Raw genomic sequence first — 72,089 nt, 5'->3', positions numbered from 1 at the left:
GAGGTTCGCTATTCATAATACGATATGAGGGTCGCTATTCATAATACGAAATGAGGGTCGCTATTCATAATAGGAGTAGAGGGTCGCTATTCATAATACAAAATGAGGTTCGCAATACATAATAGGAATAGAGGGTCGCTATTCATAATAGGAGTAGAGGGTCGCTATTCATAATACGAAATGAGGGTCGCTATTCATTATAGGAGTAGAGGTTCGCTGTTCATAATACGGGATAAGGGTTGCTATTCATAAAAAATAAAAAATGAAATAAGCAATAAACAGAATTTTAATCAGAAAGCGAAATAATGGATAGGGGAGACCCCGCGGCTGTAGCGTAGGCGGGAGGGGGCCATATGTCCCCGAATATTTGTAGAAAACATTCATTGAAAACATATTGAAACATTTGTGAACAAAAGAAAAGAAAAAGGCGTGCCCCCCCCCCCCCCCATCAATCCGACTATTCGGCCTACCCTACCTGCAGTATGTTTGTGGTACAAGTACATTTACCGACAATTCTCGTCCAATTAGTTCATAGATGGCGTAAACTGTTTGTGTTTCACGGGTGGGAGGGGGGGGGGGGTGCGGTTGGGGTGTAGCAGTGTTGCCATCAAGGGTTTGATCCATCATGTCACTTACCTTCAGCAAAGGATGTAAGCGACAAAAAGGGGGTTGTAGGCAGGGGCGTCGATAGACCTTTAGAGGGGGGGGGGGTGAAGAGGCTACCGAGTACCGACAAAAATAGCCACCAATTATATATTAACATAATATTAATGCAGATTGGACCCTATAAATCCGGAGCCAGGAGCTAAATTGTTTTCAAATCCCCCCCCCTTCCGTGCGAAGCGCGGAAGCTTTGACGTTCCATTAAAATATTAGAGAAAGAAGACGATTCGTTGTACCGTTCACTACTCTTAATCCTTGTCTGAATTCATTTTTTCCCCGCCCAAGCGAAGCGCGGAAGCTTTGACGTTTTATTGTATCAATGTAGTGAAAGAAGACGATTTGTTGTACCGTTCTCGACTCCTAATTCTTGTCTGAATTCAGTTTCCTCCCTCCCGCGCGAAGCGCGGAAGCTTTGCCGTTTAATTATTTATTAGACAAAGAAGACGATTCGGACGATTCGGACGACTCTTAAAGGTGAAATTCAAAGAAAATCACAAATATGTCAACTATTGTATCACTCGAAACTGGTAAGCTAACAGATGGCCATCGTACAAGTTTTAGGTCAACTTCATATCGGGTGATTTATAAAAATACAAATACAACCACTTCCATAGCAGCTGGGATATACGAGAGATTCGCCGGAAAAATAACAATGTTTTAATGACGTCACTATATGGACCAATACTGCCCAAGCAGACGACATCCCTTAAAGAATGAACATAATTGCAAAGCTATTATTTGTCAAATTATAATGAGTTTTATAGCGTACATAAATGTAATGGCATGTCAAACCATTCAAAAGGGGATATGACCCGATTCTGATAACTAAAATCTTTTGCTTGTAAATACACAGAATAGGGGTATTTCAACAATCAAAGAAACCAGCCTTTCAAATTGAAAAACCCCTGGAATGATATTAAGGACGGCATTTGTTCCCTCTTGAAACGCCGACCGCGGTGTGTGCAGCTGAATATACAATGGCGTCTTATTTTGTTTACAAGCGACAGATTCCTTTATTTTTGTATCGCTGCATTTGTCATCAAAATAAAACCATGAGCGGGGTTTAGGGTGCGTTTAATCGACACTTTTTCACTCTAGAATCACGGTTTCTAAAGACGTTTAGTTTAAAACGCAATGCGTTCAAGCGATTTTTTCGTCGGTCGTAAAAATAAACGTGTTTGAAAACACAAACATGAAACGCTGAAAAAGATGCGTTTTGTATCATGATTCAAAAGAATCACGGTCGCTAAAATTCGATTGAACGGACGGAGTTCTCAATCATGATTGTATGACGAAGCCTCTTCCGGTTTGGGAAAAACCGCGCGCCCGCTTTGCATGCAATTTGCGTTCACTATACCATCGTGGCCTGTTCCGTTATGTTATTCCTTGTTTTTCCTTCTATCATTTTCTCTTTCTGTCTTTCCTTATGTTATTCTTTGTTTCTTCCTTTTATTCTTATGTTATTCTTTGTTTTTTTTTCCTTCTATCACCTTTTCTTATGTTATTCTTTGTTTTTATCATTCTATCATTTGCTCTTTCTGTCTTTCCTTATGTTATTCTTTGTTTCTTCCTTCTATACTTATGTTATTCTTTGTTTTTTCCTTCTATCACCTTTTCTTATGTAATTCTTTGTTTTAAGCATTCTATCAATTTCTCTTTCTGTCTTTCCTTATGTTATTCTTTGTTTCTTCCTTCTATCATCTTCTCTTATGCTATTCTTTGTTTTTATAATTCTATCACTTTCTCTTATGTTATTCTTTGTTTTAATCATTCTGTTACTTTCTCTTTCTATCTTTCCTTATGTTATTCTTTGATTCTTCCTTCTTTCACCTTCTCTTATGTTATTCTTTGTTTTAATCATTCTATCACTTTCTCTTTCTGTTCTTCCTTATGTCATTCTTTGTTCCTTCCCTTTTTCACATTCTCTTTCTGTCTTTCCTTATGTTATTCTTTGTTTCTTCCTTCTATTTTTATGTTATTCTTTGTTTTTTCCTTCTATTACCTTCTCTTTTGTTATTCTTTGTTTCTTCCTTCTATTCTTATGTTATGCTTTGTTTTTTCCTTCTATCACCTTTTATGTAATTCTTTGTTTTAAGCATTCTATCACTCTCTCTTTCTGTCTTTCTGTCTTTCCTTATGTTATTCTTTGTTTCTTCCTTCTATCACCTTCTCATTCTTTGTCTTATTATTGCGATCTATGCTCAAAACAGCAGTCAACAGTCGGCCGTAAACAATTCCAGAAAGCGCGCGCCGAAGTTCCTGGGCCATACTGCGCAGTGTGATGCGCAGTGGTTTGGCTCGCAATGAGCTAGAATCAGCGTTGATGAAAAATCGCTTGAACGCAAACCGCAGTGACCTTGCTTTTTGTAACGGCGTTTTGAATTGTGATTCATGTTTGTGATTCTAGCTTCGAAAATTCGATTGAACGCACCCTTAGAGCGAGGCAATATATTATACAATGACATGTTCTTGAAATCACACACTGCAAATTAGTTGTGTAGCGAATTTACACATTGGGTGGTTCACTCCTGGCATAGGGGTTATGTTAAAGATACATTTCTGGTCAAGCGATTGTATTGTGAAAGAAACGTTCTGGAATCGATCAGAAAAGGTTGATCATCTAGCATATAAGTATTGGTTTGTACAGCAAGGTTCAGGAATCATCAAAATGATTTAAAAAAAATTAGCCCAGTCTTGGTAAAGTTACAAGCACTTTACACCGAAAGATGTATATGGGACTACACGAACATGTGGCATAAAAGTCCGTCCCGATTTTATGAAGTTAAATGCCATATTAAGAATATCAAGGCATTTGAAGACCCCTTGAAGAGCCATGCTTTTTCAGGGAATGTTTTTTTATTGATGTTCTTCCACACTTGCATATACAATGATAACGCTCACAAATTATTTGTCACCTCTTCCCAGAACTCAAACTTCTCTTTAAATTGCACAACTTTACACTGCAAATTCGTTGTGTTACGTTGTGTAATTTTTTTACATGGAATTATCGTTGTTTTATCATAACTTAACCACATTAATAATTAATAAATGACACATATTTGTAAAGCTTAGATCCTCCTCTTTCATTTGATACAACGCATAATTATGATGCATATTTAACGCATGAGTGATTAAAACAATTTGAAGAGAGAAAACCAATAGTCATTTGGCGGGCTGTATCCGAATTTCAGAGAGTAATTTCTAAAAAGTTCATGTTCTACCCTTTTATATGACACCTCAATCAGGAAAAATGAGCCAGGAATAACAAATGTTTGTTTGTTTAAAGTTAATTTGATTAAACGAATTGGTTTTCACTGGCTGCCTGCCGTAGCAACATACAGAGTTAAATCCGTTTCGTTGACGATCAGCCATGCCATAGGCGCCGTAAGTGGTGGGGTGGGGGGCGCATTTTTGCCCCCCCCCCCAAAAAAAAGAACATAACAATAATACAAACCTGAATTAAATGATGTATAAAATTCTATTCAAAGAAAAGGAAATTTAACAGGAATTAAATTTCCTAAACATTGCGCATGCTACTTATATTTATCAATGGAGGTTTTTATAATAGCGCGCGCATATCGTGGACATATTGTGAGAGAATGTGAAAGCGTGTCTGTTTTTTGTTATAGGGGTGAGAAGCTCATGAGCGCCTGAACGCTGACGTACTGATGGGGGGGGGGGGGGGTTAATTTTTATTCGATACCAGTGATTTACAAATGTTGCTGAAATGACATGATTTTCCGGTATTTTTTCTCAATTTTAGTCATACCTTTTTATGCGTTTGTTGGAAAATAGAAATTCCCAAATTTTCAAATGTATAAGCCTGTATGTCAGGATCTGCAGAAAGTCCGGGCTCGGGGGCTCGAGCCCCCCTCAGTTTTAAAAAAAGTTTGTTGAAGAGAAAAGAAAGAAAGAGAGAGAAAAAATAAGTGACCTGCCAATGTCACAAAATAATGAGGTATCAAAATATGTTCATCTGACCGTAATTAAATACCTAAAACTCCCGAGCTTCCGGGGGCTCGGCTCCTGGACCCCACCATGTTCCCTTTAGGCGGTTCCCTGTATGCTCATCTGACCGTAATTAAATGCCTAAAACCCCAGAGCTTACGGGGGCTCCGCCCCTGACCCCTACAAGAGACCCCATTAAGGGCCCGCTAGGGCGGTCCCATGGATGCTCATCTGATCGTAATTAAATACCTAAAAACCCCGAGCTTCCGAGGGCTCTGCCCCCTGGACCCCACCAAGGGCCACCAAGGGCCATAAGGCGGGGCCCTGGATGGTCATCTGACCGTTATTAAATGCCTTAAACCCCAGAGCTTACCGGGGCTCCGCCCCGGACCCCATTAAGGGCCCGCTAAGGCGGTCCCCTGGATGCTCATCTGACCGTAATTAAATGCCCAAATAACCTGAGCTTCCGGGGGCTCTGCTCCCTGAAATCTCCGACAATTGGTGGTGGTGGTGATGCAGATTTTTCTTCTGCCCCCCCTTCCAAACGTTTTTGCTCGTTACGTCACTGCCCCTGGAAGGTGAGCCCTCCTGAAATGTTTGCCCCCCCCCCCCCCATCCCAAATTGCTTCCGGCGCACCTGAGCCATGCACAAAGAAGAAGAAAGAATTGATGCATGTCTGATCGTCAACGAAACGGAGTTAAGTCTTTTGTCAACTCTGCTTGTTGCTACTGACAAAACTGACATCCTGTTGCACATAATGATACAATTTAAGCGAAATATTGCCATCAAATTTCTTTGCGCAACACGGCCTAGCATGTCGGTATGGCACGACATGTACCAAATTGCACCATTGTAAGTCCAACAACGCAAAAGCTCCCTACCTACCTTTGGAGGGGGACACCCCCTCCCACACCCTTTCCCCGCTCCCTTGCAATGTCACACTCTTACCTCTGGCTCAAAATTGGCAATCCTAAGAATCCCCCGAAAAGGTTGTACGATTTATGCGAACAGTGAAATCAACCGAGTGAAATCAACTGTAAAATAAACTACCACGAGTCCTTAAAGAATAAATTGCTATTCCATGTTGCTATTCATGTTTCATGTTTCACATTTCACATTCACATTCATTACATATATCATTAGCATTAAACAATGAGAATTATTACTAAGTTCATATACTGCGAACATGTACTTTCATTTATCATTCATAAATGAACAAATAATCTATAAAGAGTGACATTAATTACTTTAGAGAGATTTTCCCCGACAGCAGCGCAATTTTACCGACATATGTTCTGATAAGTGTGTGTGCGTGTGTGTGTGTGTGTTATGGGGGGGGGGCGGGGTATCGCACCTCTAAACCCCCTCTTCAGCGACGCCCTCGGCTGAGATACGAACCCTTAACCCTTGGATTGAGAGTCAAGTGAATAAACCACGAATCTGTTAAACGAGCCAAGTTTTTTCTCAATCACGGCCACATTTCTGCATCTGCTGCTCACAATGTCCTATTGTGTCGACAGCCATGTCTCACAATGCATCACTAACTGATGTTTTGATTAAATAACTTTTTCTTTTATTTAATTCACAGGGTAGCCCATTCCACATGTTAAGTAAAAATCGGAGGGGAAAAAAACAAAACCGTGCAATCAAATAAACTGCATGACTCGCGCGTTATGATGTTTGTGAACCGGAAATCCCTTTATCAACGCCTTCGTCGAAAGATGGCGCAATCGAAAAAACAACATCAACGTTGGTAGCGATGTCGGTAAAATGACTTGCCTTTAATATCCAACATTTTGTGTACATTATAGTTGTTTTCTATACTGGTTTTACTACCACTTTCAAATCAGCAGACTGCCCCATTTCACCGTCTCAATCAATTTAACTCAGATATTTCCATCCTTAGTGTTAACCAAACACGAGACTCTACGTTTTTATATTTTATTTGATATTTATTAATATATCACACGATCGCAACTTTTTTCCAACAATCGACTCAATTGTAATTCAATCCCCTATTATATGTCCCATGGAAATCTGGAAATCATGTCCGAGGTATTACGTCATTGTTATGTCAGCACATTGCAATACGTGACGCACAAAGCTATTGCATCTGACACCGTTAAAAAAGAAAAGCAGTAGCTATCGTGTTTTATTGATTAAATTCTGCTGGATTTTAATCCAGTTGCATAGATTTGACGCTAACGCTTTCGACGCCTTTTTTGCTGCTTTATTTTCTCCTTTTTTGATTTATTAAGGCCTGTGTATTCCTTTAAGGGCGATGTGTGTAATTGCTTAAAGGAAAAACCAAACCTAATAGAAAATTGCTCTGAAAGAAAGCAGAAACATATAAGCAGATTGGTGAAAGCAGAGGCAACGCTCCCCGGGGGGGGGGGGGGGGGGGGAGGCCACTGACACTGCCCCCACTTTTTCAAATACCCCTAAAGTGCCCCCTTTTACATAGGGATAGGGCCCCTTTTTCTTTGACAAGTGCCCCTTCCCCTTTTCACCTTTGACAAAAGCCCCTTTTTGACATGTACCCTTTTCCCTTTCTAATAAGTGCCCCTTTTCCTCATGATAAGCGCCCCAATTTAAAAAATAGCCCCTTCCACTTCTCATAAATGCCCCTTTCCAAATATGAAAAGTGTCCCTATTCTTTTTCATAAGTGCCCCTTTTCATCTCTGGTAAATGACCCTTTTCAGGTACGCGAAGTTACTCCTTTTCACTTCAGACAAGTGCCCCCTTCACTTCCGATAATTTCCCCTATTAAAATCTGAGAGATAATCGTTTGACAAGTGCCCCTTCCCATCTTGATAAGTGCTCTTTTCATCTCTGATGATTGTCCCTTTCCGCCGTTACTAACTGCCCCTTTTATTTTGACACGCACCCCTTTTACTTTCTTATAAATGCTCTTTTTTACTTCTTATAAGCACCACTTCCCCTTCTCAAAATTAGCCTTTTTCATCTCTGATAAGTGCCCCGTTTATTTTTACATGTGCCTCCTTTTCTTTTTAAATAAGTTCTTCTTCCACCTTCTCATAAAAGCTGCCTTTTGTTCATCCTAATTGGTAGATCTCTTTTTTAAGGCATAAGAAATGCCCCGTTTTCACCTCTGATAATTACCCTTTGTACTTTGAAACGTGCTCCCTTTTTTCTTCTTCTAATAAGTGTGTTATCCGTTTCGATATGTGTCCCCTTTTTCCTTTCATCATTAAACGTGCCACTAATTTCAAGCGACTAAGAGCAATACCCCCAAATGTATAGATGATATAATAATGTTACTTATCAAAGGTCATTTCAGTCTTCCGTTATGAGATAACCCCATCAGGATTGGGGTTTTCCCTCTTTATAAGATGTATTTTTTTGCACTACGACCTCATAAATCTCTATCAAATTTCCTCGATCGCTCGCAATTGAATTTTCAGACCATCACACCTAACTGCAAAGTATGATACTTAAGCAATATCTTGTATGATGTATAAAAAGAAAAGAATATTGAAATCATCCACGATAAGTTAATCACAATGTAGGGGTATATACCAATGTTTAAAAAAATTGTATATTTTCCCTTCGTAGGTGCCCTTTTTTCTCCAGAAAGTGCCCTTCTTTGTTGGTGCCCCACCCACTTTGGTAATCGCCTCGCCGCCCCTGGGTGAAAAATAAAATAAATCACGCACTTCTCCAGAAAGTGCCCTTTTTGTTGGTGCCCCCCTCCCCAAATGTGGAAGTCGCCTCGCCGCCCCTGGGTGAAAGTTAAAATAAATCAAGAAAAATTTAAAGAAAGTTGTAAATTTTTGGCAAAATGTAATAACTTTACCTTAACATTTACAAATTGGCCAAATGGGTAATCTTAACTGTCGCTCTCATATTTTGTCAAACACTCAAAAAGACTCAAACGTAAATTTCTCCAGAAATATGTGATCCAGGCGTGTCTTTTTCTCCCCCGGAAATCTACCCCCAATAAAATATCCTCCGAGTACAATTACCCCCCAGAGAATTATCCCCGAGGACAACTACCCCCTCCCCCAAGGACAATTACCCCCGAGGATAATTACACCCCCCCCCCCCCCCGTGGACAATTACACCCCGAGGAATTGCAACACTGTGACGCATAATACGAGCTACTCACCAAATAACTTTTTAGAGAAATCTTCATGAACTTTCATTCTCTAAGTTATTTTTGACGGAAAAGATTTGTTTCGTACAAGGGTTGTATATAAACATATTTGCAATAATTATATTTTTGGGTGAATGTATGATTGACAATTTTCCGGGGGGGGGGGGTAATTGTCCTTGTGGGGTAATTATCCTCGGGGGTTATTTTCCGGGGGGGGGGGGATAAATAGTCGGGGGGGGGGGGTAATTGCCCTTGACGGGTAGTTTTCCGGGGGTGATTTTCCAGGAGGTAAACGTCCTTTTACGGATTATATACCGATATAGCTATTATATATTTCAAAAATTCATATTTAGCTAAGCTTTACTGTTATTGAAAAGTTTTATTTCAACTTTCGCCATTTCGCTTCTCTTTAATATTTCCCTGCTTTCATAAACTCAAATGAAATCATTTCAAAGGTTGGATTGCCCTTTAAATTAAAAATTACTAACCCGTCTGACTGATTCGAGGGCAATGGTTGATTGATGACGATGGCATTTTAGCCGATGATTTGAGATTAAACAACTGTCGCTCGTTCAGCCCTACGCCTGTTCACACGTCATCCGTCATCTTTAGTTGCATTGTCACTTTCAGGATTAAAGGGCGCTCTTCAGTTGCATTGTCACTTTCAGGATTAAAGGGCGCTTGTCAGACTTGCTCATAGCTACCTGAGAGGTATAGTTACGTCACCGGAAGTTGCTTCTGATTGGTCAGGCATTTCATGAAGCTCACAGATATTACCCTCCTATAGAGATTGTACGTGGGAGGGAACTATTTGGAGCTCCGTGGTTTAACATACTCTCGCATACTCGTAGATTTATAATATATCAATACTCTATATGGATCAGCTACACGATGAATAGAAGGGGGGGGGGGGGGTGGTCCGGAGACGCGGGAAATTTTCTTACCATGAGATTTGCTTTATCAAGAAGTATGATCATGGACCTACTACAGCAGGGTATGACTATTTGCTTGGATGGGTGGGGTGGCTGCGCGAGATGAATAGATTCGTCCTTTCGATTTATGGTTTTATTTTAGTTACATTGCCATATATGTATTTATCTTTTTGTTTATTTTGTTTATTTGTTTATTTATTAATTCATTTATGTATTTTCTTATCTATTTTTTAATGTATTTATTTGTTTATTTATTCATTGATTATTAATTATTTTATCAATTTCTTGTTTTTGTGTGTTTTACAATATTTGTGATGGGCACGTGATGTAGGCCTATGCGCAGCGAGGGTCCTCTTCTTTTCCTTTCCGAAAGAGCGCCCTCTTTTGTTTACACCTCATCCTTGTGTCGTCATGAATTATTGTCAACCTGAGATAAAAACCCGTGGCTACCGAAGACCACGGGCAAATTTATTGGGGAAGGGGCGCGACCCCCCCCCCCCCCCCCCACTCGTGTAAGCCAATGTGGCATACTCTAAGTGGATAATAAAATATGCACCCTTTCAAAACAAAGGGCCTCTTGATGATATGAAAACCGATCGACAAGATCGTAAAAACTTTCGAAAATCAATCTTGGGTACTCAAATAGCCTGACCTTTGAATACTGAAATATGCAAATATTATAACATATTATAAATGATTCGGTCATGATATCTCCACAATAATATGGTATTCAAAGTGCCCTTGCATTAATTTTTCGAAATATTTTGCTATCGTCATTTGGGATAAATCTTTGGGTCTAATTCTAAATATTTCTGTATGTATATTATTTAATCTTGAAGACTCCAGGTGAATCTTTACAACTTGCAACAAAGTAGCTTTCAGCTGTTATTCCCTTATGACTGAACTTTTCAAAAGATGATAACCCACGAACGAACGAACGATCATCAAAAGAAAAGTAACCCCTTAGAATAAACCTGGTCCGCCTCCGAATGAAGACGGTGCGATTTTAAACGTAAGACAAACTGAAAAAACAAAAGTGATTATTCATTTTGTTATCGTCTCCTCGAAGGGCAATGGATTAAGAGGCGACGCCCCGGTATAAAGCAAGCAGTGTTAGCGTGTTCTTTTTTAGTTGATATTTTGATCGCGTATTAGGAAACGATTTGTGACTAAGGGAAAAAACAAACACATGTAGTCGCGGCGCTGATATGCAACTGCGTTTTTCATGCACGCCATTACTGTTCATTTTAAAATGTACAATTTTTAACGCATCATCTATTCAATGAATTAATGCAAAGAATGACGAGATTTTTTTAAAACATGAAACCTTTCGAAATAATTATAAGTAGGACTATTGAGATCGACTTATATCACACTATTTTCTTGGAGGCCATATAGATGTCCAGTTCGTTAATTGGTGCATGATCACATAAATTAATCGATTAGCCCGTTGCATTTCCGTAAGTACTTTTCTCCGAAAGTTTTCTCGAAATCACAATTTCTGAGCGAAATACGACGGGCGTCATAGCTCGTCATTCTTGGGGTTTGTTTCATCTTGGGACCTTGCCACCGCCCCCTCCCTCGCAATAAGCAAAAACAAAACATGAAGAACCATTCAAACGCTAGTTCTTGATGAGCCATGCTCGCATCATGAGTTGGCGTATTACGTAATTTGAAGTTACTATCAAAGGAGCCTAGACGATATAGCTAATTTGCCATCACAATTATTATGTTGTTGTTGTAATTATTACACAATGATTGCCTATTGTCTTAACGTGGTGAAAGACAAATGGAATGATTTATTATGACGTCATTTTATACAGACGTCAATCACCAGGCCCCTCTTTTTTTTCTTTTTTTTAACATTCATAGCCTCTTTCCATTCTGATTTTTCTCCAATATTTGTATCTTATTTATTTTTAGATGACAAATTTGATTCCCCTATTTTTGTTCAAACAATCTACTTTCCCGTCCTCCGTCCGTTTCCTTCTTTCTTGAATATCCCCTCCCATTTCATTTATAAGATATCAGGTCTTTCTCACCCCCCCCCCCTTTAAAAATCCAATTATTAACAAAATGCCCACGGCACCGCCACTCCGAGAACGGACGGACCCCATGCGTGTTACCAAAATGTCCGGTAAAGGGGTACTTTTCGTGCGACAAAGTCCGGCCCAAGAATTGTAAAAAAAAAGGGGTGTTTTGTCTTTTTTTCTCTCATCTCTTTGGACTCCTGAGAAATTATTCCGAATTTAGGGGGGTACATTGAGCATTTTTCATGATTTAGGGGGTCTCCAATGCAGAAAAAGCCCGCGAAAAGCCCACGAAAGGGGGGGTCGGAAATGTCGGCAGTCCTCAGATAGGGGGTGCTTTCAAAAAGAGGGAACAAGCATATGCGTACCCTAAAAAAACACTGAGTGGGGGGGGGCCGGGAAAATGCCCCCTCCCCCAATTCCAATTTTTCACCCCTCTTTATGCCATGCTCCTTCCTCTCTCGCACTCTATCTGGGCTTACTCCTCTTTTCTTTTCTCCATTCCGCTTTCTTTCTCTCTCATTTGAATGTGTTCTCTCCGACGCTCATTTTCTCTATTTTATTTCCCCAATATTTTCTATTCTTTCTACCCTCTTCTCTCTCTCTCTCTCTCTCTCTCTCTCTCTCTTTATCTCATTTTCTCTTCATTTTCCTGTCCCGCTCTGTCTGGCTCATTTTTCTTTCCTCTCCCAATCTCTCCCCGTTCTCTTATCCTCTTTTCAATGTTCCCGCCTCCTGCTCTACACTCGTTTTTAACCATCCACACTTTCCCTTCAAATGTTGATATTACATTTGCTACGTAAAACCCTAAATCCAAATCAGTCAAAACCATTCATAACAAATGGAAACAATCTGACATAAACAATTTACGTCGACATTTCACAATTTTATTTTTTTCACCGTCCACGTCTGAAAACACATTGACGTCAACAGAACCGTGAGAAGTAAACACAATAACAAAAACAATTGATCAAGGCATATTAACCAATCTAACTCAATCCTCTAAAAAATAAAAATATAAATAATATGTTACCGAGACTTAACATAACACTTGTGTGCATAGTGTGGTATCCATGTAGTTTACTTTGGTTTCAATACATTAAGAAAAACACAAAATCTTCTCTTTTAAACAATGATGTATACCTCGTTATCTTTTATAGACAGAACATGTGAGTTCTTCAGCTTCCACCGTATGTAATATTGGAGGATGAATGTTTCAGGGTATTTGAAATGAAGTTCATATTTTTAAAGCATTTTCAGGTATTACAGAAACAACATATTGAGATAACATTACTTCTGTTTTGCCTTAAAATAAAAGGACATAAAAGGACTTTTCACAGTCAGAAAAAAAATAATTCAAACAGGTGAAAAACAGTGCCAGCACTATAAAACACCACTATAGAACTCAAAGCAAAATATTCATCATCTTTGACCATCTACGGTCTGTGTGTAGAAACAGAAATATAAACAATACTTACAAAAATTGTGAAAAATACAATCATTTTCTTCTAGTGTGTCAAAAAGCTTATTTTACAACAAAGGCGACTGAATTTCTAGTTTTTCCCCTTTCATTCTCTTATGTTTTTATACAAGGCGCACCATTGGTACAATTGTTCCTATTTACAATACATTTAATGGCACTCTTCATGTCAGATCCCATTACATACAGTTGTTATCATCACTCAGTACCCATAAACAAATATGGATTTTAAAAATTCTGTTAACACAATAGAGCACTAATTGCTCAGTCTTTAAAATCCACCATGTTACAATTATCATACAATTTCATGAATTCTCACTCATTTTTGTTTCTCTTTCCATCTCAGTCACTCGCGCATTTACAAAAAGCACAAATTGCACTCTCTAGAAAACACATGTGTACACAAAAAGGCTTTTCTTGCTACACTATCATTCTCTTTATCTCTCTCTCTCTCTCTCTCTCTCCCTCCCCCTCTCTCTCTCACATTACGAAATACATGTACATTTACAGCCAATACGAAGCATGGGCCACCTTCTATACACAAAACTGATGTAAGTACAAATATAAAAAAGTGCTTTCAAAACCTTGTTCTTTCTCTGGCTACAATCTACAAATATCGTAAACTTCTGCAGTACGTTTTTCTAGAAGGCATATTTTTTCTTCCTGTGAATCGACACCAAGGCACATGGATGTGAAGACGAAAAAAATAAATCAACCAAATGGAAAATATACTTTTCATTCTAGCACAATTAGGCAAGTTTTAAAGGTGCGCAGATCAAAAGTTTCCTTGTTTAAAAATGATAAAACACATCATCTTTCTAGTAGTTAGGTACATTTCTGCTGAACTTATGTCTTCAAATACACATCCCACTTTGTACTAAATCAGATAAAACTCCATGGTACTTTAAAATGGCAAGTTTGGACAAAATTACATTCTTCGCCCCTCGCATAAGCAGCAGAAGAAGATTTGAGAAAACTGGATGCGTTTTACCCAAGCTCAATTGGGAATGCATATAGCCTACTCTAAGCCCTCAATGATACCATAAAGATGCACACATGCATGCTTTTGTATGGTAATGGATGATCCCATATTTGCCAAGGATAGCGTTGAGTGATCCACAAAAGCTTAAGTACTCACTAAAGCAGTTTGACATCACTCTTCCCCAACACTAATAAATTGTATCGATATTAAGAAGAAAGTCGAGTGTAAGACGCCAACACCAAAATCTGGTGCTAGCAAATTGTATCGGTATTATGAAAAACGCTGAGTGTAAGACGCTAAGACCAATATCCGGTGCTTTACAGACACCAGGTCCTAAAGAGTTATGAAGCTAGATGCTAGTACACCATAATACAAGAAAAAAGCTTGTGCATGCACACAAACATGTAGACTAAATCAGATGTTCTACCCACATGAGCAGTTGAACCAATATGCACAAAAATAAATTATTAAAACAAAAGCCTGGATTCACCATCCTAACATTAGGTTTGGTATATCTCAACATTCTGCATGATACCTAGAAACAAAATATAATACAAAAAAAGTCGTACACAACTTTTGCACAAAGCCCATAAGGGATCAGCCCTCGTGAAAGATAACACAAACAAATATATCACAAAGGTAAAACATACTAATACACTGTAGCACCTTTTTGTTCATCATTCAGAGGAGATGATTAAAAAAAAAATAGCTTGCATCAAATTGGTATATCATGTTCATAAACCCACAAGGAATGTGATTGCAATTGAACATGAAAACCACTGGTCATTTTTAACAAAAGAAAAAAAGAGAATAAAACTACGATGCAGACGACTTTGGAATGTACTTCTAACGAATGTAAATCAAAAGGTTTGAATTAAATCATATATTGCAAGTTGCTGGCTTTCAAGGAACGAACCTTGTCTCACACCACCTAATTCAGCCTGGTCATAATATTCATTCGTTCAGGCAGCAAGCGATAAAAAAAGTTTGGTCACATGAATGTTCTTGCAAGTGGAATAAAAACTGAAGTAGGTATAAACATGACTCGTCTTCAAAAAGCACTTTCAGACATTTTCGCATGACAAAAATAAGTTGCTGGCTCTCTTTTTCATCTACTATTTTAAAACTACAGGAAATGCATAGGACTTTAATAACTATAATAGTACATTTTCAATTTTCACTTTAAAAAGGAGAGAACTGGTTGGATTCCAAAATGTCATTCCAGATGACATATCAAAGTTTTTTTTTCTTCACAAAAATATGAAAAAGCATGCAACATGTAAGCATTAAATTTATACACGATTAAGTACAGTTTTGTAGGCTTTAACCTCATAAAAGGATTAAGAATTGTCAAAATTTCATTTCATTTAAAATCCTTCTCAATAGCTTAAAAATTAAGGCATAAAAGACATACTTGGACGAATTTAATGGCAGATTCGAATGCTACTTTATCTAACATTCTGCAAACTCTCAACCTATACAGATAAAAAAAGTGCATGCTTCTGAATTATTGAAATTGCACTGCTGCTAATTAAATTTCTGAAGAGATGCATGTACAAATTTAGAGGACTCTGGCGGAATTTCACGAATTTCACGAGTTCGATTACAACAAATGTGTAATAACAAATGTGTAATGTCTCTACACGAGGAAAAGCGACACTCCTCACCACATGAATATATCCTCTACCAATGAATAACTTTCTTTCAAAAATAGAATGCGATAAACTTTACGCAACAGTCATGTCCTCTGTCTAATACGCAACTTCAACATTTCACACAAGTCCGGTATTCTTGCGCGGTGCACATCGCAGGATTCTCAGTCATCGTCGCGTGCAGGGTTGACGCCGACCATCTCGTGCAGCTCCTCGGGCGTGTATCCCAGAAGGCTCTGCAGGTCACAGACGAAGCGGTAGACGTAGCGCTTGCCCGCCGTCTTATGGATGATGTTCTTGTCATAGTAGTAGCGCAGTCCTCGGCTAAGCTTCTCGTAGTTCATCTTGGGTTTGTTTTTGCGCTTGCCCCACCTTCTGGCGACCTCGTCCGGGTCGGACAGCTTGAATTCCCAGCCGTCTCCGGTCCAGCTGATGATGTGCTGGCATGTCTTATCGGTCAGAAGCTCCAGGAGAAACTGCCATAGTTGGATAGGACCACTTCCTGCAAGTGAACAAATATAAAAGGATACGTTAACACACACACAAGATTGACTATTATGACTTTCATTATATCAGTTCAGCTACATTTTCACAATGGGACTGTGTTATCAAACCCCACATTCTAGGAGCTGGATGGGCGGCCCTGTGTCAAATCTGGGAAAACCCCAGAATTTAGAAATCAATGGTTCCAGTTCTTCAGGTCTTTAAAACTCGTCATCATATGTTGAATGGTTCCAGACTTCCAGTCAACATTATGATGACGAGTTTCAAAGTCCTGAATAATTTTTGTCCTCATATAATGCCTTTAATTTGAACTCTAAAGTTACAAGTACAAGCGTCATACACATCTACAAAATACATCAAGAGAGGATTTGCTAGTTCTTTTCAAATTAAACCATCAAATCATCGGTGGCATATAATGCAAAATCAGCTTTAAAGCTTTGGAATTAACTTCTCAAACAACCCACTTTAGGCCTCTTTACATCTGACCGCAACACACATGACCCGAGAGTACGTCATGCAGTTGTGATACACAGATGTCGCTCAAAATCCTACAACAAAAAGGCTATGCAGGGACTACATGCATGCAAAATTATGGGGCCCATGCATTGTTGACCCTGCCCAGTTTTGTTGTCTCTGCCGTTTCGTCATCTCAGTCAGCATTTTTGGTGTAACACATGCTAGTAGTCATATGGCTAAAGGTTTACTACACAAGGCCAGTTCTGGTGTGAAAATGACTGACTCATTTCTCGCTACTAAATCAATGTGATGGACCGTGATGTGCAGTAGTTTCCATGATTAACACTTCTTAGCAAGTCTGTTACCACTGCCAGTATTTGGAGAGAGAGAGAGAGAGAGAGGGATAAAGGGAGAAAGATAGAGAAAGACACACAGATAGACAGAGAGAGAGAGAGAGTTCCTTTCTTTTACTGCTCAATGGAACGGGAAACACTTGCACAAATATTATTGCTAGATTTGTGGAGGAGGTGGGCCTCAGCTACCCCTCTGCCCCGCCCCCACCCACTCCCAATGTTATGCAATGCTAACTACAGAAGAGGAACCTACTATTAAAACGGCTTAACGCCATCACCTCTTATTGGGGCTGTGCACCACCAATCAATATACATTGATGCTCACAGTAAAGCTGTGGCAACACACCTTTCTTGCATCAGTCGGTGCATGCATGAGTCAAGGCCGGGGCAATGATCTAATCCCCATTGTCTTTCAGATGGGGATTTCCAACCCATTATATTGCTAAATGGCATTTATATCAAACACATTTGTTAGGGAAAATACAAATGAAGAAGAAAAAAAAGGTGCACTGAATGCCTTTTAACTTGACACATTCAAAGTACTTAAACAAAATAAGTTAAACCAAGTAAAATATAGATAAACCCCTCAAAAAATTAATAATCATGCCGTAGAGTCGATATTCGATAATACTTGAAACTTTTAAGGGGTTTTGATATACCTGTAACTTTTTACTTCAAAGAGCATCTATGACAACAGAGACTATCCAAAACTATCAGTGTGCAGTTTAAAACATATGATCAAGCATTTAGACTACCTGTATATATTATATATCTCAGCTTTGCTAAGTTAAGTACATCTACATTACCCGTTTGAAATACAAACCAATTGATCTATCAATCACCGAGTTCTTTTATTCCATATCAAAGAGATAATGGGGTAATAATATGTGGGACTGCCATTTGGGGCGCCTTTTGATAGTGATTACTTTTTTCTTTATACTGTCTGTATATTTGATGCATACATATGTAGATCTGGTATCATGTCCGTCTACTTTGAAATTTGAATAGAGTTCACACGCCTATCACATGGAGTGCTAGTCTAGACCGTGGACCAGACATTGGGAGCGATAGATGCACTTGATGACCATATAACCACAAGGAACACTAGCGATAGCATAAGGTAGCCCCACCTAGCCACGCATGATCTTCCTGTGGGTATGACACGTACATGTATTCTCATGCTAAAAGGTCCCATGTCACAAAGCACCGTTACAGCAAATCGTGTCTGTGCTTCACGGTGTGTCATTAAAGCCTGTCTGCTCTAGTTTGGCCAGGAGGGATTAGACCTCTATGCGTCGTCACCGATAGGTGGTTATCTTATCAAATCAGCTCTCAGTTAACATAAGAAAAAGGAGATCATGGGGGATCAACGGGTACCGCTTAGGCATTGTTTACTGTATAGAGGGCGCAAGTAGCTACAGGTAGAAATGCAGTCCTGCTTTAAAGGAGGTGATATTGTCCGTGTACATTTAGATCCAAAAGGGCATTAGCTCTGTGTAAAATATATTTGTTTGTGTCCTCCTGGCTCCAAACCGATGATATTAATGTATTAGTTACAGATTTATAAGTTGCAAAGTAATATGTAAGTATGAAAGAGTAAGATTGGAAAGAAAGGAGGAAGGGATCGAGGGAGGTAGGGAGGGAGGGGAGAGAGAATGGGGAAAATAAATTGAAGAAATACAGAAGAGAAGGGGGGGCTGTGCAGATAAAGAGAGAAAGAAAGAGAGAGAGAGAGATAGAGAGAGAGAGAGGGAGAGAAATGAGACAGACATACATGCAGAAAAACAACAGTAGAATAAAAAGGGAGACAACCACTAAACAAGATCAGAGCAATGGAACTAATAGAACCACCCATGCAAGAACAGAATGAAAGAAATAGTATGAAAGAAATAGTAACAAAAACGACCCTCCCCTAAACAAACTTCTCTCACACCACTGAGTAAAGACAATGCTACGCTCGTATCTCTCCGAGGGCTCACAGCTCGCAGCATAGATGCATACACGAAGAAGAGACAAACTGAGTAATTACCCCTTGTGTTCTGCTCAAACTTTAGCCCAATAAATTGGCTACGTTTTGTGCGTACCCTTTGAGGCATGCCTGAGCTAGAGACAGAGCTAGAGACAAATATCTCCATGAAAAACACCCTGACCTCGCCTTGACTGAAACCACAACGGCCACAATTTCAAAGAGAGGGGTAAACAAACTCTCACAAGCTCTCACGGGGGAATTTTAGCGCCCTATGTTGGAGGCTTTCTCTGTACAGAACCAGAAGGGCCTTAACTCTATGTTAAAGCATTTGAATTAACGCCCTTCTGGCTCCAAACAAGATATATTCAATGTGCTATACTTGCGAGTTATAGAAATGAATTATAAACATGAGTGGAAAAATGAATATCATCATGAAAGCATAAACAATGGTGTTACATTGGACAGAATTGCAATACACATTAGCTCACATGCAGAAATTAATCATGAAATGAATGGCACTGAATGCATGTAAATGTTGCTCTGACACTGTGCACAGTTGAGCATAACTGTTAGGTTACACTTATATCTAATATTTCAGCTTATTAATAAAGCATTCTTTTTTTAGACTCCAAGTATACAGTAGGAAATAGCATGACCCCTAAAATGCTAATCTCTTATCATTGAAAGTAAGTCCTTTCGCTGACACTTTGCGAAGCTAAACTGGACAGAAGTGATAGGTTGATTGATAGACATCTTGAAAGCCACTTCTGAAGTTTCTGAAGTGAAGTGACAGTATAAGTGGTAGTTTCAAAAGCTTCCCTTTTCACTTGGTCTAATATAGAACTGGCAGATTCAGGAAGGGGAGGGGAGGGGGACGAGCCCCTGCCCCGCTTTTGAAGCATTATTTGCATACCCATGTATGTACAACAAAACCCCAAAATTTAACACAAAAATCTGCCTAAATAGTTGATGTACCTTTTCCTGTTTGCTTGTCTGAGAATTCTGATTTGTGCCCCCTAATTTAGAAGAAAAAGTCCTTGATGCATATGCCTCTGATTAAAAAAAACTTTATGCAAAGTTAAAAGTAGATTTAGTAGAAATAGTATTGATGACAAAATGGTGGATTGTAAATCGGTATTTTAAAAAAAGCACTACTGTGAACTACATATCTTGAAAAGAGTGAATTTTAATGAAAGAATTAATTCATTGAATGTCCATATCTATATAGGTTTTGTAGTATATTTTCCTTTTTAAGCACCATTTGAACATTTTAATTTAATCAAGTCAATAGTATTGTTGGTTACTTTCTAGAAACGTTTCCAAACAAGTTACGATGAAATAATAAATCTGGGGCAATCATAACCTTTTAGTCACCAGTCCCTAAAGTTGTTCCTGTGAAAAAAATGAAATTGTACGGACGTACAAGTATATGTAAGATCTAACTCTGTCTATTGTTAGTGAGCAACTACAAGTAATTTTAATGTACTGTATAGGTGATATGAATCATATCCTTTTTCAAATGAAAACAAGAGTGTTTTGTGGTTTTCTTTATAGTACGACCAACCATTTAGACTTGATCATAATTTTCTGGTCTTGCTGATGAGTTTGAGTACAATATACATTCAAAATGCATATTCAATTATACAATAATTTATTATCAAGCACTATAGAAATCCAATTTAATCTATCATTCAATAGTATTATTTACAGTGTACATATGAAGTCCTGGTAATTCGATAGGCATGCAGATGATATTGTAATGATATTGATCCTACAAATTTGATGTGTTTGAAAAGAAGTTTTCTACTTAAATGTTTTTTTTTTTTTTTGGGGGGGGGGGGGGGGGGGTTGTTCGATCATATGGCCGAAACCTATTTCCTGCTTTTATAATGTACCTGTATTTTTGTCATTTATGTAGTTGATATACATAGGATGAGAAATGTATTCAATTTTTGTATTACTTTCATTAAAACACAAAACATTAACTGTTATAAAAAAATGTGTTCTACCAATTTGCCAATGCAAGTGGAAAATTAAAGTCTGCATAACAAATTAACCTTTGGCCCAAAACCACTGGATGGGGAAAACCAAGGTCCATACTGCACTATTTCTGATCGAACCAGGCTTATCAAAACTTCAACAAGACTGTGGTTGATATTTCTATGAAAGTAGGTTCGAATGGAAGGCATTGCTTCCTATCAACAATTGTTCATATTCACTCACGTATTTAATGAGTGTTGAATAGAAAGACTCATCACCACCTAAAAACATATGAATGGGTCTAAAGGGGATATCCTACACAAGTGTTCAATGCATTATCTCTACCTTGCAATGTTCATGAAAGGAAGTGTTGGGTATCACACAACGGAAATTTACATGGAATTAACTTTGAAATATCATTAGCAGGTCTCGCCTCTGAAAACCAAGAGAACCTTCCTGCTCATTAATGGATCTTTATTCTGAAATGTGATCCGGTATGGACTTGTAAGTCTCATTTCTTCAACTGATACGTAGCATATGCTCCCATTTGCTCATGCCATTGATACTTAAGACATTTTAAAAGTTATGCTCTTTACTTATGGTGCCCGTGTGTTTAGGGAGATGTACAGTGATCAACTAAATTATCCATACCCCTTGCAAATTGGAAATGTTCTGTTTTTCAAAACTCAGGAATGAAAGGTGAACTGGTTTAAATAGGGCCTTTGTATCATACTTTAAATGTAAGCGTATATATGTCACATTCCTATGTTTTTCACATACTAATATATAACTTGGTAAAGGTATGAATAAATTTAGTTGTCAACTGTATGAGGGTGCTATATCAGGCAAGATACACTGCCAGACAAACTTCTTGTCTTCTCTCCAGATAAATTAACCCTCCCAACCTAAAAAAGAGACCACTGAAAGACACATGAATGCTATGGGCTGGGATCACGGCTGTGCTTTAAACGATGGTGGCTCTAAAGTGTTAATTAGTCTCAAATGCAATTAATAGGGAACGAGTGTGAATAAAGTAGTGACGCCCATGGCTAATCAATTCCTCGCGTTTATCAACAACAAAAATGCACATCATGCGCACACAAAACCACAGAAGTTTTTCCAGGAATAGATGGTGGCACCCTGTTCATGACGTTGACCCACATTTTTGTTCCTCTCTCTCTCTCCCTTTTAAAGTGGAAAGTCCATCCTGATATCAAATTGGTTTTAACAGAAGCAGACAAATAAGAGAAACAGTTCAGTGAAAGTTTGAGCAAATATTCTGATTCTCATATAAATAAAAAATAATTATGAATTTATGAAAACACATATCTTTCCTATGTTTAATCAGATTTTGCTTTCGGTAAACATTCATTGACCTGTTCCTCTCATTTCTGCTTTATTACAACAAACTCGATATCAATGTTATCTTCCCCTTTAACGGTGAAAGCAACAACTGTTTATGGCAATGTCACGTTTGCAGGTAGAAAACTCTGTTTCGCTTTGACATCCTGCCAGGACCAATTAGGAGTCTGGTGTGCCAAAGGTTTGTTGTGTTAAGCCAGGGACAAATATTCAGTGATCTCTGATTCCTTTGGCAACATTTTTTCATGTCACATTGTACCTCTCCTATCCTAACACAACTGGACAAGTCACCACACCCTATATATCTGGGCCCCGCTTCATAGAACTTGTTAACAATAACAAGTGCTGGAATACTATGCAAATTTGCTCTCAGCCAATCAAATGCCACAATTTCAGGAGCTTATAACAGATGTTGTAACTTGTTAAACAATAACAAGTGCTGGTATACTATGCAAATTTGCTCTCAGCCAATCATATGCCACAATTTCAGTAGCTTATAACAGTTATTGTAACTTGTTATTGTAACAAGTTTTATGAAATCGGGCCATAGAAAGTGAATCCTGCAAGCCACACAGTCAGTTTGTAGCCAAAAAGGTGTCCACTAGTATTGTTTCATCCAGATTTAAAGCCCTTCTGTCCCCAACGAGACGACATTTCTATCTCCTGCATGAAGGAAGTTTCTAGATATAACCGACGTATCAAAATAGCTTTTATCCGTTTGGAGCTAGAAGGGAGGTAACTCATATACAGGTGTACATGTACTTTTAACATCAACCATTCTTGGACATTCATGGGTTAGTGTAAAGCAATGTTGGCTCTCATGTTGGAGTGCTTTCGTGACTCGAGAATAAAGAAGCGCTACAACTGGAGACAAGTAGTTTGGGACTTGGTACCCTCCCCCCCCCCCCCCCCCCGAAAAAAACCTCAATGTGTAGTGCTTCCATTCCACCCTTCCCTGAAAATGGTACAATCCTAAGTCTCTTACCGGAATACCCAGCTAGTACAGCTGCAGGGATAACAGGGTTCGAGACCACTTCGCCTGCGAGGGGTGAATCGGACCGCGACGCCCCTCCGATACTCCCTAAATCGGAGCTTGTGCAGCTGTCGGACAGGGAGCGCGGGACCTGTTGGTAGGGGGCGGGGCCGGACGGGGCATGCCCTTCATAAGATTCATAGGATGTGAACTGGTTGCCTACATGAGAAAAGAAAAGAAATAAAAACGAGGAGCAGGCATGATTAATGTAGGTGTGGTTAAGAGTGGGAGGGGGGGGTGGAGGTTGGGGTGGGGGAGGTAAAATGCACACAACACAAATGCAAGAAATAATAAAGCAGTAATACTAAATGAAGAAAATACCAATGATCTAATTTTGAGTTAAAATTAACTCTAAAACCTTACAACTCAATTTGAAGCAAAGTAAAAAGGAAGCAAAGGAGAAGCCATAGGTTATTTTTCTAGAGAACATGTTTAATAGGCAAACTACTGACAATCCTAGAACAGATCCAATCTAATATTGTTGTTTTGTTGTCCAGCAATCTAGCAACTGCTATAAAATTGTTTTGAAACCATATGAAAGTAGAGACACTACACTGGAGGGGGACGAGTCATTGGGTCTAAATAGGTACTAATCACGAAAAGGTTAAGAGGGGGCGATGACGGACACGCCGATGGAGGCACCGATCGGTGGGACTACATGTATATCTCCTGACTGTGTCAATGCTTCCTACTGCGCCTTACGCAGAGGATCCAGAGGCATCGGGTCTATCTACGGCAGCTTGACGGGGGATGAGCTATTTTTGGTACCTTGCCAACGACTCAACCTCACTTTATTTCACTCTTTTCCTCCATTAAAGATACGAGTCGAGTTCCGGTCATGTGACTGAATCGTGAATGAAACTGTCTGGAAGGTATTGGGAAAGGCTGCTTAAGTAGCACACACACAAACAATTAAATCTATTTTCAAGTATTTGAATCATCAAATGGATAACAAATTGACTAATCTGGCTGAAAATCAGGCAAAGTGAAAAAAACTCTGGACATGGATATGGATATTTGGGACTACAAGTACAAACACAAGTGGCATGACAGTTTGGTTCAAAGTTTTGAAAATTTTCTAGTAACACTGGGAATATGAGAGTTTCCATCAAGAGCAACGCCAACTCTTTTTATTGCTGAGAACTACAATATTCTTACACATGGGCATAAAAAGTCTGAAAATGCTTGCAAAGTATTTGTCAGCAATTACCAAAATTTGACCCCCTCTTTAAAGACGGTAATCGCGTTGGAGCGTCAGACAGACGTAGTGTTTATGTTCACGTCGAAGGTCACACAGACTTAAATTTAGAACACAGGAAATGCGGCTACTTTCCGCTTTTTGTACTCTGCACCAGGCACTGGTAGTTGCTGTACTGTGCATCGTGCTAGCCCCATGTATGTGCCAACTAGAAGACCTACTCAAAACAAAAGGTCCATGCGACACCCCAAATTACACATACATGTGCTCTCAACATGACTAAATGTATTTTTGTTTCAATGTAAGCACATTTGGTTTGGTCAAATTCCTGTACGTTTCCTCTTTTGTATTTTCCTTACGAATTGGGAAGACAAATATTAAAAAGTGCTATCTTTTTACAAGTCTACACTTTTACTTCTAATTTTGTATACATAACCATGTACCTGGTAATGCAGAGTCTTTCCATTCACTCCATTTGTTCCTATCAAATGCATGAATTTTAACAATGAAAGATAATTTCAAAGGTTTGCTGATTTGAGAGCTACAAGTGTAACCCAAATCATTCAGCTTTTTTCAAAAATTTAGTTTTATCGTTATAAAATTGAAGAAAGCGTTTAAGGAATTTTTATGAATGACGCTGAAGCAGGAGATGACTCACAAATCTTGTCTCAGCCATCTTCCAAGTATTTTGAGAGCCAAAAGATGGATGGACATTTTGGGAGAGGAAAAAACAGGAAGAGATGGGCAGAGATCCCATGGGTCTTTACCCGATTCAGGGCTGGTGATGGAAATGGCAGTCAACTAGAAATAACTAAGGACCTATAACCGATCCTTGGGGGATTCCCAATGTGCACTTTGACATTATTACACAAGGACCAACAGATCAGTGGAGGATACCCACTAAGGACGTGTGTTTGTGTGTGTTTTGAGGGGGGGGGGGGGTACATTATTGAAGATCATCAACACCAAACAAAAACAAGGACATTGTACTGATCCTAGGGGAATTTTCAATGTGAATGAGGATGTTGGGCAGAGGGGGAGAAAGGCAAACCTTCATGAACTAGAAACGAGGACTTGACAATTCTCTTTTCATTTAGAGTGGAGGTGGGGGAAGGATAGACAAGTGGGACACTTTAAAATTGTTGTTAAAAACAAGCTTTGTCCACAGATGACCATATTATGGTATAAGCTTGGGGTTGTTTGCATAATATTCTGTAACATCTATCTTACATGATTGCTTCGTTACTTGTTTTGAGAGTCTTCGTTTTCATCTTTAATATCCTACCTGACATCAGTCATCAAAACTACTGGCTCTGCAGTGGCAAGGTAATGAAGCCAGTGATTGATTTTCATTATCTTTCAATTATTTTGATTAATTCTATTAACTTGGAAGTTAGGTTCATTAAAAAGCAAACACAGTTTGGTTACGATTTATCTGGAAGTTGTTCCACTAACTTTTTTGCCGGAAGTGACAGGCAGTGCCATGTTATTAAGCGGAGGAAATGCACTCTCCATGCAATGAATGGGTTATGTCATGCTATACACTAACAGGATCTCATTGATCTTATGTGGAAGTAGCTTCCGGACGATATCCCTCTCAACATACAACCGTCCTATTGCACTTACACACGCTAGGGCACGTACCACTGGCACTTTGTAATCATACCGTATAGTTGGCTAGTCATACCCTTGAGCTAATAGTAATGGAAGTTGCATATAGCAGCAGGCAGTCAGGCAGTCTGGCAATGCAAGCTGGAGAATTCAATTTCAGAAAAAAACGAAACCAGGAAAAGGCAAACCGATCGGCAGGAAGCCTGCCACAGCAAACGCCTTGCACGTCACTTCCTGGTCGGCTTCCATATAAGGGCACAACTTGTTGCTGAATGAATGAAACTGACATTGCTAACTCATCACTTAACCCTTGTTTTTCCCCCTTCCTAGCCTTTCTGTCGAGTTCATGAACGACTAAGCTCTCAAGATTGCTTTGAAAACCATTACGACGCGCACAGATTTAGCTTTCGCTCCGACCTTCTCTCGCCTTGTTTTTGCTGCATTTGTGGAACTTTCTTCCGTGGGTTCCAGGGAAAGGAACTCGTTAATTAAGGAATGGAAGTCTGTTGATGGCGCACTATTTATAGCAGTGTCAGGGCTTAGCATGGCTAGCGCAATTTAGTGGAATGGATTTGGGTTCTAATTTCGGGGGGATTTTCGGGGTGCATTCTGGACCATGTGGGTAAAGCCGTGTCCAATAAACAAGAGATGACACACACCCACGATGTCAGTGAGCACCAAAGCCATTTTAGGGTCTTAGCTACACGTTCTATCTACCAACAAACAGATGACTAACTACAATTACAGGTATCCAACAAGTATATACCCTTTAGTTAACTTTAACTCAAACACACTACTTGTAGATATCTCAAAACTAGTCTTCTCTTAATGATAGACTTTTCATGCTCTCCATTATAGCATAACAGATAAAACTGAGGGAATCGATGCTCTCTGCAACTAAATTCTAAGTTGTAGTTCAACCCAACTCAAACATGCTTGCTTCATGACCTTTTGCATAGAATCCTTCAGTTGTAATTGTGTATTATTAGTTCGATCTGTGGCTTTTCCACAAAACAGAAATTTTTTTGTAGGCCTTTACCTTTTGCCGTGTTAATATAATGAATACAAGAGGGCATGGGTGAGTATAAATGAACCTCTCATCAAGGAAACCTGCAACTGGTACAGCATCGAGGCTTTATACTCTTTGTGTCAATGACAATTTTCAAGAAATCATAATGATGTCAAGATTATTGATAAATATCGTCACTTTTAAATGACAAATTCATATACATGCATATGAGTGTCTTTACTAAAAGCTCTTTATGTCAGTCAACATGAACATGCCTCTTTTCTTTGTCCACAAATACTTTAGAAATGACATCTCAACAACCAGGACTGGGAATTCAAGGTATCTCTTTAATTCAGGTAGCTGCCCAAAGTTGGTTGGGTACCCTAAAATGATACAACAAAAAGCATCCACTAGATTTACTATTTTTGTTAGATCTAACCGTTCTATAAACATGCTTAAATTTGACCATTTATAGCACCCAAGTACCTTAAAATATACGTCCATTCCTTGGTTAATATTGGAGTTTCTCATTAATATATTTTTTCATCCATATTAGGCCATGTTCACTGCTATTACCATGCCTCTCTAAGTAAAAAACAGGGGTATTCTTGTGTGCCTTTCTACCGGGCATATATTAAACGCATTCAAGGTGCAAGACTTACCTTTATATGTACTGTGTCCGTTGTTGAAGTATGGCATTGGAGGGTCGTAAATGTGAGGGTTGTTGTAGATCTCTGGCGTCGGTGTCTCCAGGAAATGCTGGTTGGAGTTTGGTGAGGATTCGAGGCTGTAGTAGTCCGAGCTGCTACCGGTATCCTCCTGCTTGATATTCAGGATGTCTTCAGCATTGAATTCGTTGAGGGTCTGCAGGGACTCTGAAACCTGGTACATGCCGTCGCTGAAGCCGCTGCACTGGGGCGCCGAGACGGGTACGGCTTGTGGTTGATCTACAGAGAAACCTGAGCGAGGGAGTCAAGTGATGATCCAATGATTCAAATGATTTTATTTCTCATTCAAAACATAATACAATGAATATATTACAAAAATATGCAATGAAACAACAAATATAATAGAAAAAGCAAGAGAAAAGAGGAACTGTTAGTTCCTCAGATACAGTGTTTTCAAATGTTTCAACAGACATGGATCTTTGATGCTGCTGCTGGAAAAGCATTGGATTTCAAAGGCAATCTTTTCTTCTCAAAGATGAAATATTCTACCAATGAGCTTGTGAGACGAACAGGGACAGCCTGGTTTTGGACTGCAGGAAGAAGTGAGAGATGAAATATAAGCATATGGCATCTCCAAATATATCCACAAAACAAACAATATACAAGTCTTGTTCTTGGAAAATCGTTGATTTTCATAAGCAATCTTTTCTGTTGAAGAATTACATGCAATCCCGGCAGCGATAAAACCAGTTCCACTGATCAACATCAGTCACAAAGACAAGAAGATAATCTGCAGAAAAGCTAGAGTGCAGAAGAAAGTAAGCAAAGTGTCTCTAAATATAACCAAAGACACTAAAGGGATTCTTGTTGTTCATGGAAAAACTGCGCTGAAGGAAACATCTTTGCATAAGAACTACACAAACATCCGGATTAATCTAACATGAACTCGATACACACATCCTAAATGTTATGTGTCCATTAGAAGAAGTAAAAAAAATCTGGTAGAGATGTATGCAGAGATCCAGATACAATTTGCAGAATGTCACAAAGATGTTTTTATTTGGAATGAAAATGCAATTTGCTTGTCTAGGAATATGCCCACGCCATACGCCCTAATTACCTTGAAACCTTACCAAAGAAACCCAATCAACACACTACGCACGAATCAAGAGCTACTAATCATTCAAGAAGGATGTACAGATATAGGTAAACTTCCAGAGACCCTTTTTTATCAAAATAAAGACGAAGCCAATGCACGGAGGATGGACTTCCTTTCACTCAAAACAAAAAATAACATACCATAGTATCTGTGAGCAGGATGCATCACTGCCATTTGTTGAGCGAACGGAAGAGACATAAGGAGCGATTACTAACGAAGTCCGGTTGTATGCTGGAAGTAATCGTGCCACGGGCGTAGAGAAGAGTTTGGAAACTGACAGAAGATAGCTCCAAAAGGTGTGGTATCCCAAGGTTTGTCACGGGCAAGGAGTGTACTAAAAGATGGGTCCCAGATTGCTGAAGATAATTCCACAAGGTATGGTCGATGCCCCGAACTTCACTGATCACCATGAATACAGAACCTGGTATCTCATAATATCACAAATGAGGGAACTGTTATCTTCCCAGAAAACCAAAGGTGGATGTCGTCCAGTGAACTGCCACGGAAGTTCTATCCAACCGTCATTGAAATGGGATGAACTACCAAACACCCAACGCACCAGGCCTATATGTTACAAGCAACACACTAGAACATGGCAATGGAAAGATATAGGCTTAGATTCTGGGTAACCCAACGCCACATCACGATCGCACCACCACTGAGATAAGTTAGAAAAAAAGTCACACACACGTACACAACACCTATTGTTTTACCCATCTACATAATCCATTTTTTTTATATAGTTCCTCGTCTTTCGTGGTAAAACTAAGGAAAAGGGCTGAGCGGGGATCCACAGACGGCTAAAGGAATCTTTGGGTGAAATTAATCCCACTATCAACCAAACCCACTCTTTCCTGTTCAACATCCCAAACTCCACCAGGCCTTTTTTTTCTTTCTTTCCTTCTTCTCTCCTAAAAATGTTTACTAGAACAATTCTGACGTTCAGGAACTCCACTTCCTCTTGAAAGTCAATGGTATTGACTTCTTCTTTGGAAGGTGTTTACCAAAAGGGAAATACAACTCCTTTTCGTGTAACAAAAATTCAATCGCCCATTGGCCCGTTTGGCTTTCCGAATCAATATTTTTGTTTTTCTGCCTTCCTGCCGTGTTCTTAAAGTGGGTTATGAACTAGGTAAGAGGGTGAAACCTGTGTCCGACAAGCAATTAGAGTCTGTTGAACCTTTACTTCACCTGTTAAAGGCACGGGCTAAGGGTATTACTGTTGAAACTCAGTGGAAATGCGGATTTAGACTCCCAATGGCTTAGGTATTGTTTAACAATGTTAAATCTGAGATTCATTGCCCTACATGTTAACAATGTCTGTGATATGGTGTAATATTAAAGCCCTAAAAAAATGATCACAAAGTGCCTTAAAAAAGGTAAAAATCTTTGAGTGACCGGTTTTACCATACTCATTTTGCCAAATAGACTGTAGTGTTATGCAAACCTGTTAGGAAAACGACGCAAAATTTGATTTTGATTTTCAGTCATAAATATCTTGATAATCAAAGTAGACTAGATGCAGCAACTTATTAAAACATAAGAGCAAATCCCTGAATAAGTTGTATGTATACAGTGCATTGTGCACATAAATCCCATCATTAAATAAAATGAAACAATGAATATTCTGCATATTGGTGGGCAACACCAATGAAGTCTTATCTCTTTCATCAAGGAAAATCTTTCAAATAGGGATTTTATTTCCTGGTAAACACCTCCTGTGAGTGCTGTAGGTATCAGTAATCCTTATTCAAACAAGGAAGTGTCTAGTGCCCCCTGTGCTGTCTCCCCCCTCCCCCTCACACACCCTCATTCCACACTTACTTGTGCCCTTGCATGACTATGTTTCTAACAAAATGTATAGTCATGTTCAACTACAATTGAAAGTCACAATGTATGTGTAGTTGCATACAACAATTTGAAGTTGACACACGTACAATACAGTGGCTCTTTTTAATAGTACATAAATATAGTGATAACAACTAAATTATGCGTTTACCAAGTTTTGTAATTTGTTAAGTATGTGAACATTTTGTTGTTTCCTGAGAATATGACATATCAAAGCTTACATCTATAAGTATTTATTTGCAAATTATACTTTTGAGTTGTTTGAATCTTTTAATTAGATTCTGTTCAGGGATCATGATTAGCAACTTTTCAAAATTTTAGGGTAGAAGTATTTACAAAATGGGATAAGTAAAACCGAGACTTCAAATTGAATAAATTTACCAATGAAATCATTCTAGAATACACATTAACAAATAATTTGATGAATATCAGCTGAAAGTATACACAAAGTTTTTAAATACAACTCACAATCTGCAAAAAACCTTGGAAAAAATCTTGCGAGACTGCATAATGCGCTCACCCACTCAGTAAGAAGTTAATGCTGTTTGGGTAACACAAGAATGACTTGATACGGGTCCATCTTCGACATGACAGGAAGAGCCAATTAAGACGTTTTGACTCGCAAAGAAACGCTATCGCCTATCTTTCAGAAGCAAAGTATGCCATTTCATACTGGTGTTATTGAAGAGGAGACACGAGAAGAACGTGTAATCTACCCATCGTCTGTATAGAGTATCGTCTGTTGAGTGCCAGAACGGCGTTCCTCCATACTTCTATACAGAGTTAACACCCTTCTGGCTTGGCTCTCAACAGACATACAGTCAACATCGTGCGATAAACCAGAGCTCTTAAGACAAGGACAATTTTTGTACTTGTTTGTGATGACATTAACTACATTTTTTTTTAGAGGAACCCTACATTATAAAAGATAGATTCTAGGAAGAACATTTGGGCAAATGTGCAGCTTGCCCAAAACAAATCAATGGGCGAATTTATGAGTCACAGAGCATCAAAATCGCTTGAGCAAAGATATTACAAAAAACAAGAGACAGAAACAATTGAATGAATTTGATTGGAAGCTAACACTAATACTATGTATGATAACACTGACAAGATTGTTCTAAAAATTGCTCTTCAAACATATGATCCATGCAAACAAGTATTAGAAAAATATATATATATATATATATTTACAACTTACAAGCATTTACTGTACAAGAAAATATGTAATTATAAGTGGCAGGGCCCCCAAGTATAACAGTATTTTAACTAATGATGGGGCTACCCTGTTGAAATAAAACTAAATAAATAAATAAAAACATACCTTGTGCTAAGAAGTCATCTAATCTGGGCATACACGATGTTGTGTTGAGATAGCCAGAGCTGACGTTCTCCAGTTTGATGGACTGTAACGAAGAAGAAGATGAGGCTGTCGTTGTGGTTGTCGTGGTAACGGAGACGGGCGGAGATGCAGTAGACGATGAGGAGGATGTGGAGGTGGAGGATGAGGAGGACTGGGCTGGAACGTTGGCTGGATCACATTCTGTAGAAACATTGGAAAGAAGGTAATGATTAGGATTTTTTTGTTTGTATTTGTATGTTTTATTAAATCAAAACTAATTGATTGAATCACTCACTCTGCCTTTAAATCTTGGTTTTCACCAATCTTTAATTTTCCGAGTTATGCCGAGTTATTTCTAAACTACTAAAGTTGCCAGCTATGAATTTTTTTTTCTCCAATTGCATACACGTTTGGATCAATATCCTGAGAAATGGTTTTCAAACTAGTACAAGTTTATGCAGGATAATCTAGGATAGCCATATAATAACAAGAACCAAATAAATACAAATAGAATAAGAAAAATTGAACAAAATCAAGACAGTCTTGGGGGCGGAAATTGCAACATTTGAAAAGATTGGTCTCCGATGCAGAAAAGCAACATTGTTCGAGCATTTATTGGTAGAGAAAAGCCTTAGCAAGAAGTAAAGGAAATCTTAGAATAATTGATTTGAGAAAAAAAATGGGTGTAATATTAGAGTATCCAAGTACAAGTCTACATTACATGCTATAGATATATGACATAGGGAGGAAGCTACTGTGTGGTAGAAGGTGATAAGAGCACTGTAAACTAGTATAACATTAAGAAGGGAAATCTATATACATATATATATATATATATATATATATAGACAAAATGATAGATCTTGGAAGGAAGAAAGAGATTCTAGGGTAAGATTTGATACAGAAAGAGAACAAAAACAATAAGAGGTGTGATAGAGAGAGGGGAGAAGTAAAGAGGGAGAGAGAGAGAGAGAGAGAGAGAGAAAGAGGGGGGGGGGTGGGGAGTGTATTTTGGTTAAGGATAAAAAGAAAAGCTCAGAGAGAGAGAGAGAGAAAAGCCAACAACAACAAGAGACAGACATATGCATAAACAGATGGAAAGCAGAGAGATATAGAAAATGAGACAATACAGGAAGCTAGCCAGAACAAGGGAAGAATGACAGAGGGAAAAAAAGAGAGGCAAGGAGATATTGGAAGAGACAACAGAAAAAAAGATTAATAACAAAAAAGCTAGTGATGAACAGAGACTGACACACATCTATATGGCTAGACAGTCAGATGCAAACAAGAGACTACGCGAGACCCAAACACAACCCACAAACCATCCCTTTCGAAACAACAAACCTCCCCGGACGACGGAGACCCTCACCTTTACGGAGCATGTCGATGTGCTCCCAGAGGATGTCGCCCATGAAAGGGGGCGCCCTACTCAGGAAGTCTGTCTTCGGGAGGGTGCAGAGGTCGCGGCCGCTGATTCGGAAGTTGTTGATGGACACTCCCTCTAGACTGAACTCCTTGATGGACCAGTGCACCCAGGCTACAACCTGACATTCGGACCATCGAGACGGATCTATCAAAATAATAAAAAATAATTAAATCTTTGGTAAAGGTGAATAATAATAATCACATTTGTAGAGCACTTTAAGAGAAGTTTGAGTTCTTGGAAGAGGAGAAATATAGTTTGTGAGCATTATCATTGTAATATGCGAGTGTGGAAGAATATCAGATAAAAAATGTTCCCTGAAAAGCATGGCCCTTCAAATGCCTTGATATTCTAAATATGGCATGTAACATAACAACATTAATATTGGGACAGATTTTTACGCAACATGTTCGTGTAGTCCCATATACACCTTTCTGTGTACAGTGCTTGTAACTTTACCAAGACTTGGCCAATTTTTTTATCATTTTGATGATTCCATAACCTGGCAGTACACACCAATACTTATAATTATGCTAGATGATCAACTTTTTCTGATCGATTCCACAACGTTTCTTTCACAATGCAATCGCATGACCAGAACTTAACTTCATCTTTAAAGGGATTGGGTAACTTCGTATCAGATTCTGAAACAAAATCCTGGATTTATCTCATGCTACAATAATTATAAACCTTTAGGTCAGTCAGGAACCCCATGTCTTTTACAAGCTGATCGCCTGTCTGATTATCAAGATATTTATGATTGAAAATCGAAATCAGATTTTGCGTTTTCATAACACTAGTCTATTGGGGAAAACGAGTATGGTAAAGCCGGTCACTCAAAGATTTGTTCTTTTTTTGAGGCACTTCTCACTATGAACATGACTGACAAAGAAAGCGGACAAAATATACAGTTCCTCAAGTAGACAAACGAACATCCCTTCACTGCTATTATGTAAAAAGGTGAATATGCATGTGACACCTGTTCTATACATTTTGACATAATAGCAGTGAAGGGATGTTCCTTTGTCTGCCTGAGGAACTGTATATTTTGTCCGCTTTCTTTGTCAGCCATGTTCATAGTGTCTTGATCGTTTCGAAGTGCAATTTTTTAGGGCTTCAATATTAAACCATATCACAGACACTGATAACACGTAGGGCCATGCATCTCAGATTTAACATGGTTAAACAATGCCTTAATAGGTTTCTAAGTGCTTTACATTCAAATTATTTTTGAGATTTCTTCTTGTTTACATTATTGTGTTTCTTTTAATGGAGGTATCTCGTATTAGCATTGTCTGACGAGAGAGATGGGTCTTTAAGTGTTTTATAACAGGAAACATCATACTACTTTTTTACCAAAGTCTGATGCCATTGTTTTAGTAGTTATACATGTAATCTTGCTCCCTTTTAGAATTTCTGGGGCAAATATTCCATCATATCCTGTACCTATATCTATTTTATCATATTTTTCTTTCTTTACAAATTGATTCCCTTGATTGTAGGCAATCATCGTACATTTTAGAATTCCAAATCTTAATTGCTCCTCTTTACAGTTTCTGCGGCAAATAGCCCAAAGCCTGTCCGTCATCTTTCTCTGTGGACGTTTTCTTCTTTTACCGAAACCCTGACGGTGAAAAATCTCTGTACCTTTTGGGATTCCAAGCCTTTCTTGTTCCTTCTTGAAGCTGCTAAAGCTTTCTCTGAGGCATGCATTCATCAGAGCGTTAGTGCCTGGCGTTGGTGGTGGGACGGCTGGATGGAGATCTGCAAAAAAGAACAACAAATGCAATATTGTTAGACCTTTAATCATAATCAATGTTATATGTTAAACATTCACCTACATTTGCCATTGTCCACACAGGTGAAGTAAATGGATACCTGGTAGGAAGAAATTCCTTGAATGATAGCGGCCGTACGAGTTACGAGGGTAGCTAGACTCGAGCAAAGGTAAAGCGCTATATACATGTAAATGTTACGATCGTTATATTATTAGTAGCATAATTATTATCATTCTAGAGAAACATGGAGAACTACATTTTGAAGATGGGAATGAAAGAAGATTAGCAGAATGCTCAATTTATAAAAGACACAAATGCAGATACTAATGTACATGCAAGAGAAAAGGTGACTTAAATCTTCAATACACTTTCCCAAGAAAATGGTAATAAGAATGCTCGGATTTGTTTGATAAAACTTTTGACGAGATAGGAAACTGTCAACGAAATTGTAGCAGCGCTAGCCAGTGAGTTGAAACAAGGAAATAAATATATTCCTACCAAACCACTTGAATTTGAATTTAAACGATAAAGAAGGATACAGAATATGTCATTCTAAAACTTTCGGTTGCGCATACAGACTGAATCTGATTACATTCATTGTTCTGTAGTTTCAAGGACATTCCACGTAAAAGGGACAAAAATCTAAGAAAGTCACGCACGAATTAACAAAAGTCAACATCGTCTAGAAAGCACATATACATGTTGGTCTCGAAACAATAATCTTATATTGTTTCTAAGGCTAGTCTTTAAATCCCCATTTTACAGTATAGGGATACTCATTTCCTTGCACAAAGTGTTTTTTCTTTCTGTTTTCTGACTTTGTTTTGAGAAAAAACACACAGGGAAATAATGTCAATTCAGTTAGACCTACAGTTTAAGATTAAACAAAATAAAATATGTATTCTTGAATTATATACCCGGAAATAAATATTCATTTGATTATTTTAACTAAATGATTTTTAGAAAGTTTCAAAACTTATAATCATCATCCTTTATTACTATCATGTTTCTTTTGTGGGAGGGGGGGGGGGGGTGCGCTGGCCATAATCTTGAGGGCACAAATATGTTGAAACAGTAACTTTTTAATCGAGTAAGTATGCTGTCCTTTAATATAGGAAGTATTTACTTATACTGTGCTTGCATCCTTGCCCAATATCAAATCGAATTGGCAAATATCTTGGGGCTTCAAGTCCATATAATTGAGTTGTTCAAATACTAGTGTACATTATTTGTTAACTAATTCACAAGTATGCTCAAGTTTTTTTTAGCAAATATAAGCATTCATAATGGAGTGGCAATCTACTAAGAGCAGAGGGAACACCTCAGTCGTGTTGCTAAACAGACAACAAACCAACTCTGTTGGTGAAATCAGAAAAAAATGGGACTTCCCTTTGATATGAACAAAAGATACAACACCCTCCCCCCCCCCCCCCCATCACAAAAGTATGATGAAAAAGATTGGACAATGTTTTTATGTAATATACAATTTACTGTATGCTTGCAATGTAGCCTGCTTCTTATGTAGATGTAAACCAAGTATCTTATTATCTCTTATAAAGCAATGTTAAGTTTTATCATGTTACACAGATGTTAAATAGATTAGTTTCATCATTCACAAATATAAACTTGCCATCATTCACTCCTTATGTTTTAATTTGTATGCAACCAGACCCGAGTGCATGAGAAGTTCATGATGCTAGAAAGGCAGAGGTCTTTAGTGTTGACTCTCTGATGATGACCTTATCTTATTTGGATATACTGGTATCTGTTTCAATATTGCATCGGCAGCTAGATGTATTAACACTGTAAGCAGATATCCACCTCAGGAGTGTGGCTTTCTGAAACACTGGCAGAAAATTTCACTGGTTTTATGCAGTGTAAATGCCCGCTCGAAACATTGGTGAATGATTCCAGTTTTGGTCGCAGAGTAGCGAGAGGTAACGTGTGCACACTACTCACCCCCCTTCCCCCCTTAACAAGAATGAGCGAACATCAATGGTTTCTTACAGGTTTTTCCATAAGTTGTCGATGGCATTAAAAAAACTGATGGTTTTTCAAAAATATGTTTGGGCTGTGTAAATGGGCTTAATTAATGTTCAGTTTTATCATATTACATATGAAACTATGCATGAAAAGTCCAAGATGCATGTAGAGTTTAATAGAGCCCCTTTTTTTTACTCTCTTAAAAAAAAAGAGTGAATTTTCACTCTATTTTCACTTTCTTGGGAGTGACGTCCGTGATCACTCGTTTAGGAGTGAAAATCGATTGATTTTAGAGTGCTCTCTAAGAAGAAAAGAGTGAATGTTCACTCTGTTTTCACTACATTTTCACTCTCAAGAGGAGTGATGTCCGTGATCACTCAATTTTTTTTATAGAGTACTATGAATGTGACCTCATCTTATGTTGATAGTTTTGTTTCCATATTGCATCACCATGTCCATCTTTAATCAGGCAAGAATAATCATAACTGAATAATATCCATCTGATAAGCCTTCTGTACACAAGATATTTTGATAGTGGTTTATAAATACTGATGCAACATGTATTTTTATCGCATATGCTTCAATAACAACTGCATATTGCAACACCATGTCTAACTTCCAACAAGAAAATAACGTCAGCGTTTGATTAATCATAACTATTAATCTGTTTAGCCTTGTTTCGCAAGATGTGTGGATAGTGTTTACTATAGACTTGCATAAACATGTGTACTCAGTAAGCAGCCACATGCTGCAGGCTCGAGCGCAAGAAGGACGTATTAATTAATGCATGGGTAAAAAATAAAGCCACCTCTTTGTTGAGTCATTTCAGACTAGAAGCCAAGCTTTTGTAGATACTTGCTATGCATAGATGGGTTGTATACAAAGGGAAAGACAAGTCAGGTGAAAGACAGAATGATACTGAATGAGAGAGGGAGGGAGAAAGAGAGGGAGAGAGAGAGAGAGAGAGAGGAGAGAGAGAGAGAGAGAGAGAGAGAGAGAGAGAGAGAGAGAGAGAGAGAGAGAGAGGGAGAGAGGGAGAGAGAAAGAGAGAGGGAGAGAGAGAGGGAGAGAGAGGGAGAAAGAGAGGGAGAGAGAGAGAAAAGAGAGAGAGAGAGAAAAGAGAGAGAGAAAAGAGAGGGAGAGAGAGAAAAAAAAAAGACAGAAGGGGAAAGAAGGGGGAAGAAGGGGGAAAGGGGGAGGGGGGGGGGGAGAAAGAAATAAGAAACTAATATACAATAAATAGCAAATATTGTTGGAATCATGATCATAAACAGAAATGAGATAGAAATGTGATATCAAATGAAAAACAATGATAGGAAAGAGAAGAGAAATGGAGATAACATTGGGAGAAAAAAAGTACATTCATGAGTTTGCCCAACTTTTTTAACAGCTGTTGGATGTATCTCCTTGGACAAGGAATCGTGTTAACCAATCTGATTTAGATCGTGTTGGTCATGTCTTGGGCCTAAGTGTTTCTAGAGAGGGAAACTTGAACAGCTGCAGTTCACAACCACAACTAAAAAGTACAATAACTTCATATGAAAAGGGAGAACACATACTGTATGCAGAGTCAAATCATAGGTCTTACAAATGATGTCTTGAAGTTTGACATGCAGTGTTGTACGATACATAAGCCATACTTAATCTACACCTCCCTCTCAGACAACTTCTGAATATCTTCGTTTTACAAAAACCACATCTTGGCAACTTAATCATAAAATATTTAGGGGATAATGATTAATTTGTTTTCATGCTGAACTTTCCAGGTTGTGTACATTGAACTCTTACATGTAGATGACATCAGCAAAAAACAATGTTGTTCAACATGTTAATTTTATTTGATCATTTGGAAAATGTGGAAGGATGCTTGTGAAGCAAATACTTTCATAACAATATTTTGTAAAATGCATAATTACAGAGACAGAGACAGAAACAGAGAAACAGAGAGAAACAGAGAGAGACAGAAAGAGAGGGAGAGACAGAAACAGAGAGAGAGAGACAGAGAGAGAGAAAGAAAGACAGACTGAGAGAAAGAGAGAGAGAGAGAGACAGAGAGACAGAGACTGTTGTGTTGTTGTGCTCAGTGACGCCTTAAACCACACCTTCCTCCAGCGCCATGGCAACAATGCTCCATCTGGACTCCGTCTTTGACCAGAATGAACTCTAGGTCATTGCCCTTTTGTTTGAAGAGCTAGCAACACAGACCCTAAGCCCAAATCATGGGGCGTGACACCCAATCCCTCTCAGGGCTTTGAAATACCTAGGCTATATATCTAGACCCTCTGGAACATCCTTTGCTCTGCCAATGCTCAAGATTTCTGGTATGAACCTATTAGGAACCTCAATGTATTGAAACTAATGTTGTGAAAAATCAAACGTGCAAAGATTAAGAAATGTGGGGGGGGGGGGGGGGGTTGTGACTACAAAGATGACAATAAATGAGAAAGAAAATGATGTTGATGAAGATGATGAGGAGAAGAACATGAAATAAACACAAGATGAATGACGATAAGAAAGAGAAAGGGAGAAGTAAGAAAGAAAGGGAGAAAAAGAAAGACAATAAACAGATAAAGTAAATATATTAAAGAGAAGAGAGTATATAACAAATTTTGTCAGAAGATTTTCTTCTGGTCAAACCATGGTCTATATTCATAGACTACTCACATCCAGATATATGTACAAAATGCTGCTACTATTTCTATTGTGTTCTGTGTGAGGACTCTATTGATATTGTTTTCTTCTTTAGTTGTCTTTCCTAGGTTAATTTCCTCCAGTGTTGCTGGTCATGAAGTGGAACAGGGCAACTTAACCGCAAGAAAGGAAAATTGTGGGGGAGGGGGAGGATAGAGATAAGTGAGAGATAAGGAGTATATTGAATCTACAGTAAGCAGGTTTTTGTTTGCCACTGATGAAGTATACTCATTTTAAATATCTATCAAATCGATTCCTACTAACAACTTGTTTGACCAATTTTTCCCCTTTTATTGACAAACCCCATTTTCACATGTACATGTACCTGCACAGAACACTTTCTACACTACATTTGTTAAGGTTAATCTACATGTATACTTATTCAAAAAATAGCTAAAATTTAAATATGGCACATAATAAATTCTAATTAACATAGTATACCATACTGGGCCCTGACTCCACACTAACATTTTTGTTGAAGGGTCTAAAAGAACTTGGTTTCAACTTTCAAACCCCTGTAATTGTTTTTTATATTCATGGTCCTGATTTTTATTGTATTTAATTTTTTTTTTTTTGGGGGGGGGGGGAGCAAGTGTCTTTGATTATTAAAAATCAGCTTTTGTTTTCTTCAAGAAAAGATTACTCTATAGAGTATGTATTTTAGAATATAACATTATTTTATGGTTACAATTAAGGAATCTGTGGAGTAGTGAAAAAAAATGACCTTTAAAATTGATTTTTGTTTATAGAAAGCTCTTTTCAAGAAGCTTTAATTGTCATAACTGCTGTGCCACTATTAACGTCATGGCAAGCAATTATTACTCTTCAGTTAGAGGGGTAATTTATATCGCCATTGAGAGGGGTAACCTTTACCCATTGAGGGAGGTCACCCTAACCAGAGGGCTATGAAATATTAACCGCAATCCGGAAAGGGTTGCAACAAAACACGCTTTTCAAAAAGTAGATTGATGATCTGGTGTAAACAATGATTTTGTAGCAGCCAGTAAACAGTATTGATTATACATACTCATAAAACCTGGGATGGATATCGAAGCTTGTCTGCAGGCGAGTTTGTTGGGTTATCTCCGATAATCGCTACACACTAGAACTAATTAGGATCAAATGGACTGTTTGTTTCTTGCTCAAAACTATAGGTGTGAACATGTACATGTAGCTGCCTCACCCCAATTGCTTCCTCGCACAAAATGTATCAACTTGAAAGAACTTTTTGAAGTATCAAACTGATCTGAAATCTTTCCAAAAAATAAATGAGTACAAAAACAAAATGATTTGAACCACTGAAAAGAAAATCTTAATTTTAATTTGAGATGCTGGGATGAGAATCAGATGGAGCTAATGATGGGATGTAATTAAACTCATCATGCCTCTATACCCCTTGTTCAGACAACCAGAATTCCTCGTACAGCTATACGATATTACCCCTTCTGATCTGAATGTTGTACAATGAAACGTATTGTGAAACGTATTGTGACACGTATGTCTGAACACTGTACCATACAAAAATCATACATAATTATGCTCCTCTCGGAGCTCTCCCCATCTTTTCTAGTTTTGTCTCTATTTGTGAAAATTTCCCTCTTTATACTCTGCTACCCAAGCTGACCCGATTTGGAGGCTTCAAATTATCTCCTTTTTATTCTCGACCAAAGGAACTACGAGTTTGATTGATTACTATCTTCTAATTGGGACGTGGCCTATTCCAAGTGCCAATCATTTCCTTTCAACCAGCCCCGGTACAGTTGCTCAAGTTAATAACTCCTCGTCTTTGTTCACTAAAACCACAATGATTTATATTGAATTTGTTGATTCAAAAAGTCGGCAATTCGTCATCTAGGGTGTACACAACAGGAGTTTCGTGTAGCCTACAAGTCTATAAACAACTCTTGCTAACACCTTAAATACTTAATAGATACATGTACTTGCATATTTCAAGTTAAGTCAAAATTAGTCATTAATATGCTGTTTTATTTTCAAGTATGGATTGGTTATGATCTATAATATAAAGTTGTATCATTTGGTTCTCTTATGAAGCAGGCCTTTTGTGGCACTCAATGGGACTACCCTGCTTATTGAAAGAAACCATAATAAATAAACACATGTATAAATTAATTTTTTCTCCATGTTTTCATAATAAATAGCAGGGTATATCGCATAAAATTTAATTTGTATGCTGCTCAGTAGGGGTAACTTCCAATTCCTGGAATAGCCAAGTATTACACCTACATGTACATGTATACAGAGTGAATACTTCATAAAATTAAGGGGGTCTGAACAAGAAGGCAGGGGGTGGGGAGGGGGAAGGGGATATGGGGAAGGGGATGTGGGGAAGGAGATATGGGGAGGGGGAAGGGAATACGGGGAGGGAGAGTTTTTCTTGCATTAGTGCTTTCAAACCGCTTACTTTCTCCCATGACAGTGACTTGACAAGAGCGACGATGATTGAAGTGAGACAAATATCCTTGGCAGTTTGACAACGACACAAAAGGACAGGCTATTTTTCTTACTACTCAATGACTCAGCAATGACTTTTTAATCAGGTAGCCTTAATAATAAACCCTGAATGAAGTAAAGGTAAAACTAAGAACATGAGAGAAAAGATGGAAAAAACAAGTAAAGCCTCAAGGTGAATAAGATTTAAATAAAAAAAACAGGCAACACACAAGCGGAAAAAGATATCTTGTGAAAACCAAACGTTCAGTTTATTTTACAGACATGACCACTTTGTCCATATATTAACGGGGGGGGGGGGGGGAGATCTTTGTGTTTAACAGTATGTACATCATTTGGTGCTTAATTCATACATGATGTATATAATGACTAGTATATAATACAAACACATGCATTTGTACCCTCTAATGCCTGAAGTGCAGTGTGACTTTTAAATCCCAATTAACGATGGATAAACATGGCTCCTGTACTGTAAATCAATCCATCACATTTTCGCTCTACTTTAAACCAGTCTGAGGTAAATGCAGACCTGACCTCAGTTGCCATAGCAACGAATCATTTATGAAATTAGCAATTATTTATGCACTGTGTGCCTACAACTAGGGTTCTTCTGGGTAATGGATGATGCAATGCAAAGGTCACCCCAGACCAGTAAGGGCAAGGTCAGCTTTTCAAAGCAGGGTCTCAAAATTTAAAAACAAAATGATATTGTTGCCTCAAGCTTTAAAGGCCCACTGCACTACTTGTAGCTACTTGCGCCCTCTGTATAACAAACAATGCCTAATCGGTGACCATTGGTCCCCCATGATCCTCTTTTTCTTATGTTAACTGAGAGCTGAGTTGATGAGATAACCACCTGTCCAGTGACCTTGCAGGGCAGTCTAATCCCTTCTGTAAACTACGGCAGATAAGCTTTAAATGTTCAGTAATTGTATGCAATAAAAACTCAGTAAGGAATTTTCAGTGGATACCTGTAAATGATCAATAGCATTTCTCTCTTTGAGAAGTTTGCTGCGTTTGATTTTCATTTAAAAATAACATTGAAAGAGATGGAGAAAAAAACAAACAAGAGACTTCCCTTCATGATGACATTTTATGCAAGCATTGCAGTTTGCACTGAAATTACAGTCAATATATTTTTTTTTATATGGCTTTCCTGGCTGACAAACGTAATTAGCTTTTGTTTTCTAAAAATAAGTGGATAGCAAATTAAAAACGGAAAGTTAAAAACCATCTAAAATCTGGGTCAGGTTCAAAGGCATGATTAGAATTTTAGAAAACAGGAATAATGAGAGGGGTCAACTGTGTAATTAACTTGTCATATTAATCTATTAAAGTCTAACCCCCTTCATAAAGGCATTATAGAAAGAACTGAACAAATATAAATAAATAATACTTTTTAATGTAATAACCAAATATGTTTAGAGATGCAGCAAAAGGGCTACACGGTGTACCCCCCAGAAAAAATATTGATAAAGTAAAACTGATTTGATGAAACCCTTTCCAAAACCAGGATGATTACAAACAGGAAGACTTGTAGTAGGATGCAGAGACAATTGAAATGGAAAAACAGGAAAAAGTAGAAAAGGTCAATATTTTTTTTATGAATGAACTGCTTCACATTAATCTTTCTGTTTTCTTCTAACCAGTCATAACTTTTGCCAAAACACCCTAAAAGTCAAAAGGTCATGACTCATAGCTTCTCTCTATCTCCCTCTCTCTCTCTCTCTGTCTGTGTCTGTCTGTCTGTCTCTCTCTCTCTCTCTCTCTCTCTCTCTCTCGTTCTCAGTTCCATTCTTAGTTTTCTCTCCCCCCCCCCCCCCCCCCCCCCCCCCACTCTCTCTCTCTTTTATAATCTATCCCCCTCTCTCAACCTTTTTTATTCTCTCCCTCTCGCTCTCTCTCTCTCGCTCTGTCTGTCTCTTATTTCTCATTTTACTTAACTCTCTCCCCACTCTCTATCATCATTTGCCCTCTTCACTTTCTTCTCTTCCATCCCTGCCTGCTCTCCATTTATTTCTCTTCTCTTTTTGTCTGTTTGTCTGTTTGTCTGTCTCTTTCTGTAGCAAAATGTTCACCTCTATTGTAAAAAAAAAAGTGAGAATTTCCATTTTCACTGCCATTCTCTTCCTCTTACTAATAATTGCTAATCAACTATATTTGTAATTTTCGCTACCTTTTTCCTTCCTTTTTTCCTTCCTCTTTCATTTTTCCTCTTCCTCACTTCTCCTTTCTTTCATTTTCTTTCACTTTCTCTCTCCTTCTCTCTTCCTCTTTCCACTTTGTCCCTAGTGAATTAAATGCTTTTTCTTTTTTCTCATACCTGTAGGCTAGGTCAAGTTTGTGGTGTCCTCATTTTAATAATTTCGGTAAAATATTTTTATATGATATTTTCCTTTTTCCTTTTTCTGACCGATCATCACTCTCGAGATCTTCCTCATTTGCTCTTTTTATTAAATTTGTCAAGCTTCTCTCTTACTTTATATTCCTCTATCTTCCTTCTCATTTTCTCCCTCAATCTTCCCTTCTCTCACTTTTTCATTATTTCCATACGCCACTTTTTCAGATTTTCTTTCCATCTTCCCTTCTCTAAATTACTTCCTCTTTTTCTCTTCCTCCCTCCCTCCCTCTCTTTCTCTCCCTCTCTCTATCCCTTGCTCTCCCTCTCTCTATCCCTCTCCCTTTCTCTCTCACTTTGGCAACGCTGACAAAAACAGGATTTAGCGGAAGCAGGTGTGGACTAGAGATAGAACCACCACCCAGCAATCCCCAGCACACTTATCAAATTCCCTTACTCTGTACAGACCTCATTATGCCAAAACAACCGACCAATCACGTCACTCCCTTCACCCTCACCCAAGCTCTGTAGTCTCAATACACAGACTCTAATTTGGAACAAAATTCCATCAAGTCTTGTTCCAAGCCTAGCTCTGGCTGTCTCAGCCCTCAGGAGCAACGATAATATAGGGCCTATGGTGTACGTTAGAATGTAGAGTCTGCATAGTCTCTTACTCTAGACACTCAATGATGCACTATGAGTAACAAGGGTCTGCGCATGCAAACTACACTGCACAAGTTCACCACAAGCTCAGCCAAAACTTTCTGGCTTGCTAGTCTTGGGTCGCAGCCAGTGAAAATAAAATTTCAAGTACACATACTGGATTTCAAATTATACACCTACATTGTATTGTAACATACATGTTTCTAGACTTTCTAGACTACTTATCAATTCTGCGCCAACTTGCGATGATCTAGCTACAGGCAAAATGAAAGAAACCTACCAAAAGTTGAATGACTCAAAGAGAAACAAAGGTCATCAATTTAAAGTTTCAAGCTACTGTACATTAAATGTAGGCTTCTTACCAGACTAAATTAAATCAGTTCATATAACAATAAAAGTCAAGTAGAATTAATCTAATTGATGCAGATACATATATACATGTCTATATTTTACAGAGCGCCTGTATGCTCCCACTGAATAACATTGTGTAATATATTCATTCAATTTTGTTTTACTTCTTTTTTTCTCCAGTTTGATGGACAAAAAGACCAAATGCCCCCCCCCCCCTAGGAAAACCCTAAACAAACAAGGCGATTGCTTATTTAAAAACACTATTTTGCTCTTGGAAGAGATGCCGTATTTAAATAACTTGTCTATAGAGTATAGAGAGAATGTGGCTTGAATAAGTTACACGCTCATCGGGTGATTTTTAAGTGTTTGGGCAGGTGTCGCGGACATGTTTCACTCGTTTGTAAAAATCAAGACGATTTACTGGCGATTACATCCTTAATTCATCTGCGCAAACAGATGGTTTACCAATCTTTTCTCAAACTTAACTTTGGCCTGAGGTAACCCCATAGATCATCCCCTAAATACCAGTTTATTCCAAAGAATACAATATTTCTAAATAATATCCCTCTCACTGACCCCTAACAAACACTTGATTCTTCAAATGTTGTGCTAAAGCCTAGGCAAGTGTGTGTACAAGTTCTTTTTATTAAAAGAAGAAGTCCATCCTGATATTAATAAAAGCAGAAAATTTAGAGAAAGTGAAAGTTTGAGCAATATCCGATTCGAAATAGGAAAGATACATTTTTTGAAGTTTGGGAACAATGAAGTATCTTGCGAGCTCCTCTCCAGTTCGCTCAGGACAGAAAATTGCATAAACTTTCATTTTCATAGTTAGGATGGCTGAATAGGATTTGTGTCATACATGGATGGTATAATAACATATTTGTAATAATTATATTTAGGATGAATGTATGATGAAAACTTTATCTTGAAGATTTTTAGTACAGGGCAAATGGGAGGCATATATGTGGGTTATTTGTTAAATATTTACCGGTAACTTTAATGTGCAGGCTTGTTATATATGTATACATGTATGTGTACATTGTTTTTAAAGGCTGTTAAACATGATAAGGGTTTGTGACTACAAACTACATGACACGAGCTGCATCTCTAAACTCACTTATTGGATCAAATTTGGCCCCTAATAAAAAACATCCCCATGAAAATCCTGTCGGCCATTTTGCAGGCATCCTAACTCTGCTGCCATCGCGGGGGCAATTGAAACAAGGACACTCGCTACTACTGGCTCATGCCCCGCGATTTCCCCGTTCCAAAACTCAAGACCGGGGCCCCCGTCTGATCTGTACGAGAGATACGGACAGAACGGATAGTGACTTACGTCTCTATTCCTCCACTCAACCTTCCAATGATTCCTGTCATTAATTGCAGGTTTTCAGAGGACGTTTTCAATTTCTTGCTCTGTTTATAGCCAGCGCTTGCTAGTCTCTGATATCCAAACTCTTTGTAGTATTTATATGCACGTGCTGGCTCAAGTGAGGTTATTAAAGTGATGTATTTTTTTGTTTGAGCAGCAAACTATGAGTAAAACCTATGAGGAAAAGAGTGAAATTACCTCTTGAACTGGTAGATTTAGATCAATTTAGAAGACATTCCTATATATCCAGTTTAAGTTTTGGCAAATGACATTTACAGTATTTGTAATCTTGAACATTCAGTGTAAGTTTCGTTTGATTCTGTGAGAATTCATTTTCTTTTTTTTAAACCAGAACTCACCTTTATCTTTAAAGAGTACATACACATGTACATGTATGTACATGTATGCCTCAATATCTACTATGAAAATTGAGAAAAAATATACAATACAATATAGAATGGAAAATTGTAAATTTCTCAGCTCATTCATGACAAGAATGCCATATTAAAAACAAATTGAAAAAAAAACAGGCATCTTTCAATAAGCAGTCAAATGATTTTTCAAGTGACAAACTAAACTCTTATAACTCATTTTCCTTTTTTTTAAATGTATTATTAATGTAAAGTAATAACTGACAATATATTTTTAAATATTATGTCAGATATGTTTTCTTAACCTTATTACTTTGGGGAACTCTTACAAAAAATAAAATGCAAAAGATCATGGCATTGGAATATTAAAAAGTTTGGTCAAGTAGTATTACTTTGGAAATTTCTCTTTTCTTACAGGGTTGCAATCATGCTTATTAGGTTAAAATTAGTCTTCCAATGAAATAGAAGATCTTCAAGTGCTAGAGACCCTCAAGTCACATAACAATAATAATATGTAATTTTTATATAGCGCTTAATACAAATGTCTCTAAGCGCTTTACAAATATACTATTACCTCGGTCAGATTCAAAGTTCTTCTTGTTGTAACGAGGGCCATTCCAAAGCTGAAACTCATGTATTTATTTACAATTGGGTCAAAACGTGCTCGAGTTCATTTGCTAAATTGCTTTTTTATCCTTCTGGCAGAGTGCCTGAGGGTAACGGTGTTTTGTTATGGTGTTGGAATTAGTTCAGAAGTGCTTGCCCATCACGTGTCCCAAGTATTAAATCATGGAGGATTAAAGAGTTTGGCAATGAACATGAGCCCTCCCACATACAAGTACAGCATGAATGTACATGTATGGGACCATTTACATGACAGAGATTTTTTGTTGTTGAAAAACCACTGTTTCTGTTTTTCAACTATCATTTACACTATCAGTAAAAAAAAAGAAGAAAACTGTCAGCGTTTACTTTGTCCTTTTTTTTTGGAGGGGGGGGGGGGAGGAGGCGAGTTGTGGGCATGTGTCACTTGTTGCTGCTCTGCATGCTTTAGTATAGAAGCAAGGAGAGTCACACAACCAAAACAGGAATAGTTCCAACAGTGTTTGGAGCATGAGCATTTACACTGCAGTTTCCAGTGGAGTTTCCAGTGGAGTTTCCGCTGGCGTTAAAGTTAATTTTTTGAAAACTCCAAAAAGTGGGTTTTTCCAATTTTGGGTAGTCGTGCTCCAATTTGTGTAAGCAGTGCACCTAGTCCATGGGGTACATTAAAGCCTAGCTGCACTTGTTTGGCCAGAATGGATTACTGCAAGGTCACTGACCGGTGGTTATCTCAAAAGGGGATCATGGGGGGGATCAACGGGTACCGATTAGGCATTGTTTGCTATATAGAGGGCTCAAGTAGCTAGTGCAGTGGGGCTTTAAGAGTCGAGACCTACCTATGGGGTTCCCTGAGAGTTCGTCCGGAAGCTCAAAACCCGTGGGGACTTCTTGTGCCTTTGGTTCTGTTTTGATTCTCAATGCCTCCGGACCGCCAATCATAATGTTATACCTCGTCAGATCTTTAGAGTGTAGACCGTCTTGGTATCCAAGCTGAAAAGAGAATGAAATTAGATGTGATGATAATGATTGTATATAAGCTGCATTTATTCTTAACTAAATTATACATACATTTACCAAGTTTGGTATTTTTTAAATAAGGGAAACATTTCTTGATATTAAGGACTTTTAGATTTGCACAACGACAACATGGATTGCTACGATCGACGTCCTTTTTTATGCACTGCCTTGAATGGGCATCACACGTATCAGTACACGCAAATCCAAAAGTCCCTATTGTGACTTATGAGAGCTTACTTCTAAAGGCATTCAACAAAGGCTTGAATTCAACCAGTCCACTTTTCTTTGAGTTACAAAAAAAATAATTAAGTTGTTAACTGTACGTGTTTGTGCACATACATGTATCAATCACGACAGATGTTCAATGCGTCTCAAAGGTACTCCTGTTACCCCCATCTAGCTCTCTAAAGGCCCTGAAAACATCTAAGGAAATATTCCGTTTTCCTACACCTGGGTTGAAAGTGGCAAATGTCTATCAATGTTTTTCCAAAGGCAGTGTGACATATCAATAAAACACAGATAACTCCATGTTTACACTTGATACAATCAAGAAATCACTACACTTGTAACTGTGTTCTGTTATATTATGCCACGGCGGAACCACTGGTCCCAGATTGTTGAATCTACAACTGTAAAGTGTTTCAGAATAAAATACCCAACTTAAAAAACAAAACGGATGAAATGGAAAGAACTAGAAAGTAGAAACAAGAAATTACAATATATTATATTCGTCTTCTACTGCCTGGATTAATAGAATGTCAGTATATCCAAAATAAAACCCTATATAAACAGTAACCCCATTATTAAAGTAAATTCAAAGTACACATCCTGGTCCTTTAAGCAGAAAAATGAACACAATTTCTTTTCACAAATGGCAATAACATTTGCAATGTTTATATTCGTGGGCACACTCACACATAATTGCGGTTGAAAAGGATAAGAAGCAAGAAATTCGGTGATCAACATAGGAAGAGGAAACAGAGGAATAACATGGTTGCCAAAGTAATGTTTAGGTAAACAAGAGCCAAATCAGTCTGGATAAAAGTCAATAAACGCCTTTCAATGAAAAATGTAACACATGGATACAGATTATATACTGTAGGAAGAGTCTCTTCGAGTTCTACAATGATGTTATTTTTCCCTTCAGTGGGAACAGTGATTTGTAGATTTTGTTATTTGTTTGTGTAAAGTCTAATTTTGTTGTTGTTGACTAGAATTCCTTTTCAATTGGAAGGAACAAAATCTTGCCACAAGCAATTCTCATGACTTTGGTTCTAAAACTTTCAAAAAGTTTGTTTTACTAATTCAGGGCTCTGTTTTAAACAGAGATTTTGAGCTAGCCAAGCTAAAACTACCCCCCATTCCCATTTTGTTCACTTGCAGTAAATATTGTTGATGACTAAAATCTAAACTTCCAAATAAAGAAAACTCATGCCTGTAGTGAAACCAGCGCTGAGTAGCATCACTAAATCCTCCCTTCAAGCAGTTTGCAAGAATACATGCCCCCCCCCCCCTCCAACATGTACAGTCAAACCTGTCTATAGCGACCGCCCAAGGAAACACAAAAAGTGGTCTTTGAAGACGGGTTCCTTTAATACATGTTACAATGAGAAACCATTTTGAAGGGAAAACAAAAATGTGGTCTTTGTAGACAGGTGGTCACTAAAGCAGGTTTGACTGTATATATGTCCATGCAAACGCCATAATTTGTCGCTGTTTTCACGAAGTGACGGTAGTGAAAAAAAATTGCATTCACTTTGTGTTACGATTTTCCTCCCTACCGTCACTTTGTGAAAACAAGGACGAATTGTTTGTTGAGTAACAGAAAATTTGGCTCCTGCTGGCTCATGTGTACATCATCTCCAAACACCTAGGCAACATACATGTACTGTATGTGCAGGGTCAATGCACTTTCACATCCTTGGGGACGATTTATACCAAATAAAACATTTTGATCTGAAGAACACCCATCTGATGGTGATGGTTGTTATTTCAAAGCTAAGAGGCTTCTTCATGCCTTTAATCAAGAGTAAAGGAGAGAGGGAAAAGAAAGAAAAGAGAGAAAAAGAATTTTTCTTACCCTTACCAAGTTTTGTAGGTTTTGCAAAATTTACAAAATAGATTTGGCCCAATTTATATTTCTTAAGAATAATACTGGAATAATACATATCAAAGTTTACATCTAAAAGCATTTTATAGTTGGTAGGGCAGGTTTTATCATCATGGCAGGCCCTGTGATGAAGCATGCTTTACTGGATGATGAACGAAAAGCCAGCCGAGAGTGACCGTTCGTTAGTTCCCCGTTAGTTGCCGCAGACTCGATTCCGAAAAGCCTTATGCCTAGCCTAATAGACAGTCTTTGGTCTTGTCAGGAGCAATTTTTAACATTACAGGTTCTATGGAGAAATAATAATGTTCTTGAATGTGATCTATACATAGTCTTGCAGTTCAGACAATCTGTTTATACATTACGTTATTTACGACTACGTTTACACCTGCAAACTCCCCTTTGTAGTTTCCAGGCATTATCTCCAATATGTGGGCAACACAATGTCTTAACTGTAAGACTATGCAGACCGAAGGGTCTATTGCAGTCTGTTCTATAGCTACATGTTTGGCCAGAGACCTGACTAGAATTAGGCTTGGCTCAAGACCTTACGGAATCGTGCCTACATCTGTGTGTGTGTTAAATAAGAGTCTGTATCTACAGACTATCACTGCTGCTATCAAACAAGGATCAGCCCTATGCCTGTCTATCAACACAGCTGCACAAATGGTGTAAAAAAACAGATGACTGGATAATACAGGGAGTCAGGAAAAAGTGGTCTGATAAAAAAAAAGGGCAATAACATCTCAGCCAGAGTGATCAATTTCTTTGCCCACATGTTTTGTAAAGTTATTTATTGGATGATGAATACATGTATGTAGAGGGACTTTCTTGCACAGACTACCCAACAGTAAACTATTACTAAGTGCCCTTACAATGTGTAATTACGTATAGCAGTGTATTCACATGGAAAAGCAACAGGGGTGTAACTTAAGAAAACCCCACCAATGTGAATGAAGCTAATATATAAGGTATGTGAAGTCGTGAACGTCATCCAACACCAACCGGTACATGTAGGCTAGAGTTAGAGTTAGAGTTGGGGTTGGGGTTAGAATTAGGATTAGGGTTACCTAAGAAACCTCAGTCTTTAGATTTCGCTTGATTATTGGAGTATTGGTTAACCTACAACTGTTTGGTCAACTTTTGTAGTGGGGTATTCTAAAGTCGCTCCGCAACATGTACAGGTGATTGATCTAGTAAAAATCCTCATAAATATGAATGCACACTAATATCCTGACAATCGTTAGGCCTACGAAGGCCCATGGTCATTGGGCCAACAGATACCTACATGAACATATGCTGTAAATAAAATGATACATGTGATTGTGCAACAGGTAGTTTTAGCAGGTACCACAAACAACAAATGGAGCACTCTCTGTCGAGACAGTCTCTTTCTTCGAAATATCTGACAACTAACACATCTCTCCAATAAAGAATACCCCAGTCCTTGTAAGGACTACACACATGGTGTACCCGTTAAAGTTTCTCTGAATTTTCTACCTCGCAATGCAAACCTATATAGAGAACAATTAATATAAATTTGTTATCCATTAGCATAAAAGAAACAGCATCAAAAACTAGATATGTTGGTAAATTACATGCATACATGTATATTACATGGAATGGGAAGAAATGAATCCAAGAATATTTAAATTTAAAAAAGTACATGTAAACATGAAGGCCTGAAACTAAAATAGTTGGCATGCAATGTATACGCACCTCTTTATTGAATGAGAAAAGGTATCTCTTTAATCCTTTAAAGTATCCACTAACCGATCAAAGATGGAACTAAAACCTTTCCAAATATCGAGGAAATATTTTGAGAATGGAATCGCTTATGGAACAGTGGCTGGATCCCAACTAGAACCATATATTCAATCCTGTAATAATTCCCAAAGGAGAAATCGAAAGGATATCTCGAAGAGCACGGCGACGGGGTCAAACGCATGTGCCTCTGATAAAAGTTTGCTACAGTTTTAACCTCTAGAACTTGATCCAAACCCGAGCCACAAACAAGCCAGCCCCGCATGAATCACCCCTGCTCCTCATTGGTCTAACCTTAATTGGCATTTGTCAGCCTGTATGCAAATGAGGCACAACTGTTTTAGGACTGCTCCATTGTTACCGCAGAGGGGGGATCTAGACAATAGGACCCGAGGGGAGGCTTTTGTGCCCTGATTAGCCAGGGGAAATCGCCACTTTCCTGCGATCACACCTAATTTACACTAGCCCATTTATCTACAGGAAACTTCTCCTTAGCGTTCTAACAAGAACAAGAAAAGACAGCTATACACAATGCCCTCCCAATCTTAAAAACTTCATTTAGACTCCAGCCCCACAACAACAACAACAACAAAACTCCACATCACAGCGAAATTACATGTACATCATATCAGTTGGACCAGAATTGTTTTTTAACGCAGACTCTATTGCTAATGAGACGGTATCGCAGCCACGATGAAAACCCCCGTTTGTAGAATAGTTGCGGCTCATGAGTTCAGCACTCTCAATTACTCACTTTTACAGAAATTAATGTTTGCAACAAGCCACATATACGGGCAAGCCTACATACATAATAGCCTACATGGTTTGTTCGATATAATATTCACACCATGCATATAGCAATAACATCTGCAAACTATCATATCGTCATTTGCCTTGCACAATTCTATAGACCTGCATTTCTCTCACTAACGAACAAAGCACATACACTTTGTCAAATACATGTAGGTCAACAACTTTTTGATGAGAAAAACTCATTTCAGAAACTAAAAGTACATTCAGATTTGTTTTCATGAGGACGAGGTTCAATCATTCAATGACAAGAGGAAAACATTCCCATGCAATATTTCCTGTACCATATCCCTACAAATTACATTGTTGTACGTCAAAATAGTAATCTGTCTAGGCCCTGTTTCATGAAACTTGTTCAATAACAAATTTCAAATTTGTATCACACATTTGCTCTCAGCCAGTCAAATGCAACTATTTCAGTATTGCAACTTGTTATTGATAACCGGTTTTATAGGGGGAACCATCAGGGATTAGGCTACTGCACGTACCATGCACGTACACTGGAGATTTTGTATAAATATCCTTTCGGTCACTCTTAAAATGACTATGGGATAATAGAGACAGTTTAAAAGGTCATTCACAAAGGTTGGATTTGTAATACTTATATTTTACTCATTACATCACACACAGACAGAATTATTATTTCTTAATCATTTTATTCTATTTATTTAATTATTACTATTTTATTTTTAAAGGGGGGGGGCACTTTAAGAATTTAGGGATCATTCTCTGCTCAGTCTAAGTTCTTTTTGTGTCAGACGGTGAAAATTTGAACTGGAATGCTTTTATAAAACATTTACTGAATTGTTGTTGTTGCTAATTAAACAATCCTTTACTAGTAGATAATGTTATTTTTAATGTTTTCCTGTGCATATATTGCATAACACATGTTTTGTCTATTTTGAGTCAGAAGGGAAGTGACTCTTACTAGAGTAGGTAAACAATTTAGCACAGATCTGCATGTATCTGGCTCTAAAAGAGGATATCTAATGTAATGGCATTTCAATCAACTCAAATGGCTATTTGAACATCATTGCACATTAGCTATGCTGTGAATTATTTTACCAGAATTGATTGTTTTACTAACAAAAGTTCAGCGAACCCTCATCCAATTCACACAACACAGAGCGTGGAACCCGACATTTGTTTTCCTTTTCACACGGGCACACAGTATGACCAGATGTTTTATTTTGAAACGCAAGAACTAATCCTACCCACAAGACAAAGTTTTTCCTGGAAAATGTCAAAATATGGACTTTTAATTGACAGAAAGTCCACAATACCTTGTGGCATTATTATACAATTGAACAAGTGTAATTGCATTCCAGATTTCCAGTACTCTTATTTTCCTTCTGTACAAGAATAGAGGTTGGTAAAACTACAATGAAATATTGTTCAACTACATGTACATGTATATTGTATAGAGCCCTCCTTCGTGATTTTCTCTCACTCTTTCTCTGTAATTACTTGAAAACTCTAGGTAGTTATCCACTTGGAGAAGTGCACATGAACAATAATCAGTGCTGTCACTTCAATAAATGTTAGGGTTGACTTCCTAGAAAGATATATACAAATTTTAATTTCAACCCTCCTTTCTCTCCTAATCCCCTCTCTCCTTCCCCTCTCTCTCCTTCTTTCTCTCGGACTCTCCCTCTCCCTCTTGCTATCAACTAGAGCGCAAACTAATGGGATTTCAACAAATGCTGGACAAAAACCTCTTCAACTGCAAGTCGAGGGTGAAACAAACAGCTTATAACCGAGGGGTAAAACAGAAAACAAAAAGAAAAAGAGAAAATGGAAATACATGTAAGTGTGAAAACTTGTATTTTCTAGTTTCCTAGGAATCCATTAGCCTCTAAAGAACCCCTCATGAACTTGGTGAACTTTTTTAAAACACTGACTCATTCTCTGCCCCATCAACTTTTTACCTTGCCCTTGTGCTTGTGGTCGTGGAAACCATTTGATAAAGGTAATCTGTACTTTTCGGCTTTTTCGCCTCATACATCTACATGTTTATTGTGCATTTGTCCTGCTTATATACTGTATTGCATCAGGGTTATTGCTCCGATTGCACATCATTGATGTATAAAAATTTAAAAGTCATGTACATGTAGGTCCACTTCCAGCGATAAAATATGAAAAACAGTCAAACCTGTCATACATGCAGCGACCGCCCAAGGGAAACACAAAAAAGTGGTCTTTGTAGACAGGTTCCTTTAGTACATGTTTCAATGAGAAACCTTTTTCAAGGGGAAAAAAAAATGTGCTTGTTGTAGACAGGTGGTCTTTGTCGACAGGTGGTCACTAAGGCAGGTTTGACTGTACCTCTATCATGAACATGGCCTATAAATGTGCAGTCTGCCAGTCTAATTGTCATACGGCAAATGTTGTCTCATTCACGCATCAAAATGAAAGAGCTAATTAATCAGAAAATGGAGACATAATTACATTGATTACCAATACCAGAGAGCCCCAAGACCCCAGACTTTTATTACTTCAGGTGAATGACCCCAAAAGTACACTGCAGAAGTCTTGACCGAAGGGACAGCAAATCCCATTCGGCATAGACAACTTGTTAAAGTGATTCATCGAAAAAGATCAAATGCACAATGGTACAGAAGTCACGCTCCATCCCACTTTCCCTCCCTGCCATCTCCATGCATTCTTTCTCCGTCTCTCATTCTTTTCCCCCTTACCAACAACTTTCCCTATCTTCCTGGGGAGTGTTCACAAAGACTAAGATTGACTTTAAGTTAGACTTACATGTAACTATGGCAGGCCATTCATGCCACTGGTTGCTTTCACCATTATGATCTTTAAATAATATTTTTCCTTAAATAGTGAACTGTGAAAAATTGTAAACTCTGTAGATTTGTGACCTTGATTTGTAAGTCCCTTGAGAGACCAATGCCAGTAAATGGTGCAAGAAAACAGTGGCATGAGTGGCCTGCCATAGTTAAGTCAGACTTAAAGTTAATCTTAGTCTTTGAGAAACACTCCTAGGACAGACAAATTGGTGTATACATGTCATGCTATTGTGTTAATCCCCTTGTTGCGCTAAAACCCTCTATAGTTCTACGGTGACTCCAGCGCGATCTGCTTGATCTGTTACTGTCGGCTAACAATGGGCGATTATTGATCCAACTGCCAACCCTCCTACGATGTAGACATGGGTCGATGCAGAGGAATTATTTCTCTTTATATTCTTTAGAGACTCTTGGTCTTGGGGGATCTCATTTACTCATTTAGAAAGAAGAATTTAAATGTTTCTGCCTTGTAATCAATATCGGTATGTCCATCATCATCACCATATACAAGCGCTCTCTTGAACACCTCATATACATAAAACATGCCTCAAAATCTACTCAAGCAATCAAGTTCAGTCCTCTGAAGAATTTTTCATTTCCAATAGGTAATTTATAGTCTCTTTACTTTCACACTCTGCCCTAATTTTTTTTAACAACTTAGGGGAGAGATAAAAAGTTACTGCCTCACAACTGTTCAGAGAGTTTTTTTAATAATTTTATCTATTTCTTTAGGAAGTAGAATTCAGGTGTTTCAAGTAGCCTTGATAACTTCCACTCTTCCAGAGTTGTAGAAACTAATCAATGATAATCCATCATTGGCCCGTGACCATATACACTGTAGCATAGTACCAGCTACATGTAAATGTATGCAAAGAGGATTCTATCTACTGTATACTCCATAGATACCCTTATGCATGTAGCAGGTGAAATAAATAGATTAGAATAGTAACCATGCCTTCTGGAGAAACAAATGCACTGAAATACATTTTAAATAGTAAACAGATCTATAACTTACATTTCATTGAGATCTCACACATCCCCCCCCCCCCCCCCACCCCCTGAAGACAGATTATCATTTTGAGTTCATTCATACATTTAAGACATTGTAGTCAACAACACACTAGTCTGAAGCGTATCATAACACATCAAGATGACGCCAGAGTTAAAAAACATGAAATCCGTTGGAAAATGTCATTCAAAAATCACACAGCTGTCCCTGTGCTGGCATCCTCGAGAAAATGATTGAAATCTCACGTTTGATGGATCAGTCTACGTTTTCAGACCCATTGAGATAATAGTGTTTAGAAGTACAATGTACAGATACATGTACATACACATGTAGCCTGAATGCTGCCCATATTCCAGTAATTAACTTCTCTCAAGAGGATTTAAAACACTCATGAAATTTTGCAATTTTGAATGAATAAGATATCAATAATAGTACTACAAAAATTAACCGAGGCAGTTTCAGTAGCCTTGAGCATGCCTGTACAGACATTACACTGACGTATTACATAATGTGAAGACAATTTCTAATGGACATACCATAGGGTATTGAAGTAGATTTTTAGAAAATACATGATGTTGTTGCGTTTTGTCAAAAGTGAAATTACATATTGTATATCCTAATTACAGTATTAGAAGGCATATCAAAATTATCAAGTGTTTTAAACTGTTAAAAAGCTTACTTTCATTTTGTGTGTCTTACTAGAATTTATCTTGGTCTTGGTACTTCTTGTTAAGTTCCTACATGTATCTACGGTACAAATAAAACGGCGTTGGAATGGACCCGCTTTGGGATATTCCTCCTTTTCTTTTTGTATGGATACCATATGTATGTATGCCTACCATGTACATGTACTAGTATGAATAAAATACATTTCTAGGCATAACCTTCCTTAATTTCTAAAAAATTAGAATGAACAAGAACACTACCCACATACTGCAGAGGAGGAAAATATATCCAAAGCCATACAGCAAAGAAGCCACAAAGTCTGGAAGTCGCACTAAATTTATAGAGAGCATCTGATTAAAATCCTATCTAATGAGGAACGATCCCGACAACTCTAAGACTCAGAAATCCCTCGGTGACGAGTTGTCGCCGCTTTGATGTCGCAACGATCAAGACAGATTTTTCGACAAAATATCACAGGCTCGCGAGGCAGGCATTCATCAAGATAGTTGAGTTTTAAGGAGAGTAATGGCTGGATTAAATTCAATAATTCATCGCAGGATTTAGCACGCTATAAGTTGAATAATCATTTCCAGAGTAGTGTCGCATGGCAATTGGTTCATTTACGCACCAACATCGTACTTTGGTGTGACTTCATGTATTCTTGTTTACTGTTCGGCATTACATTGCTGTGTATCATTGTGAGTATTCAAGTATTAGTCTTTGGGCAGGGCTAGACCTCTAAATTTTGCCATTTTTACATAGTCATAGATGTATGTACTGTACATGTAGGTCTTATGCATATTTGGACCACCTTCTAAAACTGAAAGGCCGGTGCGGAGCCCTGCTGTAGGCTTGAACAAGCTTTCTGTTCCTATATTCAATAAAAAAAACGAATGCGAGTAATGGGAACTCAAAGGGAACTATGAACTATGTAGGAAAGACACAAGACCAAAGGGATAAAATCCATAAAAATGTTAAATTCAAAGAAAAGAAATTCTTTTGTCCAAAATGTACATGTATACATGTAAATGGAATATTTTGAAGGGTTAATCCACCTGTCTTAAGTTTGTAACGAAGCCCTCGCACAGAAAAGTACTTAAATCGATCTTTGTAGTTGTACCTGAATGCACTTATCCTTATGGATTGGAGGTACATGAAAAAGAACAAACACATGTATATTTGCCTAACACTTATACAAAAACAGAGAAATAAAAATGAACAAAACATACACAACATGTAAAAATGAAAGCAAGGCTAAGGAGCAGTATGAAAATATGTAGTCGGTGCTCTGAAAGCTGCCAGATTTATCAATCTTTTCCCGGTGCTTGACATGTAGTTTCAATGATTCCATCCTCCCGAGAGTTTCTTTGAGTGCCTGAAAGCCTTTTGCCTCTGGTTTCTATCGATACTTCTCAATTTCTCCTTAGAGAAATGAAAAAGGGAATGATCTCTCTATCTTGGACTCCCACGCTTCTTCTCAAAATTTCCTGAAGTGAGACTCTCCCCATTTTGTATATCCCCTCAGATCTCTGTCTCTCTCTATCATCCCCTTTTTACATGTACAGCCTACCCCTCTCCCCAGTCTCTCTTCCACCCCCCCCCCCCTTCTCTCGCTCTCTTTTCTCCCTCCCTCCTCCTTCACCTCTCTTTCAGTATGGAGTACATTTAATATATAGCAAATGGCCATGACAAATACAGATTGGAGGAAGTACTAATACCAGTAATCATCATCTTCACAAGTACAGTTGTAATATAAATATAATAAAAATAAAGAATCACTAAAAAGAAAATCTGAGATATAAAATTAATCATCGAGCTCCCACAGAAACACTTTCATAGCAAAGTACATGTATGCCAACATGTTACACTGAACAAGAAAAACTTTAATTAACCATGACCCCCCCCCCCCCCCCCCCCCCCCCCCCCCCCCTCTTCCCCCTCCCCCACTTTTCCCCCTTCTTTTGCCCATTAAGTCACTGAACAGAACTTACAGAAGGGATGAGACAGTAAGCCCATATATTTATAACTGTGCACAGTACGCTTTGACAGCCTGTTGCAAAAGGCGTCAGTCATGCCCCAAGTTGAATGACCAGCTTAGCACTATAAATGGCACACACAAGCAAGCTTTCGGAAGCTTTTCCTTTTCAGCTTACAGGAAAAGCCAAGCAGAAGAATGAAAAGGAAAAAGGGAGTCATGATCTAATGGCAACCCCCCAAGTCTACTTCCCAATTCAACCATTGTGTGAATGCCATATCGAGACACACTGAAGTGACTGAACCCTCAGAGGATTACAGAGTCTAATCCCTTTTTTATCAATACCTTCACTTCCTCCAGTTAAACACATCCCTTTCAAGATAAGCTCGAGTGCTTGCTTGCATAAAACTGCAATAACAAACAATCTAGAAGTTAATCTGAATTGTTTGTCGATATGTTGTTAATATAGGACAATGTGATGAGGTGTTAGAATAAAACTTTCAACCTTTGCACCTCATGACAAGTCGACTACTGGTCATGAATGCAATAGCCAGATTTTACTAACATTTTGTATGCATACTGGGAGGAAGGTTGTTCTCGAATCTTGACAACCCCAAAGCTTGTCTGAGGCTTGCCAACATAGCAACAAATACATGTGGTCATGTATGGTTCAATCTAGACAGAAGTCCATTTTAAGTGGATGATTATCTTTGAATTAGTTTTAAATCCCTGCAATGTCCCCTTAGACTCATCCATGTTTTAGGATGAAGATTCTAATATATTTTCCTACCGGTACTCAAAATGTTACTCCCAATTCCTAACAAAATGACAACAAATTATCAACAAGGACATTCTGATTTAGGTCCGATGAAAAACAAAACCATTGCAACAGAGCGTGAACTGTGACATCACAATGAATTTGGGTGAAAAGCTGCTTAAAATGCTGGCGCCTCGACAGTTATAGAACCACTTATTATTCTGGGATATTAACAATGGAATGCCTTGCCTCACTAACTCACAATAGCAACACCTCCGCCACAATCCTATTTTTGATGGCAGACCTCGCGTTGAACTTGCCTTCTTGTGTAAGTTTTCTAACCAGCCATTTTAGGTTCAAAATGAGTCTGAACTCTGTAACCTCTTGAAGAGTATTGTTTATTCGGGTTATGGTGGAAACGGAGATTACCTACGATTTAGGTATCTGTGTCAAATCCATCTTAACAATGAATGTGAATTACGTTTAAGTCATAGGTATTATTACTGGGAAACACATTACTGGAGTTGAACCTAATTTATCCTCTACATACCACCTCTATAATTAAATCTTAACTTGAATGACATTTAATTGCCTAATTTTAAAAAAAAATCTACATTCAAGAGAGAACAATACATACTGTAATCTACAAATAAGATAGTTATGCCAGAGGACGAAGGAGGGGACTTGTGTAAATTTAGTAAAGCAAAATATTTATGAGCAACAAGAATGTGTCAAAAACTATACCCAGCACAGGATCTTGCAGGACCATTGATGATAGCAAAAATTCTTAAGTACATTCAGATGTGTTTTTCTGCATAAAAAGTTTACAAACTATTCTTTGTCCAGTCGTCAGAACACTCAACATCTATCTTGAATGGAATGACTACCTGTACTACTGCTGGGTGCTGGGGTATTCAAGCTATTTTGGTTCTCGACTTTAAGGACTAGATTAAGATTCTGGCAATTAAAATACCAGGCAACTTTCTCTGTATGCACATGTTAATTAGTTGAATGGCCTCCCAAAATCTTCACTAGCATGGCATTCCTGATCTACAAGTGGAACTTAAGGAACTTTAAAAAATGTCTGCACAAACTAAAATTCCCACCAATGACATGCCAATCACACAAAAGCTGAATAGACAAAGTTCAATGCTCCATTCAAATGTAAATTCTTTTCATAACCCCCAGTTTACTTAAATAATTATCTATAGCAACATTCCACCTTACATTGGGTGTTGCTATGTCTGGCAAGGCAATTCATCAGGAGAAAAGAGCATCTTTTGCTTACTGGAAATACGCATAAAATTAGTCTACATTGTACCACAATGTATTCAAATGTACATGTATACTTTGTGCAGAGTTGCATACCCTTTATCAAATGCATTGACAGCCAATGACCAGGTCTGCCAGAGGAATGCCTGATATGGCAACAGAACATCCAATTTTCAAAGCTTTCAAAAAAGAACAATAATCTGAAGCTGCCATGATCAATTAGTGGCCTAAAAAATGAAAAATGATTTTGAATGACTTTTGCAGGGAAGGTTTAAAGTAAAAAGCTGTCTACTACATGTACATGCTTACTGATACATAGTCCTAAATTCAAAAGTTAGACATACATGTACATGTATGTAAGACTAGTCAGTATTTGTTTTATATTTTGAATAAGTGGGCTCATACCTTCTGTATGATAAGCTTGTGGGGCCTCCTTTTACGGTTCATCACATCAGGAACTTGGCAGCATTCGTCCAGATGCATGCTGGGACGAGGCTGCAGTTGATGAAAGTCTGGAGGGAACGAACAGTGCATAGACGCCATGATTGATGCTCAGCCGCGCGGCTCTTGTTGGAGGTCGAACTCGACGTCGACCAGGAATTACTCGGCTTCTGTACGTGTGGCGATGCTGAAATTGAGATGAAATGTTGAGGGACTGGTTAATTTGAATAAAACAAGGGTAGACAAAGCTAGACTGTTATATAATTTATAGCAACATGGTTTTAAAAAACAAAAACACAAGAGAATGAATTTGGAACAGAGGGCAATACTTGCAGTTGTAGCGAAAACATGTACCAACATTAATGAGAAGCCTGGAAACTTTGTAGGCCTACTAATGTACTTTTATTTATATCTGTCTAGAACAATCAACCTTTTGACATGTTTGAAATATTTATCCACAAGTATATTTATTATTCTGACAGGTTTGAAGAAAATGACAAAGATTGAAAGACAGTGGGGTTGAAAATAAGAAACAGTCGGCCGAGTAGCCCACATGAGATTCAAAATGCTGAAGGGAAGAAAATAAACCCATTATCTGCCTAATCTTGCCACTCAAAGAAACTCAAGATAACTAAGATAAGATGATGTGTCAAACTCGAGCAAAACTCGGCCATCTCTTTACCTTGCTTCAACTACGTTTTAGTTGATAGTGATACGTACATGAATTCCCAGCACAGATCTAAACTGAAGTAATTTTATCTTCGCACCATGCACCATTTCAGTTTTAACCACACACAATTCAAAAGATATAGGCCTATGTCAAGAACATTCTTGAAGATGTCTATTTAAAAACAAAATCATTAAATTAACATAATTTTATTATTGAAAAACATCATGACATGTGACAGCGACATTGCTGAACAGTTGACAACTTACAGGCTAACGCGAAGTAGCACCTCAAAATGTCGACGTTGAATTAAAGACGAACAAAATAATATTATTTATATCCTAGGAAAACTCCAGTCTACGAATACGAAGAGTGAAGACGTTCGCTGGCATACACGTACAGAAAGTCAACTTGCTGGAGACCACGGCTCTTGCATGAAGTGTGTGTCAAACCAGCGCAACAAGTTGAAGACGGGCTCTGGATGAACGAGCTTGTTGCATGATATAAATCAAATAAGAGCCGCAAAAGAAGAATCCACAGATAATTTCATGTGGTCTCCGGAGGCATGTGGACAGAGCATCAATCACCACCAACTAAGATCAAATTTTGGCTCACCTGGGCTTTTTATACGGGAGAAGCGATGGCCCTGCTACGCTTCGTTTACCTTGGGAAGTTCTATTGAAAATCCAGCATGTATGGAGCAGCTAGCTGTAAACAAGTAACTTCAGCGGCAGAAAAGTTGAGCTGTATCGTGTGTACTGTGTGCATGATGGTGGTTCGCACGCAGTTCATTCATTCATTAGAATTTCTCTCGAAAGGGGTACCCTTTCCGGCGCGCCCATTGGACGACACGTAATGAATACGCCGACGTCACAATTATACGAGTATACGTCCAATCAGCGGTCAGTGCATAATTGATTGCATTAATTAGTTCCCCGGAATGCACTGCATAGATACTTTTAGAAGTTCTCAGTAAGACATGCAACTTGTCCCACTATGTATAATCATTTAGTGAAACAAAACATATTCAAAATTAACAAATAGGATTTTACACGTGTAAGGTGGAATTACATATTTTCCATTGTAACGCCTTTCGTAACAAAATGTTCTCAGTTGTAGTTTGGGGTCACATTTTGTTTGATATGTTTTCAGTAAGAAGAAGAAGAAGATCAATATATATAACGAAAAGAGGATCAATATTAAAGTGACGATAATAAGGATAATAATAATAAAGGCAATAATGATAATACTACTAATAATAGTAAATTAGTAATAACAATATTAACACCCAAAAGTACATTTATCGAAATAATACCAACAATAATAAAAATGATTATAATAAGAAGAAGAGAAGAACAAAGAGACGAAAAAGGAGAATAATGAGAAGAAGAAGAGGAAGAAGAAGAATAAGAAGAAGGAGGAGGATGAGAAGAAGAAAGAGAAGAAGAAGAACACCAACAGCAACAAAAACAACAACAGGAACGAGAAAAAGTAGAAGAACTACAGTGTATTGAGATGAAGAAAAAAATTGTATCGGGAAACTTGTTGCTTGATGTCTCTCACAACTTATACATGTTGATAAAATACACTACATGGTTTCCCTCTCTCTTCTTTTGTCCTGTGGCATCTGATCTACATCTTCACCTTCGAGATTTTCATCAGTTTCCATGACAACGATGACGTTGCGACATCCAAATCCTATCGGGGAAGCAGTCGAAACATAAACCGTAGTCTTAGTGTCAAGCCCGAGTTGATTCATCCCGGATTCATCCACCGGATTCGTGATCCTGTGTTATTTTAGCATGCCCTTGCCTCGGAATTTGCATGGTGAATTGTCAATTTATATTTATTCTCCATGCTGCATTATACTGTTATTTTTATATTACTTAACCATCATTCTTTGCCTGAGATAACACATATACGTTCTTCATCTTCCCCTTCTTGCCATTGCTTGTGTATGGAACCAATCAGTTGCAGCTGCACGCTTTTCAAGACAATTAAATGAATTAAACACGTAAATATTCATAATTGAATGACACACGCCCTTAAGACTAAAACAACAACAACAACAACAACACAAAATACTTATAATGAAATATAATATAATCATAATATCATTAAAAATGTCATTAAAAATATCAAATAACATAGATACATGAAAAGCATATTTTACGAGATACAATAGACATATCAAATAATTACAAGATGATATTTCATAAGCACGCATAATGACGCCACATAGCAAAATAGACCTTTTTCGTAAATTTAATGCATGAATCTTTGTTAAATGCCATGTTACAAATTCTTTCATTCACCTGTTTCATATAATTGTATTTCGATAGTAAGAATGGAATTCCATGTTCATTAATTGTTGCTAGGTAGGACAACACTTATGCCTTGTCCTACCTAGCAACACGAATGTTACTTGAAATATAACAAACATAACAAAGATTTGTGCATTATTTGATTATGTTACGAACATGGGAATACATTAACACCCGTCTTAGTGGTCACTGGAATGATACATGCTACATGTTATCTTTTTCTATGTCAGGGATAGCTTGCACAAGGGATATAGACCGTGGTCACTCACTGTAATGACATTTGTATTAATATCCGAGACGTGGGCTATTCCTGACCTAAGAATTAGCATTCTGCATGCCCGATAAAGCAAACACTAATACATGCAAGAAGGCTTCAGACAATAAAAATACTATTACGGAATGGCCCTTATTCGTCATCCTTGAAATTGACGGAGTGCACATTAAGATTCATTTTACACTCAGTGATAAATGACCCGTTTTCTAATAAAAGCCTCGGTCACAAATGCCATTACGAACTGCTACGAACGCCGTACGAACGATTTTCAGACAATGGACATTCGGAAAGACAATGGAAAAACAGGCAGATTCATACATACCTTTGTGACCGTAGCTTTATTTCCATTTATGCATTTTTTTCTTCACCACAACCCCTATTTAATATCTACATATAGAGGGATCTCTAAAGGTATACTCCACTTTGCATATATTATGTGGTGCTATGTCTGGCATGTCGAGGACACGCCTTGTCAAGAGAATCATTTGTTCAAGAAGTGTGCATAAAATTCGTAGTGTACAGTCTGTCCGAATGAAGTTTATGATCAGAAAACAATGTGGCTCGTCTGATATTAAAGGGATAGTTGAGTTCTGTTGCAGAGGGCGCTACTTTTTTGTGAGATAATGAAAAACTGATTGTCAAATTTGAAAGAATATAATATTCAAATGACAAAATCATCTTTTTTTGATCAAAATCGGTTCAGAGACGGCTGAAATATAACGATTTCTAATACTTGTTTTAGAAAAAACCGTTGAAAAAACGAAATAACGCATTTTACGTCGTATTTCAGCCAATTCCGATGAAGGTTTTTTTGTTGGCATTTTTGTATTGCTTATATTACGCACAACCAGCCGGCCGATGCATTGGTAATTTTAATTAAATAATTAATTAACGGTCACCGTGTTTTTTTTTTTAAAAGTGGAGCTGAATTGGTATGCTCGTATCGGCTAAATTTCACACATTTTGGGTTCTAAAATTACCTTCATAGCAATTTTAGGTTCTAAAAGGGCACTAGAAATGTCATAGATAAGAATAAGAGCAATAACCATGCACTTTGAAGGCATTTGCGGTCTGAAAACAGAACTCAACTATCCCTTTAATAAATCGGTTTACTAACATATTTAAAGTTATGGATGTTTCTTTCCTGAGGTCCTAGTGACAAGTTACCCTTAACCTATTAATAATGAATAACTACAATACTTGGAATCCAGTCTGCATATATTATCTGTTGCTATGTCAAGCGAGCCTCGGACAGGCGTTCTTGTTTCCAAGAATAACCTTTAATTAAAATATATGCATAGAATTCGAATATGTTAGTAACCGGTCTAAGATACCTGCATAAAATGTGAACGCAATACGATTAAGACCGAATGCCCGTGTTTTCTTCAATGTAAATTATTTATTCTCCGGGGCTATCCACAACTAGTCTTGCTTTACTGCAGACCCCTCCATTGTATACGTTACCCAATGCATAATAACAAGTTTAAACCTATTCATTATGTTGTAATAGATTTGTATACTTTACTATTATCATTGTTATAGTTTTGGGTTATATTAATTTAGTTTATTGATAAAGGATGTACATTACAGGCAATTCTATTATTTATTTGAAAAAATACAATTACATATACAAATGTGGAAAATAAAAATGAATTTGAACTTGAACAACCTGTATGTTTATACCAGTAACTTTGGAATACTGCTGTTTTAATATCTTTTATATTGATTTTGTTATTATCGAAAGTTTCGCTTTGTCTAATTTACATTCAACAGCCAACTACTCTCCTAACCATTGTTAAAGTATGTTTGCATTCAGCTTTTTTTACTTTGATACCAGTACGATGTCATCTGCAAAACTAAAGCGGTTTGCTAACTTTCCTATTTCTACGTGATCCGTTTCGATATTTTCTTATTCTCACCTGTTACGAATAAGTATAGCAGGGGCGGATCTAGCTTTTTGCCGAGGAGAGGGGGGGGGGGGTGGTTGACCGAGTGGCGGATCCAGGATTTCCCCAAAATCGCGCCGTTTTACTGTTTTCCTTGTTGTCTTTCTTTTTATTCTTCTTTTCCCCCCTTTTTGTTCACTTGGCCGCCCAAGGGGGGGGGGGGGGTAAACCGCCCAGCCCCCTAGATCCGCCCCTGTATATCTAAATAGTCAGAGGGTGAATTGCATACATTAATTGTTGCTAGGTATGACAAGCATTATGGCTTGTCCTAACTACACATCATGTATTTAATTTCCATTCTTACTATTTAAATGCAAGTAATCGTAACAGGTGACTGAAATAATTTGTAACGAGGCATTTAAGAAAGATTTGTGCGCTACACGCGATTACATTATGAATATATGGCCTATGTGTATGAATAGTTGGGCTCTTGGAAGTACCAGTGGTACACATTTGAATGAAATTTCTAAATCTCTAGACAATTTGGTTTAGAGTAGCCATTTTAGGGCACGTATGCATAATTATGTATGAGACTCATCAGACCAGTTTAGTCAAACATGTTTAGTGATTTATGCATGTTTCTCTTCCTTAATTTTTAACAGCCATTTCATCCACCTGCTATGAATAATGTCATCTTTGTAGATGAAAGTTACTTGGCATATATTAGTTATTGCTATGTCGGACGAGCTTCTAGCAATCAATATATTTGTTTGAAATTTTAAAGAAGGCATAGGCCTAGTAAACAGGTATATCGATCTTTCTCAAAGCCAAGCAAACTAAATATAAGCCTATTCTAATTTCCCTGTAATCTGAGATCATAACGAATATTACTTTGGAGGAAGAATCCATCCGTATACAGTATAACACACGCTTGCTTACAATAAATTTTATCACCTGACGAAGTGTTGCAGCGGCGCACGAAACGTCGTGATCTTTTAGATCCCTTGTTGACCATACATTGCGAGACTAACGAATATCACTAGCGATATTATTTTCGATACTACATCCGCAATGAGTAATATATTTAGCATTATTAATCCACCTTTTATTCACGAGTTATTGCGCCATGTCAGGCAGACCTCAGAAATATTTCAATAGGCCACTTTTGTAATTTAACAAAAATATAAACACATTTGTATCTAGTGACACATTTGTATGCCAAAATTAGAATATACATTGCATGCATTGAACGTTGTTAGATCGGAAAACATTCTACCGTCCGACCAAGCAAAATTTAATGTATGCAGTCTGCACTCTGATTATTGAAACACAAACGCTTTACGCAATAGGTTGTTTCTATGCATTTCACAAAGAGGTATGCATAACATGTTAATGCAGTGCGAAAAAGGCTTGCGTAGAGAGCAAATTTTATGAAGTATGCATAATATTTGAATATATTAGTTGACCTGTCTAATGATATACACAAGCGGTTAAAGATAGGATTTTATTTTATTTTATTTTATTCACCGAATGAATATAAAAAACATATAATAAATAATATGTTCCATGCTGTCATAATTATGTTTGCGGCCACATGATACAAACAGTGGCCAAGGTACTAGACAATGTGTTGTCAAACTCTTTTGTATAAGACGAGTACTAAGGAACATACTTCATGAATCATTGTGACGTCACGGTCCCGCCATTCTAGTCACACGTTCATTAGATAGTCTGCGAGAAATCTTTTCCTATTGAAAACGGATCAATAGCTGATCCCTTGTATAGGTGTAGGGCCTATTGTACCTACGCTTTATTTAGCGTCTTTATTCTATAAGTAACCCCTAAACGGTTTTCTTTTCAAGAGCCCAGTTTCTCTTAAAAAGTGCTTTGTTCGGAGTTGGAGTGGACTAACTGGAGTTTCCGTTGGTTAATGATCTGTCTTTTGTGAGAACGGCACGCGACTTGTCAGTCGAAGTGCGTTATAGTGTCTGCAGTGTGAGACTAGTCTGAAAGCATCCTACATAGGCTCTGTACTTTAGCTTCTCCAGAGACTGTCAGAGCTGGCTCTGCTCAAGGCTTTAAAGGGATCGTTTAACAATGTTAAATCTGAGATACACGGCCCTACGTGTTATCAGTGTCTGTGATATGGTGTAATATTGAAGCCCTAAAAAAATTGCGCTTCAAAATGATCAAGAAGTGCCTCAAAACAGTAAAAAAAAAAATCTTTGAGTGACCGGTTTTACCATACTCGTTTTCCCCAATAGACTGTAGTGTTATGAAAACCGTCAGGCGAACGGTTTTCAAAATTGGTAATTCCAATCATAAATAGCTTGATAATCAGACAGGCGATCGGCTTGTAAAAGTCATGGAGTTCTTGACAGACCTAAAGGTTTATAATTATCATTGCATCATGAGATAAATCCAGAATTTTGTTTCAGAATCTGAGACAAAGTTACCGGATCCCTTTAAGAATATAGTAGTAAAGTAAAGTGTCAGGCTCTGCCAGCAGACTAGCAAGCGACAATAGGGACTTTTAGATTTATACGACGAGAGCGTGGACTGCCGCGTGTGACATTGTGTTAAGGCCCGGCAGTGCCTTAAAAGGACGTCACATTACCTTAAACGGATGTCACACGTGGCGGTCCACGTTCTCGTCGTGTAAATCTAAAAGTCCCTATCACTGAAACATGGACGACGGAGGTTGTGGAGCGTGTCGCAACACCTTTTCAAGTTGTTCGACACTTAACCCGTGTCAATAGACCAGGACACCGTCTTATAAAGAGTTACGATATATCCGAATCAATCGCTAGTCTCTTATATGCATAATTGCGATTAATCGCAACTGTATATAAGACAGGACCTTGGGCTCATCTACACAAAAAATTACTCGGCCTAGGAGTCACCTTTGTTCTATAGCCTATTTAATAATAATAATAATTACAATCCATTGTTATATAGGGCAAAACACATTACAAAGTATGTCTCTATATGCGCTTAGAAAGAAAAGCAAAGAGAAAAATTGGGTACTGAGTTCCTTGTACGTTGTACAATTGAAATAAATCTCTTTTCAGGGTGGACTTAAACTTATATATTGTGTCAATGTTTCTGTGAGTCTTGGAGGCTACCCCATAACACTGGGGCAGCATGGGAAATGAACGTGTTTTTCAAAATAGGAGGAACCAAATTTTTTTTTTTTTTTTTTTTTTTTACATGATTGAACATTTCTTACTGGTTTAGAGAGTTGACAACTAGCTGTACACGCAGTTTTTACTTATGTATTTCAATCAATGCTTGTTTCTCTTCCAAACCTTTGGTCACCAACTATTGCATTCACCTGTTATGCAAAATAGCACCTTTATTAATGGAATTCAATTTTGCATATAAAAATTAGTTGTTGTTATGTCGTTGAAAGAAAGTTCTGTTCAAAAGATATGCATAAAACAAGTACACATGCCTATTTCCTTCACTAACTCGGGGTTCAGCGCTATATCTGTAATCATAACCCGAAACAAAACAAAAATATATATTTTTTTAAAATAAAAAATCCTAATTTCGGATCGTCTCTTCCAGACTTCTGCTTGGAGGTCGCCAAATTACACAAAAATAAAGGAAATAATGAAACTCCATTCAACAATTTCTTGCAATGTCTCTTGTTTTTTGTAAATCAATTTCTTCGTATGCGGATCTTCAATGCTGCCTGTATTTTTGTAGATATTATATCAGGCTGATATAAACGTTGTATAGTTCTCCTATATCATGTTTATCTTATTCGTATTAAGTATGAATTCTATTTAATGTCAACAATGTATCAGTGTCATATTAATGCGCATTTATACTTTTGTTTGAAAATATGATATAGAAATCAAATTGAATAAAAAGAAATAATAATAATAATAATAATAATATTTTAAAGTCCACTCCAAATTGTATTAAGTTAAACTGAAAATGGAAATATGTATAGTATTAGTAA

General features: G+C 37.9%; 1 protein-coding gene across 5 annotated transcripts; it reads right to left on the bottom strand.

Moving 5' to 3' along the window:
* Positions 1-12,557: 12,557 nt before the first annotated feature.
* On the bottom strand, positions 12,558-64,384 carry ets1 (ets homolog). 5 transcript variants are annotated; one of them, NM_214533.1, is given in 13 exon segments: positions 14,630-15,998; positions 16,000-16,002; positions 16,005-16,308; positions 23,416-23,549; positions 23,551-23,587; positions 23,589-23,624; positions 27,947-28,240; positions 32,281-32,499; positions 33,668-33,868; positions 35,369-35,485; positions 49,180-49,333; positions 62,933-63,155; positions 63,905-64,135. In NM_214533.1, coding segments are annotated over 12 exon segments (1,665 nt in total). In that variant the 5' UTR covers positions 63,071-63,155; positions 63,905-64,135; the 3' UTR covers positions 14,630-15,970.
* Between the last annotated feature and the right edge of the window lie 7,705 nt (positions 64,385-72,089).

This window comes from Strongylocentrotus purpuratus, unplaced genomic scaffold, assembly GCF_000002235.5.
Source record: "Strongylocentrotus purpuratus isolate Spur 01 unplaced genomic scaffold, Spur_5.0 spur5_scaffold_1, whole genome shotgun sequence".
Taxonomy (NCBI): Eukaryota; Metazoa; Echinodermata; class Echinoidea; order Camarodonta; family Strongylocentrotidae; genus Strongylocentrotus; species Strongylocentrotus purpuratus.
This window is presented reverse-complemented; position numbering and strand designations above follow the sequence as displayed.

Coding starts and splice junctions, on each gene's coding strand:
- ets1 (XM_030976923.1), bottom strand. CDS start 63,070: ATGGCGTCTATGCACTGTTCGTTCCCTCCAGACTTTCATCAACTGCAG. Junction 49,334..62,932: donor ACAAGCTTATCATACAGAAG/GTATGAGCCCAC, acceptor TTCTCTTTTCAG/CTTGGATACCAAGACGGTCT. Junction 28,241..32,280: donor AGATGACTTCTTAGCACAAG/GTATGTTTTTAT, acceptor TCCCTCGCTCAG/GTTTCTCTGTAGATCAACCA.